General features: G+C 44.1%; 4 protein-coding genes across 6 annotated transcripts in view; 2 read left to right on the top strand and 2 right to left on the bottom strand.

The window, feature by feature from the left end:
- LOC306697213 (somatomedin-B and thrombospondin type-1 domain-containing protein) overlaps positions 1–11,446 on the top strand; it is a gene marked incomplete at its 5' end in the record, with an annotated part of 13,373 nt that extends 1,927 nt beyond the window's left edge. The window contains 4 exons of the mRNA XM_079160991.1: positions 7,636–7,821; positions 8,162–8,252; positions 10,362–10,520; positions 11,092–11,446. Coding sequence (XP_079017117.1) covers positions 7,636–7,821; positions 8,162–8,252; positions 10,362–10,520; positions 11,092–11,197 — 542 coding nt within the window. The 3' untranslated portion in view covers positions 11,198–11,446. The remainder of the gene's footprint in view (positions 1–7,635; positions 7,822–8,161; positions 8,253–10,361; positions 10,521–11,091) is intronic.
- A 3,857-nt stretch (positions 11,447–15,303) lies between these two features.
- Positions 15,304–20,398, bottom strand: snap29 (synaptosome associated protein 29). The gene is made up of 6 exons (XM_079161842.1): positions 20,341–20,398; positions 19,041–19,295; positions 18,723–18,916; positions 18,030–18,115; positions 17,841–17,945; positions 15,304–17,608 (listed from the first exon to the last, which is right to left on the bottom strand). The coding sequence occupies exons 2-6, from the start codon at positions 19,281–19,283 to the stop codon at positions 17,448–17,450; spliced, it is 789 nt and encodes a 262-aa protein (XP_079017968.1). The 5' UTR covers positions 19,284–19,295; positions 20,341–20,398; the 3' UTR covers positions 15,304–17,447.
- A 330-nt stretch (positions 20,399–20,728) lies between these two features.
- Positions 20,729–48,039, top strand: pi4kab (phosphatidylinositol 4-kinase, catalytic, alpha b). Of its 3 annotated transcripts, none has more exons than XM_079161330.1 (54): positions 20,729–20,856; positions 21,780–21,896; positions 22,432–22,525; positions 22,706–22,794; positions 22,879–22,951; positions 23,063–23,328; positions 23,674–23,740; positions 25,098–25,243; positions 25,347–25,412; positions 25,526–25,622; positions 26,573–26,764; positions 26,867–26,967; positions 27,106–27,235; positions 27,765–27,894; positions 27,998–28,093; positions 28,231–28,414; positions 29,103–29,206; positions 29,389–29,557; positions 29,639–29,689; positions 33,454–33,562; positions 34,291–34,427; positions 34,533–34,666; positions 35,285–35,367; positions 35,483–35,553; positions 35,691–35,815; positions 35,893–35,974; positions 36,170–36,253; positions 36,578–36,667; positions 37,046–37,165; positions 38,112–38,204; positions 38,299–38,455; positions 38,570–38,697; positions 38,790–38,948; positions 39,042–39,193; positions 39,315–39,422; positions 39,508–39,635; positions 39,767–39,883; positions 40,072–40,151; positions 40,288–40,487; positions 41,239–41,329; positions 42,265–42,432; positions 43,047–43,100; positions 43,221–43,341; positions 43,431–43,560; positions 44,550–44,693; positions 44,797–44,867; positions 44,951–45,057; positions 45,180–45,284; positions 45,383–45,508; positions 45,603–45,723; positions 46,382–46,541; positions 46,626–46,715; positions 46,799–46,882; positions 46,996–48,039. In XM_079161330.1, the coding sequence occupies exons 1-54, from the start codon at positions 20,758–20,760 to the stop codon at positions 47,045–47,047; spliced, it is 6,252 nt and encodes a 2,083-aa protein (XP_079017456.1). In that variant the 5' UTR covers positions 20,729–20,757; the 3' UTR covers positions 47,048–48,039. The 3 variants fall into 3 exon arrangements, with proteins under 3 accessions (XP_079017456.1, XP_079017455.1, XP_079017454.1); XM_079161329.1 differs by having other exon boundaries at positions 39,725–39,883; XM_079161328.1 differs by having other exon boundaries at positions 22,879–23,328; positions 39,725–39,883.
- On the bottom strand, positions 30,395–32,858 carry serpind1 (serpin peptidase inhibitor, clade D (heparin cofactor), member 1; the record flags this gene model as incomplete). Its single annotated transcript, XM_079162121.1, has 6 exons — positions 30,395–30,851; positions 30,968–31,112; positions 31,257–31,381; positions 31,472–31,620; positions 31,722–32,365; positions 32,596–32,858. 6 exons carry the CDS (start codon positions 32,856–32,858, stop codon positions 30,660–30,662), a joined length of 1,518 nt encoding a protein of 505 aa, XP_079018247.1. The 3' UTR covers positions 30,395–30,659.
- Positions 48,040–70,578: the final 22,539 nt, after the last annotated feature.

Genomic DNA, 70,578 nt, shown 5'->3' with positions numbered 1-70,578 from the left:
TCACAGTCTGTAATTTAGCTGTGTCAGCTGTAGCCGTGCAAAGAGCGTGGAGTGGGTGACTTAAGAGCAGAGACGGGGCAAAAACTGGCGGACTGTTTGCACCACTTGGAAACAAACACGTAAAGCTCTCAAGAGTTGATGGGTTCTTTGCATAGGTGTCGTTCAGATGAAGTGTCTGGCAGGAATTTGTGTTGGTTGTAAACAGTGTGGAGAATGTTCCCGTGAACTTAAGAGCTCGGTTGTGGAATGTTTTAAGGAAAAACAAAATCCTCCCTCCACATTGCCCTCGTGGTCTGGCAAGTAGCCTACGACGTGTTTCTGCCCCAGACTGGCAGAGCGGGACAAGTTCAGGGGTGTTCTCATGGGTTTCATCAGGTTTTAAAACTGGAAAACTATGGTGGCATTTCTGCAAACAAAAATATTTAAGCAGGACAACGCACCAGAAAGATAGTAGTTTTAGATCTACAAGTTGGTTTAAAGTCCTCGTTACACATACATTAGGGCAGTGGTTCTCAAACTGTGGGGCGCGCCCCTCTAGTGGGGCGCAGCGGTATTGTAGGTGGGGCGCGGAGGGGGAGGGGGATACTGAATTGTATTTATTTTTTTTGTTCTGGTTCAGTTCACGTGGTCACGCGTTAAGGATCTGGTTGCATTGATGAGATGATGAGATGATGAGATGATGAGATGATGATGTCAAAGAGCTTCAGGAAGAGGCTGTTTGTGTAGTGCAGCTTGATGCAGGGCTGAAATGTGAAGGAGCTGGGCCTGGATAAAGGTGGAGCTGGGTCTGGATAAAGGTGGAGCTGGGTCTGGATAAAGGTGGAGCTGGGCCTGGATAAAGGTGGAGCTGGGCCTGGATAAAGGTGGAGCTGGGTCTGGATAAAGGTGGAGCTGGGCCTGGATAAAGGTGGAGCTGGGCCTGGATAAAGGTGGAGCTGGGCCTGGATAAAGGTGGAGCTGGGCCTGGATAAAGGTGGAGCTGGGCCTGGATAAAGGTGGAGCTGGGTCTGGATAAAGGTGGAGCTGGGCCTGGATAAAGGTGGAGGTGGGCCTGGATAAAGGTGGAGGTCTAAACAGATGTGAGTACAGCTTCCCGCTGTCACAGTGTTTTAAATGCATTGATAAAGCAGGGTATGCTAAATGCAGCCTCTGCTCCAAGGAGATAAAGTACAGCAACAAGGGCTCACTGTCCTCTCATCACACTGCAGACACTGTTCACTGTGATGACCACAGCCAGTGGACTTCTGGTCCCAACAGTCCCACGTGCAGTTAAATCACAGCTATTATTTTACTCTTGATAAGCTACCTTAGCCAGAGTAGATTACCATTTTCATTTAAATAATTGAACTGGATTGAATGCATATTAATTGCAAATAGAAGATAGACCACAATCCTAACAGCTGTACAGTAACAGTAGAAGTTAATTTTGAGCCGTACAGTAATGAAAACTAATCACTTTATTTGTACAGGCGATGGTTCTCGCTACTCTTGCTATCTTTGTTTTTATATGACTAAAACTTTTAAAGGTTAATAATAATAGAGCTGAAATACTGATTAATAACTGAATAATAAATAACTTTTTTGCTTAAAGTAAATGTCTTATCACCCAATTTTCTTCTCAGAGTACACCAGAATGCTACATTTTAAAGCTCATATTTAAAATAAAATTCTCCTGGTATGTGTGAGCATATGGCGTCACAAAATGTTATTTCAATAAAAGTTCAACATGGATCATTTTGTTACAATTTTGTTGGGGTGGTGGGGCATGAACATTTTCCTTCCTCCAAAGTGGGGCATGACAGAAAAAGTTTGAGAACCACTGCATTAGGGATTGCCTACAAAATCAGGCGGCAACCTCCAGTTCTGACGAGTGAAGCCATTGCGGAAGAGTCTTAAAACTTGCATTTTTCCTAAAGGCCAGCAGGGGGCGACTCGTCAGGTTGCAAAAATAAGTCATATTGTATAGAAGTCTATGAGAAAATGACTACTTCTCACTTGATTTATTCCCTCCTAATTCATGGTCTCAATCTCTAGTTTCAAGTCTTCTTCAATACAGCATGATGTTCATTTAGTAAATTATGATCCATTTAGAGTCAAATAGACCATAAAGCAGGGTATGCTTCAGGGCGGGCTTACTGTGATTGACCAGAGACGTACACAGCGTCTCTACGTCACTCCTCCGCATTCCATATATGGTCACTTCCGTTCACTGGTTGCAAGAAGCCAAGATGGCGACGGCAGAATCGTCGAAGTCAAGGCTTCAATCCACACAGGTACATTCAGATGGACAGTACGAGACAAAAAATAGTTTTCTGAACAAGTAGAAACATAAAATATAAATATAAACCTGAAAATTAGCATGATATGTCCACTTTAATTTCATATGTGAGGAGGTGAATCACTCCGCATAATTCGGTAGTTAGTTCTTCGCAGCACTACGCTCACAAGTAATTTTGGGTTGACTCTGCGAAGCTATATGTTTGTGCACTTTTCTCACTCCTGCAAATGAATTGACAAAAGCAGAAATTGAATCGTCTCATAAGCAATGAGGAGCATCGATCTTTGGATTCGTTATTTGACAAATATAGGGAGGAATGCATCAATGGAGAGCCGGAGAAGAGGCGGAGAAGATGTGTATTTCTGCGCCGATGGAGGATTCAGTACAGCAGAGTTCAATGTTGCCTCTTCAGTAAGGCATATGAGACTTTCTTCACTTTTCTATTTGATTATTATAGGGAGCTATGGGTTGTTTACAGAAACTTGAAATCCAAGGTGGGAGTCTACTGTTGTAGGAGGACATTATTTCTATGTCAGCCCTACGGTGAGTCTCTAATTGCTCATTCCTCTTCACATTCTCCGGAGAGGAAACTGGCCCACGGGAGGATGGAAGGGGCAGCTCCTCTCCTCTCCCTCTGTGGCGCCTGGTAGTTCTCACTTCAGCAGGAAGACGTTTTGTAGCCTCACATACACCAGAGGTCTGCTCATCCTTCATCTCTCTCTCCTATGCTTCTCTTCCTTCTCTTCCTCTTCCTCTGGTGCGCTGTCGTGCCACGATGTTTGCATCTCTCCAACGACGTTCACTCCCTATTTTTACTTCCTTTGCTTCCCCCCTCCCGCTCTTTCTGTAACCTCTAGAGTGGTGGATGATTTCCCCCAGCTTGGCTGAGACGGGCCAGCTGTTGGCTGCCCAGTATCTCCTGGTATTCGCGTGCTGCACGCACCATGCTAGAGTCTCCAGGTTGTTAATTTGACGCTCTTCATCTGGTGTCAACCTTGACTAGAAAACACAAATGATGTATTCCATTTCAAACTTGCAGGGTGTCAACAGTTTTCATACAGGAACTATTACTTCAGTAGTAAGTAGTGGCAAAGAAAAAGTATCACATGGACATTTGAATGTAATTTTTTTTAAATAATTTCAATCTGTGTCAGAAAAGATGGATATCGCAAAATCATGGACAAATTAAACCCAAACGAACTGCATGGTAAGATAGTGATTCATGAGAAAGTGTTTTCTTTTAAATGTAGGCGAACCAACCCTTTAAGAGCAAGTGCCTGCTTAGATACCAATACATTTTTAGCCATGCATGAAATTGGTTTGTCAGCAACTATTAGATGGATTAACATGAAAGTTGGTACATTCATGTTCCTCGCATCATGAATTGCGATAACGTTGGTGATCTTTTCCTTTAGTGTCATCAGGTCAGCCCCGTGTATCTTAATTGGCAAATGTTAGCATGCTAACATGGCAAACTAAATATGTGAACATGCAACATTAGCATCAGTGGGTTAGTGTTGTTACGGCGTGCTAATAGCATGCTAGCGTTAGCACATTTTCTGTCTCATTTCTTTTCCTTTTTTTTTCTTTCTTTTGTTTCACAGTTGTTAAGAAGTGGAGTCGGTGCATTGTGAATTCTTCTGTCTGTGTATGCAGGCCTTTAGTTCTTATCATTACGGTACAACAAAGTGTTGGGAGGCCATGCTTGGCGAATACTTCTTTAGGTTGTGCAATTCTCAAACAGAAAATCTGTCTCAGCTGTGTTTGTAACAACTCCTTTAAATGAGTTGCTTTGCTTGGCTGCTCTTGTCAAGGTGTCTACAGGAAACATTTATGTGCTAACCCGTTATTAGGGCTCAGTCCCGTGTCCCTCTCCCTCTATTAACAGGCTTCTCCCTTGTTTTGCTGAACGTTGTAAGGCTTGTCTGATGGGACCGAGGCCCAGCTCTGTACGTGCGGAGGGAGCTTTGGAGGACGTTGTGGTCCTCTGGAGCAGCTGGACATCTGGGTCCCATCAGAGAGGAGTTTGAGGAAGAGGACAAGGGGTGGGAGGGTGAAAATAAAAAGGGACCAAAAAATAAAGGAGGCAGATGGGGGAGAAAGAACAAGGGGCGAGCGCGGGACAAAGTGGTAAAGGGAGGTGAAGATAAAGCAAATTGGGTTGGGCGGGTCTGATAAGTCTTTTGTTATTGAAACCCTTAAAATGGAAGCAGACTTAAGGGAGAGTGAAAGAGAAAGCGAAGGAATGCCGATAGGACATTATCTCACTGTCACAAGTGTGACTGGAGATTGGCTGACAAGTGAGGAGATAAAAGTGCTGATGTTGGCTACACATTGAGTGGTTTGGTTGGTTTAATTGGCATTTGTCTGAAGCTATGCTAACCACCAGGGGGAAAAAAAAGCCATACTGCCATAGACTCCTTCAAATGAACCCATATTTATCTCATCATATTCTAATATAGCTGTGTTAAACCATCCTATTTAAAAGTTTAAAGACCTAAACAGACTTTGTTGTTTAAAATCGGTAAAGATGCCGTTTGAATTAGCATTTATTAAGAGTTTTACACTCAAGAAGCTTCATCAGAACGTCAATGTGGTTTGATCAGATTTGATTGAATTGTTGCTAAAACCTCATTTATAAACCTAATCGTATTTTTCAAACTGAGCCTAAATCAATAAGAATTGAAATAGCTATTTTTTGGCATTAAAGTTTAGTAGATTCTGTGCCTAGTATCAGTTTTGCAGTGTGTCAAAGGTCACTGTATAAAATAGACCTTGTGCTCCAGAAGATGAAAGAATACAGATCTAGTGTCAGTGGCGGATAAAACACGCCTCCTTTGAAGGGAAACTTACTTTAGAGTACTTGAAAACACTTTGTAAAAACTTACCAGCCGATCGAAAAGACAAAAGCCAAACATGCTGACAACGAGTGCCATTTGTTTCCTTTACTGGGAGGTCAGAGGTCAGGAGGCGGTGGCGTGCTTTCTGAGAGGGGACTTTCTCATCAACAATGGGGGACAGCGGGGGGACAACAGTGGCTGTGAGCTCTGTGGGTCAGGCTGTGTCAGGCTGTCAGCAGGGTTAGCGTGTGGGTGGTGGGACTGTCGCACTGGTGGTACCAGAAACAGAGCTGGGGGACCACCACGGTTTGGTAATTGCCTTCTGACCTCTGGTGGCTCGAGGCCAACAGACTTTCAGACAGGGCCTCAGTCCTGTTGGTGTGTGTGTGTGTGTGGTGTGTCGATCAAAAATAGTTTCCCCCTCGGGGTGCCGGGAACTCGCTGAACCTACAGGTTTCATTGCACCCCACACCCTGACCTGCTTTGCTCGTGTATTTTTTTCCCACTAAGACGAAATAGCATCATCGAAACTGCCCCCGTGTGAACGTCACAGGATGTGGACGAGGGAAGGAAAGGCGAGGACCGGGGATAAGATGAGGCGGAGGAGGCAACAGTAGGAAGCCAAAAACGGTGGCGGCGACCGATTCGATACCGCCCGTCAGTGTTCTGTTGGATTCACAAGTCGACGTGATAATACGTGCAACGTGTGTGTCTGTGTGTGATGACTGAGGGTGGAATGAGCCCGAGCGGGTGGGATTTTTTCTGCCAGAAATTGTTTTCGATGTGTGTGTTTGTGTGTGTGTGTGTGGGTATGTGTGTATGTGATGATCTGGGAAAGGCGAGTGTCAGGTGGGCAGCACTAATGTGCAGGAATGCAGCGATTCCTCAGTGGCTTTGTGGATCGGCTGTGTCACTGAAACAGCCCCCCCCCCCCCCAAAAACTCCAACGGGACCATGGGAATGAATCGAACAGGCGGCACTTTGAAAGCTCTCTCTCTCTCCCTCCCTCTCTCTCTCTCTCTCCCTCTCTCTCTATTTCTCTTGTTCACACACACACGTACTTGTTCACTCGCAGCATTGTGCTGCACGCTGTGTGTGTGTGTGTGTGAACAGGAGAAAGAGAGGGATGTTATACAGAAAGAGTAAACTAGATGAAATGGCGAGGGAGGATTAGATTCAGTTATGGTATATTTATCAACTCCCTCCGTATAATTTCATGAACATCTAAGAGCTCCAAGCTGTGTGCACCTGCTCACAGCTTGGAGCTCTATAAGAATCAAACGCTCTGCTCCAACATCAGGCTTTTTGAATAAAGAGTTCTATCTTCATATTCATTTGTGCGTGAGCGTTGCGCTTCTCTGTTGTTGTTTTTTGTGTTTATGGAGTGGGCACTTCCTCCCCTAAAAACAAGGCTGTTAAATGTCTGCCGCTATTAAATGTCTGCGCTGGACGATTACCGCTGGAGACTCTGGACTTTGATCAGTGCAGCCATCTAACTAATACAGCTTCCTCTTAGCCCGATGTAATTGGCTAAATCGGCCTACAGAACGGGAAGCCTGATTGTAGCTGCTGCTGTGTTTATGTGGTGTGCTGCATTTGAGTGTATGTGTGTGTGTGTGTGTGTGTGTGTGTGTGTGTGTGTGTGCGTGTGTGTGTGTTTAAATGTGTGGCAGAGGGAAACCAGAGAGAGGACAGGATACAAAATTAGCCCCTTATTTAAATGGCCCCACACACATGTGACCCCGGGTCACAGACTTCCTGAGTCTGGGGCAAGACGCTAATGACCCGGTCACTCGTTTTCCCGCCCACCGAATGCCTTGGCGCAATATTATGCAACTCCATATCTAGGTGTGTGCGTGTTGCAGCTCACACTCTCAGCCGTGCGGTTGAGCACAGCAGCAGCGATTAGGGGAACGTTTGCAACTATAGCTCTGGGGTAAAGATCAGTTCATATTCTTTCAGAATTAGACCATTTTGTTGACAGCTGGAGAGATATTTTTCTTTATTTTCTACCCTGATGCTCTTAAATCTTCCTGAAGTGAAACAAACTCGCCTTCCCAAAATGCACTTGAGCTTTTCTGTATATAACTCCATTGTATTTTTCTCATTAATTAATGAGTAATAAATGTTATTGAGATACAACGACACAGATATCGGTCCGAAACTGAATCCAATAACATGATTGATATCGGTGACAATAGGCCGATCTGGTGTGGAATACAATTATTCTAATAAATAACAATACATTTTTATATGTAGTTATTTGTTACAGTTTGTTTTACAAATTTAGGAAAGCAGTGTTTAAGTCAAGCCTGGCGTTGGCTCACACATGAAAGAATCGTCTCGGTCCATTCCACACAGCGAGGCTTACAGCTTATTGATTGAACACCGAAACCTAGGTATCACTATTGGTATCGAAACCCCCCCCCCACACACACACACACACACACACATTTCTATTCTGACGTGTCCGTAAAACCCTCAGCTGATCTCTCTCTGTCTCCCTGCTTCCCCCAGCAGCCATTGACTGCGTGGTGGGACCGTGGGGCCCCTGGTCGTCGTGCACGTCCCCGTGCGGAGTTGGCAGCACGGAGAGGATTCGCCAAGTGTCCGTCCCCCCTAGGAATGGAGGCACGCCCTGTCCGGACCTCAAACAGCGCCGGGGATGCTTCGGGAACAACGCCATATGCAGCACTGCGAAAGGTCAGACCCTGACCTTTCACACTCCCTGCGTTGCGTTCGTTTTACGATTGCACCTACGCAGGCACTCCCGCTCTGAACTCTGTTACATATTCATTTGGTGTCTCAGTGTTCTCTGCGGTACCATCTTGTTAACATTAACATCTCCAGCTGCATCATCTCTGTTAAGCTCCTTGCTGTTGAATCACCCAGTTCCCCAGTAATAAAACACCTGCAACACCAACACTTTGAGTCATTTGATACAACCAGTCATTTCCATTCACGGGATGAGAAATGTGGGATGTGTTTATACTTCCACTGACCTGTCTGTAATCTATTTTATGGTGTCCACCCTAACCTGCAGAGGTGGCAAAGATCCTGCCGGATTCTTTTAAGAGGAACTTCAAGGACCCTTGGAGGCGACCACACATGCTGATGAAGGAGGAGAAGGCCAGGTAAGGCCTTCATTATCAGCCTGCAAGCAAACACACACAGCCTGCTATACTGACTGAGGGAGGGGGTAATTACAGCTGAAATGGGTGGAGCTTAGATTGAACCTGTGCAGAGATTAAGATTTACAGCAACCGAAGAGCTCCTTTTCCAAAATGCTATCAATATTTGAAAAAGCATGTATATCTTTGAAAGCACAACTCCTACTCATGACTATGATTACAACCAGCAATACGCTGCTTTTCTGCCAGCAATCATTTTATTGGCATTAAATCTCTTCTGTTCCAGCTTCAAGACCGCTTTTCAACTTCAGGTTCATATCATGTTTTGTTACCTCCGTTTTGACTGAGTTTTAAAGGTCACTTGAGGATCAACTTTGTGCTCAGAAAGATTAGAGAACGCAGACCAAGTCCAAGGTTGCCTTAGCTCGCGGAGCCTTGGAATTGCTTTGACTGTGTAATTCAGCTGTCTGCTGAATAGCCGCATTACAAGCTGACCTTTCGCTGATAGGGCCGCCGTGATCCATGTGAGAGGCAAACCCCCCCCCCCCCCCCGACCCCGCGTGGATGCCGTCTTTAAAATCACTGCTGGTTTTCCAGCTGGTTTTCCAGCCTTTCACACTGATTAAAATAGACATCGGATACCTCTGTTTTGACTGAAATACAAAGCATCGGGGGGGGGGGGGGGGGGGGGGGGGTTGGAAGCGTATTACTCATAAACGTTGGTGTGCGTGACACAGAATTAGGGGGGATTTCACACAGACATCTGGTGCCCCCTGATAGGCCCCCAGGGACCGAGGGGTTAAGATGACACGACATGACGATCGGTGGTTGTCTTCGGATCTTATTATCTGTGAAGTTAGCCGATGATGCGGAAGTTTCAAAAAAGGCGGTTACGTAGTTCTGACTTTAAATCCTCACCCAGGTGTTTTCCATTTCACCTGGATGACTAGACCTCTTCTCAGGACCGTGCGGGGGCCGTGTGCAGGCTGACATCTTCCCATGTCCCCATGTGAGCTTCCTTGCACCTGTTAGGGGGGCGGGACAAATCACACCTCTGTCACTCTCATTGGTAGATTTGTGAATAACTTCTCAACCTGAGCCGAGGTTTAATCAGCCAGAATAACTGAAAACACCTGCGCGGGTGTTCAGACGCTTTAACACGCCGTGTTCAAATCGTTCAGCGGTTAAGACATAAAGGTGTTGTGTTGGTTTTTTTAGGATAGTATTTTACTGGTATGAGGTTCAGCAGCACGAACAAGTTGAAGCCGGGAGGGAAAAATCCCCTCATACGTGTCAATTCAGCCTCATTTTAAAATAATCCCAAAAGTATATACTAATGAAAATTGCTGATGGAATCTATCAAGCATTTATTGTTAATTTTCTTACTTTTCTATCAATGTATTTTTGCTCTGGTTGTGTTTGCCTATAGTTGCAAAGTATCAAATCACACCTAAATAATATTGTTGCAAGAGCTTTAAAAATGAAAGAAAACACGTTCCAGTGTTACTGTTGGACAATCACTCTGAGAAATAATTCAAATATTTTCTTTTAACAAACCACCCCACTGGAGACGAAATAAATCGTGGCCTATAGTGACGACCAGAGAGCCCAATGAGCTATGTTGATACCGCAGTAGGTGACAGTGACACCGCTGGGTCACCTTGAAAATGTGACACATCTCTTATCGTGAAGTTTAGATTTTGTCTTTCTTCTGGCTGCCGTTGTGATCGAGCACAGCTTTCTGGGTCGGGGTCACCGCTTGGCTTTCAGCAATCGAGACGCCTTTGGGTTGTTTGTTTTTTTACTCTTGAACTACAAGGGTTGGGAAGTTTAAAAAGCTTTCAAACCTGCGCCGGTGTCTTCATCTGGATGTTTCCCATTATCCTATTTTGTTTTGTGAAGTCCCTAAAACTCAATCCAAAGAACAAAATATCAAATGTTTAGCTTCTTGGCGACAGAGCTTCGTTAGCAGCACCTGCTCTGTTCTCCGTTTCTGAGCCCAGAACTGTGTGATTTGACCCTTTGACCCCAGTATCTTTTCTTTAAATCGGCTGCAAATGATTTTTGACACTTTTCCCGTCCCCTCCCTCTCTCTCTTCGCTTTGCTTGCAGCTACTGTGTGTACCTGCGGGTGAAACAGGCCAGCGCGGTGTGCAAACTCAAACTGTGGAGCGCTCAGCTGGTGAGAGAGAGGCTGGTCTGTGCCGAGTGTCAGAGCGACGCCATGTCAAAGTCCGACCGCTGTGGAGGCGACGGCCTGGAGAGCACCAGGTAAACCCAGCGACCCCACGGAACCACTAAAGACGGGTTCATCCATCACGCACCGCAGCAGCTTTTCACTTTAGTGCAGGGTAGCTTTTAATGGAGCGCAGCCATCTGCAGACTGGCTGGAGAAAACCTGGAGGGGAACATGCCCATGAGCAAGGCACCAAAAGGGAACTAGCGAATGTATGTCTGTGCATGCAGTTAAAGGTTCAGCATGTTGAATGATGAGCTCACAGACACACATGGGATCTGAAAGAAGGGAAACTTCCTTAACACTGATGGTGTGACACTTTGTACTCTTTAGCCGAACATATGAATATGGATTTAATTCATGTGGACTAAAATATGATAAACAATCGTATTCCTTTGTTAGTTGTGCAGTTAGCAACAGCGTAAGTATTAGTTCGACAGGGCATCAATCTGTGAAGAATTGTCAAACCGGAGTAGCTAGTAATCATTGCCTTCAACATACATTAGAAAAGTGTGCAGTCATAAAAAGCATCCATTAGTTTGTCTGACTATTGGATCATTTGGAGAAAAACAAAAGAAATCATCTAAATGATCTCTCTCTTCCCAGAACGTTCTGGGCGGCGGCGTCGGTGCCGGGCTGTCACGGCTCCTGGGTGAGAGAGTCGTCCTCTGAGGGCTGCCGGTGTCCCCCTTACTCCGTGCTCTTCGTGTGAGCCGACACGCAAAACCACCGGACAACCACGCACACGCAGGGGACGACCAAGCCAGAACCAAGCCTCCACCCCCCCCCCACACAACCCCTTCCGATCCAGATTACCGGACGGGTAAACTCAAGGAGATCAGCAGCATCCTGCCACTTTTTGTTTCACCTCTCACCTCATACTCTATACTGTACACATTATTAACTAAGCACACCGCAAAAATTCTTTCATTTAACTTTTACGGCCACGTTGTGCACTTATCCTCCTCCAAAGCACAACAGCATCTATGTACCTTTTTTTTTTTTTTACCTCTGAATCTCTGCTATCTACCTCCATCAATGCAAGTGCATTTGTTAATGCATAATGTATAAATATATGAATATATTATTTTGCTTTATACATTTTCTACTTTTGAGCGTTTATGTGTTATGTATATGTACCTATATAGCCACACTTATTTGTATCCCAACAGTCGAAAAACACCAAACGGCAGTTGAGGCCCTCGGTCAGGGGTCCCTTATTAAATGGCTCCGAGGGCTGGAGACACTGAACCTGGTTCATCCAAATTCTACCCAATCACTTGAGTCAATATATCTGTGTTTTTACAGTGTTGTCCCCATTGTTGCGTCTTCTTCCATCATTCAAAACATTTCTACCAGCAAGTCAAGTTGAACATCAGGTATCGATTCTCAGGTGCTTGTCTCCCCCATCGAACGTCTTCTTCTCCCTCGCGTGAGCCTCCTCTGATGGTTTCTTTTAGTCGTTTAAAGGGACTCAAGGCGTCTGTCGAGACCTGATATTATTGGAGAGAGTGGGTGGGGGGGTGGGTGGTTGGAGGGGGGGGGGGGGGGGGAGAAGGAGCCATTTAGGAGGATTTCATCGTGGTTCTCTCTGTCCTCTGCGTCCAAAATTGAAATCTCTCTTGCTCCCTGCTCAGAAATCCTATCACCGTCACACAAGAGCCATCCGATAGAACTATACCCGCACACAGCCGCGCTACTCCCACCGTGTTCGTTAACATGATCTGCTTGATCCGCACTTCTTCCTTCTCTGCCCTCTACGGACTCTGTGTTTTCTTTAACAAAAAAAAAACCCAGGAGTCAGTCAACAGGCACTTTCTGGTTTAAGAAGAGGACACGTGTGGTCCCAGTAAAAAGGGCTTTTCTCTCTCTCTCTCTCTCTCTCTCGCTCTCTCTCTGTCTCTCACTCTCTCTCGCTCTCTCTCTGTCTCTCACTCTCTCTCGCTCTCTCTCTCTCTGTCTCTCACTCTCTCTCACTCTCTCTCTCTCTCTCTCTCTCTCGCTCTCTCGCTCTCTCTTTCTCTCTCCATGTCTCTGTGTTTGTGTGTTTATTTATTATGAAAACAGGTGATGATGTTATTAGTGCAGCACAGCATACTCTGTACACTGTCCATAAGTGAAAAAATAAACTACTATACTGTCATTTCTTCTCCTCCCCCCCCCCCCCCCCCCCCCTCAACCTTGTCATATTTTCTAACATGCATATTTATTATTGCATCACCCGCATTTAGATGTCACACAGACCACCATTAGCATTTCTGACCCCTCTCCTCTGCAATTACTACCAGAGGCCCAGCCCTGCTTAAGTATATCCCTCGGGTTTGACCAAATGTTTACGCGCAGCACTTCAGTCAGAAGAAGAAGTGCCATGAAGATATGCAAAGTGTACCCATCGAGACACTTTCTTGCTGCATTCTTCACGTTTTTTCGCCCTGTGGTGTAAACGGGATGACGACAGGCAAAATGACAACTAATGTGTATAATTACGTTTGAAGCTTTTTTTTGTTTGAGCCACACTCTCCTACAATTTGCTTATGTGATGTGTAAATGCCGAACATTCTAAACACGAGACACTGGACAACTTACATAATGTGGAAATACATCTGTTTTCGCAGCAGCTTCGGACAGAAAAGAAGATTCCCAATTTGTAAAAGCCAGTTTGTCCTCCTGAATGTGATATGCGGGCTAGTTAACTAAACATGGAGGGAGAGGTGGGGTCTAAACCTTGACTCTGACCCTGAGAGATGTTCATGAGGCCCTTGCTCCACAATATTAGAACCTTTTTATTTTTTTTCTATATCCCAGCCTCGTGCAAAACACACTAATGCATCCCTTTTATGGCTTATTGGTCAGGCCATTCCCTGTACAGTAGGTCATAGCAGGAGACTCATCCAAGGAACAGTGAGGTGAAGCACAATGGACACATTTGAGGATGTAAATGTTACACGTTTCACATCTTTTTTTACAAATGCGCAGCTTCTTTGATTGAAACATGAACATGAAGCATAAAACTACTAAAAGATCCAACAAATCAACACTTCCAGAGTTACTCCTTTGAGAGAGACTCCTGCTACTTTTATGTGCTTCATCTCCGAGGCACTTGAACCTTGATTAAACCCCCCCCCCCCCCCTCCCCTCCTCACCCTTTCTCTGCACTCCTCCCTCCCTCCTCCCCCTTCCCAGATCCCCTCAGTCAGCACAACTCTTTCTTTTCTTTTACTACAACAGTGGCAATAGAGTGCCGTCAGCCCGACCAGTACGCCCCCCCCCCCCCCTCTCTCCCTCCACCCTGGCTGCCTTGCCTCTGGCTGCTAACTCCGCTTTCCAAAGGGCAGGAAGGCCCCGTCTCTGGCCCGGGTGCCTGATGGGCTCCGACAGCAGTGTGTTCTGGGATTACGCCCGGTGAAAAGGGGGGCATTCCAGCACCGACGGGCCTTTGTCACAGCGCGGCCACTGTTTGCTTTTGACAAGACAGCTGTTTAAAGCCCTCCCGCCCAGCAGCACCACCCCCCCCCCCTCTCAACGGATGGCAATCGAGGGAAAGAACCTATAGGACCTATACCGCCGTCGGATGCACCTCCACCTGAGGTCGCCTCAGTGGTGCGTTTATCTGGAGACCTGCATTTAGAACTTTCTGTCATGCAGCTATAAAATCTTCAATTGAAATTATCATAAATATCATAATATAGTACATTAAAAACGTCATGAGATGGTACATTATTTGTATACCTAGCCATGATGTATCATGTCTCAACTTTTGCAGCACTGCAGCGTCTTCCCTTGAGGCGCTGCGTATACCATTCATGCAAGTGCACATTATTCCTCGTACATTACTTTGTAATATTAAGTCCATATTTCTACTGTTTACCTCACAACAATAGGATTTGGATTCGACAAAACATAAAACAGTTGCTGCAATGATACGTTTCCAGAGTTGAAAAATCAGGTGTGTGAGTACTCTAAAATAGTTTGCTTTCTTTTCCCATCTGATGAGCCTTTAAGTGCATTAATCTGTTCCGCCAACATGACGTCTTGAATCAGTTGACCCCACCAACACAGGTCCTTGTGTTTTTTAACACAGATGGAGTTCCCAAAGCTGGTCGAACATCCAACAAGCACCTCTGAAGGAGTATACGGGTCCCTTGATGACGAACACTGTAGACTCTAACGGCAGGAACCTGAGTTAAAATCTCCCTCAAACTTCTTTTTTATGCTGATTATAAGACAGAATAAAAAGTTTGCATCCATCATTTAAGTCGATCGATTTTACTCCCTGTCAATAGTACTTCATTCATAGATCACTCCGGGGAAGGCCAAGACACTCCTCTCCGGTCTCACTTGTACCTGAAGCATCCTACTTTTTGCGAAATGTGGAAAGGTTGCATTGTTTAACCTTGACTCTAGCTTAAAACCAGGTTCCACTGAGATTTGAACTCAGATCACTGGATTCAAAGTCCAGAGTGCTAACCATTACACCATGGAACCACTGTCTCTTTGAAAAATACACAGGTTTTGGTAGACAGTTTCTTATTTGGCATCCGCTCGTATGTTATCTGTGCAGGGAATAGGACATAGGGAGGCATAGAGGCCATAGAAGGCATACACTGGTACCAGAGACAATGAAGCTAACAAGCTACAGCAACCACTTCAGGCTAAGTTAAGAATTTTAGTAAGCTCAGCAGAGGATTTGGGAGGATCACAAAGGATTTGAGTAATGACATGTCAAGAAATTGTTTTGAAAGACTTCTTACAAACAATGAATACAGCAACATATAAGCCAACTGTATACAGACACATGGTAGGATTACACTGGTTGATAACGTAGAGGCTTACAAATGCTGCTGTTGCAGTATTCTGTCAAATGCTCCTTAACATGCAAAGCATTGCTGACCCTTCTTTCACAATATCATGTTACAGGCAACGGAACCGGCGATAAACAGTTGCTGTCAGAAGTGGGATTCGAACCCACGCCTCCAGTGGAGACTGCGACCTTAACGCAGCGCCTTGGCCCGCTCGGCCATCCTGACTGAAAAAAAACTTAGATTGGTGCATCTTTCGGTGACCCCAAACGAAAATGGTAACTGCTCAAGCAAGGCGGGATTGATTTATCTGTGCAACTGCATTGCCTCGTCTACTGGAACATCTTTGACTCCTTCCCTTCTAACCTAATGTGCTGTCATAACCTTACATCCCCACATTTTGGGTTGTAGCTATAGGAATGATGTGCCCCTACACACCCACTTCGGCTCTTTCACCATCCGCGTCCAGCCATCCACAACTCGAACATAACCCAACGCTCCTGCAGCTTGGGGCCCTCGGTCGTTGGTACCCCCATCTTACCCCCTCTGTGTGTGTATGTGTGTTTTGGGGAAGTGTGTACTGTACTTAGCAAGTCATTCTAATAAGGGCTTGTCGCCACTGCGGGAGCAGCTGGTCCGACACAGAGGAATGATAATGAATAGATGCCTTGACATGAGGACCTGAGCTACACACAGCAACACAGCTGGTACACCAGCAACCATAGAAAACACACACACACACTATGATGGTCATCATCAGTGTCTTGTTTTTAAGGATTGAGACAGAATACTTCAAGGACTTTTGGTTTATTGTAACTGCAGTAAAATGAGCTTTCCCTGCTTTGCCAAAAAAAACTAAATTCCCTGAATAATTTTGGTCCGTTTTGATCTTTAGTTTACTTTGAGAAGCATTAAAGAGTTTTCATGTATATGTTTTTCGACTGTTAGAAGTGTACTCGGGATTCAAATATGGCCTCTATTCCACTCCCGTCTAAAAAATATCACCGAGTTGCTAAATCACAACGCGTTCAAACTATTAGATACCGTGTCGGTATTCACCATCAAACGAGTGATGATCGACGGCATCTTTCGGCAGGAGCTCGTGCAGAGTTCCACCCTGGAAATGTGGCGCCACCTCGTGGTGCTTTTGACTTCCTGCTCCACTTTAACAGGAACACAATTGGCAAGACTCCCCTCCTAAATGTTGTTTTATTGGGTATGTGGCTTCCGTTAGAATACATGTGACCACGGTTCCGCAATTGTTCTCTAATTTTGTGATTTCATTTCTAAAAAAAACAACTTTAAAGTGGTTCATCTACTCATAAATGTTTCCCAGAGAAGCTATATTCTGTTAATAATGGGGAGGGGGGGTATTTACATTCACAGCTAGCTTGTTCACATTCTGCAGAATTCAATACAATGTTCATCGCTGTAAAACTATTTGTATAAAGCTAGGGGGAGGAACATGAACGGACTACATACAGTTTCAATGAATAACACAAAGTGAAGCATCTCGTGGTGAGATGAAGACAAAGGCTGGTCTACTGGTCATACATATTATGTGTATAAGGCAAAAAGTGACGTGCAAAGTGTTTTTAGTACGTATGTGGAGGCACGTCCAGGAAGTTAGCACTGGCATAATGAACCATACACACCAACAACATTCCAGTTTTAGACACTTGCCATGTTTTTTTTTCTCCAAAAAAAACTCTACTTCATTTGTCAAAACACTCATCCGATTTGCCGACAGTTGTAGCCAATTGTTCGTCGTTGGTGATCGAGAAAAGCTGATCAAACTCTAATCGCCGAAACCAACAACTCAGTGGAGCTTGACAGAGAATACAAACTATTTTTTACCTGGCAACAACCGCACATTGAATACGCACAGGGAATAAAATCACACAAGTTAACAGATCAGTTACTTTGAGGTGGAAGGATTCGTCAAATGTCAGCATGCAACTGAGTAAAAGGATGACGTTATGGACAGATCTGACATGGAAATGAATGAGTAAATCCCCAAGAGGAAAATAAAAAAGGGATAGAAATGTCTAAAACCAGCAGGAAAAGAACACGCTGCTTATTCAACAGAATATAGGATGGAGAGCCAAGATGAGAGGACGACCTTTTGCCATCTTCCGTCTCTGCGAGTCCCAAACGTTTGTTTTATTTGAGGTTTTTAATCTGTTGGTTCGTGTTGTGGATCTTAACATCCATCTTGTCCACTTTGTTCATCAGAGAATCAATGGAGTCGTCTTGGTCTTCGATCTCGGACTGCAGACCGAGGCCGAGGTTCTTCAGTCTGCTCAAGCCGCCGCACATCTCATCTAGGTCGTTCAGGGGGGGGGGGGAGACACACCGGACGTTAGTTAAACTGGGGACTGGCGGACAATACTTAGAGGGGAGTGGATGGCAAATTGCGGCAAAATAAATGTACATATCAATACCTAGCTCATTTAAAAGAATAAGCACTTAAAACAGTACTAAAAGCTTTCATCTCCGTATAATAACATCAAGGAGAAATAACAAGAGAATTAATACGGTGAAAATGTTTTTTACCTAAATTATTGTCGAGGGTCTGGTGAGCCTCCCTGAGGTGTCTGTTCTGAGGGTATCCATTCTTGCCAGGTGAGTTGTCATCGATTGAGGCGGACGCTCCGAACCCTGGAAGACAGAAAGCTGTAACGATGGCAGCCGGGTCGTGTTACCGGTTACGCCCCGCTGAGGGTTCTCGCGACAATCTCTTACCTCCCGTGTTCAGCTTTCTTAGATTGGGGTGGCTGGCTTGGTACTCATCTTCGTGTCCTCTGCTGCTGGACATGGCAGTCTGTAATCTGAGAAAATCAGATAAGCCCGGTTCAGACGTTTTAGTGAAGGACAGTCAATGGTGAGAAGCTGTTGAATTACATTACTCAAAAATACGAGTGATTGCTATGGAGGGCTTTGTTGTACAAATGTGACCTACAACTCAGCGCCAGAACTCTCAAACTCATGCAAGTGAAGACATTATATTGTTCTATATCGTAATATCATGGGCGTAAATGACATTATTTTCATTCAGTGTTTATAGAAACATAAAGGTGTCTTAGTTTTGTTGCATACCTGCCTGAAAATGTTAGCAATTGACCCGTGTTGTTGGCAAGATGTATTTTATTATTGTGTAAACTAAATGTGTGGCTGTGATGATTAAACAGGCGAAGCAGAATTTTATTCAGTTAGAGCAAAGGTGGTCAAATAAGTTCAGAAACCTTAAATCACAGATCATATTTCCTCTTGTATCCTGCCATTGGTACAATATCTATCATCTCTCAACCGTGTTTGAATCTGGTCTAAAATCTTTCGCCACATCAACGTTAACATTTTGTGCCAGCTTGGAATTTGTATTATATTATTGAAAATGTAATAAATAAAGATTTCTGAGAAGAGAGTGCTGAATCTTACCTGTCGTTGGCCTGGTAGGCCTTCGGCTCCTCAGGTGGTGGCTTTGTCTCTGGCTTGCCCTTGAAGTAGTTGACGAGGCCGCCCCACATGCTCTTGATGCCGTTGATGTGCGTCTGGCTGGTCTTCAGGTCCTGATCCATGTTGTCCATCACCTTGTCGGCCCTCTTCAGAACCTCACCCTGTCTAACCAGCTCCTACAGAGACAAAGAAAGAGATTTAAATAGATAGATAGCATTTTTTTTTTGTTCACTGTCACCCTCTCAGGGACAATATAATCTTCTGCGTGGCAGGTTAAAGCCGATTACTAGTTTGACGCACCTCTGCTGTATCCACACCAATCTTCTCCGATTCATAGATGAGTCCGAGGGAACGGTGACTGCTGTCCACAGCAGACCTAGCCGTGTGCATCACTTGCCGTTGGAGGTACTGCTGTCTCCTCTCCGGTTCGCTGAGCCCACTGTCGTCGTCGTCGTCATCATCATCATCGAACTCTCTTCTTTTGGGCTTGAAATCGTCCTCCTCATCGTCCGCAAACGGGTTGTGGGATTTAGGGTAGGCCATCTGTGACTGTGACTGTGACACACACACACACACACACACACACACACACACACACACACACACACACACACACACACACACACACACACACACAGTTTTGACAAAATAATCTCAACTCAAGGTCTACAGTAGTAGCCATTTCCAGAGCTCTCCACCGCATCTCATTGTTTTCATCAACTATTTCTGAGCTCAAGAATGAACTGTCACGCTCAACAGAGAGTTTTCTCTCTGTGAGCAGCCGGACAGTGGGGACTAACAAAATTGACCATCCAGAAGTTAATCAATAGATTTTAGTTTTAATAATCAATTCACTTTACTGATCTATTGAAAAAAACATTCTGAATACAGACTCACAAAAGTCAAGAGTTGCTTATCTTCATTTCATATCACAACAATGCAAATATTCTATTTACTGGATTTTGTTGTAACTTGAATTTATAATCTTTTGACATCAGAATCAGAATCAGAACCGTTTATTGCCAAGGAAGTTTGCACCTACAAGGAATTTGTCATGGCGGGTGGTGCATAACATTTAAAAACAAACAATACAATTAAAACAATAACATTAAACAATCAACACAGTTATAAAGTTATAAAACTATCTGGTTAGCTACTAATAGATAGATGAAGCATACATGTATCACTTCTGATAATAATGCTTAGTTGAAACCTTACAGTAAACATTCTAAGAAACTATTTAAGGACCAACTGACATGTTGATTTGACAAATGGTTTCCCAATTATGAGAGGAATTAGTGAACGCTTTCCTTAGGTTGTCAGCTTCAGCTGTCAACGTGTTTCACGCGATCAAAAAGCTAAAACACCTACTGGGTCATAGTGACAAATGTAAATGACACTATTGCTCCGGTAGCTAACGTTATGTTACAAGAGTTAGCTACGGGGTGTTGGCTGGTTGCTCACGTTAATCAACGAGGATTGCAAGCTAACTAAATAACCACACCTATGAAAACATTATGCTGCAGTAGCAACATTGACGTTTCTCTCCTCTAAAGTAAAACTGTAATGAGCATAGGTATGATCAATTTAAAAGACAAACCTTTGACCGTTGGATCTGTAGACGACGTTGTTGCTCTATCAACTGACTGTGAGCAGCTGAGCACTTCCTGTCACGTTCGGTGACGTCACCGCGTGCTGTCGTACCGGCTAATCCTGCGCAACAAAAACGCACACCGTGATACTGAAGTCACTTGTTGAGAAAAAATAAATAGTTTAAACATGGCACTAGGTGAGAGAGTGCCTTGTTTAATTGTCACCTTTATTAAAAACATGTTTTCTGGTCAAACGCCATAGACTGTATGTCAAATCCAAATCCGCTAATTAACCTGCAGATCATCGTTAGGATTGTCCGTGCTGAGTTGCCGTACTGCGGCTCCGCCAGCGCCAGTTGCAGTTGCTCGTCCGTATCCACTCCCGAGTCTTCGCAGAGTGTCGCTCGTCTGATGTGGGGGGAAACATGTCTGTGTCGGGAGGCGGTACGAGAGGGTTTTACTTCAACACAGTCCTGTCGCTGGCCCGCTCTTTAGCTGGCCACCGTCCAGCGCCGGTCGAAAAGGTGAGGAGAAAACGGAGTGAGCTACATTTGTTTTAACGCTAATTAACTGACGTTAAAACAACCGGGTAGTCCGGGGTGTCGCTCCACTTCCGCGCACAGTCGATGGCATATTTTGATCAATGACGTGACAGCCAAGCTAACATTTGACAGCCGAGTGCGTCAACACCCACTTTATCTTGTTATTGTTCCTGAAATAGAAGAAGAAAAGCAATGCTGAATAAAGTGGCGTTGCGGCTTGTGCGGTTCAGCACTGCAGTCAAACAGGTTGATAGTGAAAGGCTCGCGGTGCGTCCTTCTCTTAGCATGAGAGACCATTTAATAGCAAACTGTTACGGGGACGGTCAGGTCTAACATTGATCGTGTTTATCTGGCCAATAAAGCAAGATTAGTGAAAACAGAGATGTGTTGAGCAAAGTTTAAATTTGATTCTATCAAACTAAATATGAGGGGACATATGGAGGCAATCATCAATACACTGTCACTGAGTACTTGCTGTTTGATGGAGCATATGGGTTTGATACAACGTCCGGTTTAGATGTGTTCTTTGGGAATGAGGCATAGTGACGTCATGCCCTATGCCAAATATGTATTCTTGTTTACAGGCGACTGCAACATAATAGCTTATGGTTCCCACCTTGATAGCAACATACAGATAACTATATTGATCCCCAGGAGGGAAATAGACAGATAAGGTAGAACAAATAATGTCAAATATATGTATTTACTGCTTGAAACCCAAGACCACTGTGCATAAATGTAATGTACGTGCAAAACGTAGTACAGTTTCCTGATATTTCCGGTAAAGTCAGTAATAGAACATGCAGTCACACTACAGCACTAGACAATTTAATCCAATGTGCCTGATCTCTGTCACAAGTTTATTTCCGAGATCACAGTTTCATGATGTCTTTGCGCTCTTTCAGGTCCAGAAGCTGCAATGCATGTGTCCAGTGGAAGTCCGCGGTGTGTTCACCCTGGACGTGCGTCGCAGAGATGCTGTTATTGCGTTGGCTGTGTTTCTGGTGGAATCTGGCTTACAGGTGGGTGGTGATCTAAAAAGAAAAGTCAGACCGCTGAGCCGGTGTGTGGGTTTCACTATCACTTCAAACATTAGATTTGTAGGTTAATGCATAATAACCATAATAATATGGTTTAAGATTCAAACATTGCACAAGTTACATAGTTTAGATATTGTTTTTCTTTTTATTATATCCATGCTTTTAATCCGCTCTGCAGGACTGCACATGTATCGCCATGTTAATCTTGTTCCCATAATCTGATTAAACCGGCGATTAGACACCCAGCTGATCATGTAAAGCCTCTAACCTCATCACACTAAGACGCAGCGGGGAAAGCTTCCCCGCCATCTGATCGTGTAGAGATGGTGTCTTCACTTTTTATTGCGGAACTCAAGTTGGATATATTTTCTTGTATTTATTTATTTATTTATTTTATTTTTTTCCATTTACGGTCCTTATCTTCGATTTATCAGCGCTTGTGAGGTAAACAAAGGTGCTGCTCTGTGCCAACTAGTGCAGTAGCTTTTGGTGTGTAATGATTTGTTCCCTCTGGCAGCACAAAGACACACTTGTTCCCTACTTGCTGAGCCTGTTGAGAGGGCTGCCACGGGTCCAATGGATCGAAGAGAGGTCGGGAAAGAAAGGAAAGGGTGAGAGCAATCCCCTTACAGTGGGGCCTTTTGTTTTACAATGGCCTCCATTTACTCGCTGCAACGGTGCTCCCAGTAATATTTGTAGACTGAGATATATTGAGATCCATAAAATGCCACTTCTTGCTGCACACATGAGTAAGATTTAACTGTAGGTCTTTGTCCTTTTCTGCTCTTCAGAATTTCTCCCGGTTGCGGAAAACTTCAGCTACTGTCTAGTGACTCTTTTGTCAGATGTGGCCCAGAGGGACCCAGACTCCCGACAAGAGGTCGGCTTTAAACGTGTTGATAACATCTAGTTCTTAGGTTAGGCGGTATTGCAGCGTAGTGCTAAGTTATTGTTTTCCCTGCAGATCATGAACACTTTAATGGAGGTCATGCAGTCACTGCAGGACATGTGCCAAACACCTGATAATCATGATAAAGGTATAGTATACACACACACACACACACAAAGGCAAAAAACGGCATACTGTAACATCAGTCCTTCAAAACAAAACAAAACAAAAAGCTTCATGGATGCTCTCTTGCCTCCAGTCTACTTGTGCAGGTACATCGTCCCCAGCCTGCTCGGCATGACTCGAGCATTCGGCCGCTACAGTTACACAGACGAAGCGCTGCTGTCCAAGCTTTTCCCCAAAGACTCGCCCCAGGTCACCCGCTGCGTCGCAGAGGAAACCGAGGGAGTGCGGCGCAGGTCCTTCAACGACTTCCGCTCCATCATGCCGTCCGCGCTGCTCACGGTGTGCCAGAGCGACAGTCTGCGCAGAAGCACCGGGACCAACCGGGACCCCTCTGCACAGGTGTTTGTGTTTGTGTGTGTGTGTGTGTGTGTGTGTGTGTGTGCGTATGTTGTGATGGAGCCGTTTGGATTCAGGACACGTTTAGTGTGATTATCAGAGGTGACTGCAGAGTTACAATAATCTCACATGCTTTGTGATTTTATTATGCCTCCGGGACGGCGTTATAATTTGGTGGTCAAAGGTCACTGTGACGTCACAAAACATGTTTTTTGGGCCATAACTCAATAATTCATATGCTAATTACGGCAATTTCACACAAATGTTTAATAGAGAGAAAGAGATTTTCAATGACTAGGTTGTGTTTAGTTGGTGGTTAAAGAAGTGTTGCAATGTGCTGTCTCATAGGTCTTTTCAGATGCAGGGGGCCACTCACCCTGCTCTCCTACAGCCGCTGGACAACATTACTTTGAAGGTAAAACCCAAGAAACACAAGCTGCTTCGATTAGATTTATGTCAACTCGTCCTAGCTCAGACATGTCAAACTCAAGACCACGTCATTCTATGTGGCCCGCGAATCCGCTATTTAAAAAAACAAATAAATGTAAAAGTTCGACAGAAACAAAAATATTAAAACTATCACGACAGGTGGACAGGAGAGGCAACGGCCCGTAAAGCGGTTTTCCAACAAGTGATAAAGTTGAAAAAGATCGACAAATAAAATTGTATGCAGAGGGAAGGGAATTCAATGAAAGATGGGGAAGCGAATACATGTTTGTGCTTCTAGGCGGAAAACCGGTCTGTCTTCTGTGTTATGAGGCAGTGTCGGTGATGAAAGAATACAATTTACGTCGGCATTTTGACACCAAACACCTCCAACCTCCAAGAAAAACATAAAATTGTCCAAGAAGTAAAAGGCAGACTGCAATCGCAGAATATATTTACAAAAGTTACAGCCCAAAATAATGCAGCAAAGTGTTTTTCAGAGGGTTGCATGGAAGCAGTGCATGCTAAAGGTATGTGAGCAGGTGAGCTCTGACCAGATACAGACTTTTAAAAATGTCAGTTTGTGAAGAAACACCATCGCAGACCGAGTTCAGGAACTAGCAGGCGATCTAACAACACAGCGAGCTAATGAAGAAGACGAGTACCTGCTCGTCTTCTTCATTAGCTGTTGATGAACGCACAGACAACACGGATACAGCGCACCTATCAATGTTCATAAAATGCGTGAAGGCAGACCTGACTGTCGGTGAGGAGCTCTTGGATGTCGCTCACATGCACGGGGCGACGACGGGGAGGGACGTTAGTGTTGCAGAGAGGTGACAAAAAATAGCTTTGAACAAAGTTATTGTAATAACTTGTGTGTGATGATATTTGTCTTTGTTATTTTCTTTAAAAGTTTGATCTTTGAGTAATGTGGGTTTCTTAACCCTAAATTAAAAGGATTTAAGTTATAATAACAGAAATGTGCTTCAATATATGTTTACATTTTATATAACTGCATGTACACTACTTTTACACTCGAATAAACAATAATCAAATGCAGAGACATTTATTTAACAATATGTTAGGGAGTAGTTACATTTACACAGTCTTTGAGGGCGACCGTGATGCTGATCTGTCCTCGCTCATCATTGAGTCGTCACATTATATTATGGAACAACTGCGTACTCTGCACGTATCCTGAATGAATAACATTAACTTAGGGTACACTGCAGATCTATCTCCCATGCTGTAATAATCCATGTCATACATACAGTAAAGGTGTTTTAATTTGGTAACCCATATACTATGCATTCAGTGTGTCTTGTCGTCCCGTATCACTTTAGGTGCGTACCTCCCGGACAGCAGCACATCAGACCCCGACTACTATTTCTCAACAGTCAGCTCCAGCTCCTCGGTGTCTCCTCTCTTAATGGGAGCTGAAAACGAGGTGGAGGTTCCCGTCGATCTGCTCCGGCAGCTCCTGGCCATGGTACAGTAGCCCACTACCCGTTTACCGAGAGCCGCCGTGTCCCGTCCTGTAAACGCGTATTGCATCTTTACCAGTGGTTATGCGTGTTGTTGTCGATTCGCAGGTGAAGAAGTTCGTTTCCGACTCGTTTTTACAAGCTCTGGACGCCGCCATGACAGAGGTTACAGAGGTAACTATTGCACCCACTGTCTGTACAAAACGTTCTAGTTGGTCAATTCAAAGCTTGTTCCATGATCTGTTAATTAATATTCTGTGTCATTGTCTCTTCTGTTTGTTGTTAAGACTAATCCTGGAATCAACCTCTATTACAAAACCTTCAGTGACACTCTCTATGTGTGCGTGTTCAAAATGCTGCGGGACACACTGTACTGCATGAAAGGTAAAGCCTCACGAATAGCTCATTTATTATGCATTACACACAGCGCTGCTTATTGTTGTATGGTGGTCTATTAAATAGACTTCTTCATCTGAGCTCTCTGATCCCAAACTTTCCAAAATGTTGGTGTCATCTTTGAAAATACTCTTCGCTTGAACAAGCATGTTGACACAGTTGTCCAGTCCTGTTTTGTGCACCTCAGGAGGTTCTCTGCTGTTCTTTTCCTCTCGTTTGGGCTTTTGTAACTCTCTCTAAACACGTCTGAGTCAACAGAGTTTACTCAAGTTACAGCTTGTCCGAAATGCAGTAGCCAGACTCGTCATCCAAAAACCCAAAAAAAGAACTTCATTGGCTCCCGGTGAATTTTTGAATTGATTTTAAGATGTTATTGATAACTTTTAAGGCCGGCTCTGGACTTGCACCTAAGTACATCTCGGATACATCAACCAAAGGTGACCTCCCTGAGGAAATTAGAATGGGAAGCTCCTTATCCTCTCTTATCTCCTTATCCACTTTTTGTTGATGTGAGTTGTCTGGTTTTTGAGTTAACGGCTGTAGAGATGTCTGCATTCTCCCCAATATAATGGGACGATATGGAACTCTGCTTTGAATTTTGGGCTGAACTGTCCCTATAAATCCCTCTTCATAGCATATTTTTATAAGTGTGCTTTCACAGGGTTTGTGGCCTACATTTTTTTATCTTAACTTTAATTACATAATGATTTTAATTATTTAAATGAACATTTTTATTTTATTTTATTGCTTTTATTTATAAGTAGCTCGTTTGCTCGATGTTTTTAAAATTGTAATGTATTAAAAATGTTTTTTTCATCTTTGTTTGTCTGCCACTTCTCTCTTGTAAAGCACTTTGTAACCTTTGTTTTGAAAAGTGCTTCATAAATAAAGATTCTTATTCTTATTACTTTGACAAATACTCTCTTCTTGTTTCTCAGCCTTGCAGCCAGCATTTGTGCGGCAAGTGCACGACTTTGTGCTGGAGCAGTTCAGCAGCAGCCAGTCGGAGCTGCAGCGGGTGCTTCATGACACGGGGGGGTTGCCGGTGGAGCAGAGCCCCCTCAAGCTCCGTTGCCAAGCCAACGCCGCCTGCGTGGACCTCTTGGTGTGGGCTGTCAAAGATGAGCAAGGTAATCGATTGTAGCAGAACGCCGTGTTCCGATGTCGTAATCGCATACTGGATGTGTTTGTTTGCTCTGATTGCATCACTTCACCGATGTCTTTTGTTCCAGGAGCCGAGAATTTGTGCACCAAGCTGTCGGAGAAGCTGCAGTCCAAAACCTCCAGCAAAATCATCATTGCTCACATGCCCCTGCTCATCTGTTGCCTCCAGGTAGAATGCTGCTCGGCAGACACAGCGCTGACCGGTGATCGCCTGGTTTCAAAGCTGACCCAGACCCGTGTTACACGTCATTCATTGCAGATAGTATTTGGCTGTTATTGTATCTGACGGCCTCCCTCTCGGTTTCAGGGCCTGGGTCGTCTGTGTGAGAGGTTTCCAGTCGTCGCTCACTCTGCCTCGACCTCTCTCAAGGACTTCCTGGTGGTTCCTTCCCCTGTCCTTGTAAAACTCTATAAGTATCACAGCCAGTACACCACAGGTATTGATATTTATTTATTCATTTGTTATTTGCTGCAGTTTTTGAGGAATGCCTGTACCTCCTGATTGAAACTCATAGGAGTTAGAATGTAATAGTTAACCAATCAACAATGTAAATGTCACAATTGAAACAAAAACAAAATGTGTCCACGATACCTCTAGCAGGAAGGTTTTTGATCTCAACTGTAGCACAAATGACCAGAGCTAAAAGTGAACGGACAAAAGTGCTGAAGCTGGTGATACAGTGTCAAATATAAGTCAATAACAGTTCTCATCCACTATTGATCTGGACAGAGCTGCTGCAAATACAGATTAGAAATGCAATTCAGGCTAACGTTCTCAATGCACTGCTTTTTTATTAGCTGCTAATTTGTTGTATTCTAAAAGACAACATGCTCTTTAAATTTGGCACCACAATCTGCCCTTTTCTGCTCTCTGCAGGATCATATTTTCTACAATGTTTTAAATTGTTTTTAATGCTCTTTTTCGTCGGTGTTTCTGTCTTTGTGCTGCCGTCCTTTTTTTTTAAGGCACAGGAGAAATAAGGATAAACGTGACCAATGAGCACTCTCAGTCCTCCTTCAACCTGCTGTCAAACAGGAAAGATCAGCCGTCCATGTACGAGCAGCTCCGAGACATTTCCATTGACAACGTATGCAGGTCAGGCCCAAAACACCCGACATAGCTGTAGTTAGAAGATATGATTTTGATGTGCTTTTATTTTTTTAAACTTTCATCTCTGTGTGTATTTCTTATTTCCCAGATGTCTGATAGCTGGTCTGACCATGGACAATGACATAGTGGCGGCCTTTCTGGCCAGTCTGTCCAACCGGCTGTACATTTCACAGGAGAATGACAAGTGAGCAACATTTCTGGTTTGGGGGGGTCGGGTGGGGTAGGGCTTGGGGCTTCATTGTGCCTCGTATTCATTGATATTTCCAAATCCATGATACTGTCGAACAGCTACTCTAAAAATACAAGTTGCCTCTCCGTCAGGGACGCCCATCTGATCCTGGACCACACCATCCGAGCACTGGGCCACATTGCAGTGGCCCTGAGAGACACTCCCAAAGTCATGGAGCACATCCTACAAATCCTTCAGCAGAAGTTCTGCCAGCCTCCATCCCAGCTGGACGTGCTCATCATCGACCAGCTTGGCTGCATGGTCATTACGGGAAACGTGAGTTCAAAGATGCACGCGGTAACATTGCCTCCGTTATTTGACGCGATTCTGGTTGAAAAGGGTCATTAGGCCGGTACATAACCACCAGGAGATCATTCAAATGGGTAAACCGTTGATACAGTAACGGTGTTATGTTAGACAGTTGCTTAAATAGAAGCAATGTAACCCTTTTTTCTTAACCCCGGTGGGGCTGACACACTGTAATTAATTTCCGGAAAAACTGCTGGCTGCTTGCTCATTACAGTGTGCGTTGAGAATAGGTTCCAGTGTTCTAATTGACTCCCCCTTTGTGTGTGACGGGGTGTTTTAGACAGCCAGCGTACCCAGAGCGTGACAGACTACAATTAGGACTGGAAAAGGATCTGACCTTAAACAGCGGATACAGATTACTTACCAAATGCCTTCCTCTGTAATCATGAGGTTTTTGAATTTAGGGAAAATTGTAAATGTTCAGTTCAATTTTAATATAATTTTATTTGTGTAGAATTTTCACAAATCCCAATTTTGCCTCGAGGGCTTTACAACCTTGTACCAACATACGACATCCTCTGTTCTTGGACCCTGACATCGGATAACAAAGACCGTTCACAGGTTTGGTTCTAAGTAGTAAGAGAAGATTAGCTAACGGAGCATTTGTAACCTATTGGTGGCTTCGTAGTCTTATTCCTGTCTGTTTGTCTTGTAGCAATACATCTACCAGGAGGGGTGGAACCTGTTCCAGCAGATCAGTGTGAAGGCCAGCTCAGTGGTCTACTCGGCTACCAAAGACTACAGAGACCAGGGCTACAGGTCAGCATCTGCTCTCTGAGCGTTAACAGTTGTTCCTCTCTGCTCAGTCTAAGTAGTCAGCAGGAGCGGATTGCAGTAGTAATGCACAGTCCCCTGATTTGAGTGTCATCGTGTTTTGTTATATTTGATAAATAATTGATACGATAAATACGTCTTGTTGGTGTTTAACTGATCCCCCCCAGGCACTGCTCTCTGGCAGTGATAAATGCTCTGGCCAACATTGCAGCCAACCTCCAGGGGGAGCAACTGGTGGATGAACTGATGGTGAACCTTTTAGAGCTGTTTGTCCAGCTGGGCCTGGAAGGAAAGAGAGCCAGTGAGAGGGCCTCAGACAAAGGGCCAGCGCTGAAGGTAATCGCTTAAATGCATCTAAACACTACAAGAAAATGAACCGCAGCAAAGTTGGTGAATTGGCTCTTCTTCTCCCCGTAGGCATCAAGTAGCGCCGGAAATCTTGGAGTCCTCATTCCAGTGATTGCTGTGGTGAGTATGTGACGTCTGTACGAACAGCTTTGAAGACTGAACATTCATTTTGACAAGAGTTTGTGTTGAAATACAATGATCTACAGCATTTGAGCGCTTCAGATGATTGAAGAGGTTAGTTAGCATTTAACTCTGTCGACAAATATTTACCCTGTTAGCTGCAGAACAAACATCTGTCTCACCAGTTCACTGCTGAATTTTAATTCATGCCGTTAAATTGTGGTTATTAACATTAAAGCCACCACAGGAAACCCCTCATTTTGTGTTGATTTTGGCAGTTCACCGTGAGTCCTTTTTAGAAAACACCTCATTTTTACTGCCAGATTGCTTGTTGACGGTCTCATTTACTTATGTAGGTCAAATAGAGGCATCTGGATTGAATTTAGACTGTTTCAGAACATACACATATATTTATATGTATATATAGTTTTGCAATTATATAATTACTATTAAATATAAGATTAAAAAAAAACACGTTTTCTTTCCGTTAAAGCTGTCTATAATAACCTATAATTTTCACAGAAATCCTTGCCTAGTAGTTTTATATATTTTATTTTCCCCTCTCGTGAATTATTTATGTTTTTATTGTCTTTTTGCAATTATTACAGTACGACATTCAGGTAATGACCGTTACATAATGTCCTTTTTTTGAGCACATTTATGCACTTGCCTCATTGCACAAAATAAAACATTAACAGACGGATAGCAAACATTTGTAGAGTCTCTCCCGCAGACTCACAACACTTTGAGGAACATGAAGGGGAAGTTCAAATGAAAATTAACAGACTACATACATATAAAGACTCATTACTTCATGTTCCATGTACATAGTGTACTAACAAGTAATTTATTATTAACAAACCAACACCCCAGGTATTTAAAACATTAATGTTTTAGTTGGAAGTTTCAAACCAAATATTGAATTTGTAGGGAATATATTAGCTGTTTAAAAGGCTTTTTTTGGTCAAGTTTAGTTCTGTGAAGGATTGACCACCCGGCCCATGAACACAAGGCAGTCTGTGCGGTGCTCGTAGATCAGGAAGAGGAAGGGGCGGTCCACAGTGAAGTGGATCTGAGAGGAGAGGGGCATGAAGCCCACCTGGGTCAGAGCAGCAGCCTCGGTCCCCTCCTCGTTCACTGTGATGGTTCCCTGGTGCTTCAGCTGGGGGAGGGAGATCAGAGGGCTTCCATTAGTTTGAAATAGTCTGTACTGTTATTGATTGCAGATGAGAAGGTGTCCTTTTTGTTTTATGTTTGACTGATTTGGTCTTTACTCACCCAGTTCATGGAGACCTTTTCGGAGGTCATTCCAGAGAAATCTCCACTCTCCTGGAACAAGTCAGTGAGGCCCATCTCCTTCAAATTTGCAATCAAGTCATAGTTCTGCTCCAGTTTAAACCGAGGTAACACCACCTCCCGAGTCCTGAAGGGAGGCACAGAAAAAGCTCTTAAATCTCCAAGAGGTCTAAACATTTTCAGCTTTTTCACCCAAGCCATTAACTTTAAAAAATGTATTGCACATTCATATTTAAAGTGCGCTGCTCTGCGTCACTTTCCTGCTGCTTACCTGTTTGTCATGTTTTTGAGCCACTTGTTGACAACAGTGGGAGAGATCTCCTGCTCCAAGGTCCTCATGCCGGTGAGCTTCCTCGGCAAGGCAATGAGCATGCTGATGTCTCCCGTGTAAGGGAGCTGAAAATAAGAACATCTTGTTTATAGACCGGGATGCTGTTTGTCTTCAGGGACCGTGTTGAAATTTCAAGTCGCTGAGAGGCCACCCACCTGCAGGATGTCGCACTCTAGTTCGTGGTCGGCAGCAGCCAGATAGTTCCCCTTGTTGGACATCATTGGCACGCGCACGTTTGTCTTTTCGTTAACTCTGAAGTTGCGATAGTAAGTCATTTCCTTGGGGAATTTCTGTTCCCATGTACCTGTTTATATAGACATGTAAGAGTCATGTGTTGACTTTGTGACTCAAATCAAAACAACAAAGCGGACAGATGTGACACTGTGTGCTGATGTTTTCTCTCACCTTTGAAGTACAGGTAGTTGAGCAGCATCAGCACCATATTTGGGTCCACGCTCTTGAGCGGCTCCTTGATCAGCCCTTTGGTCAGCTTTAGGATGCGACGATTGGCCTTGTCCAGGAAGGCAGGGTCCCCGAAGTCCACCGACTGCGGCTCGGCAAAATAATAAGCCTTTGTCTCCGCGCGGAAGGCGTCGTTCACCGCGACGTCCCTCTTCACGTAGACGTCGTTCACAGAGCGCAGCGTGTAGCCGAAGTTCCTCCTGAAGAGCCTGTGCGTCAGCTTCCTGAAGAGCTTGTGCACGGTGGTGTTGTCGTAGTGATGGCTTGCATTGACAAAGTCGGCGAATCCCAGCGCTCCGTAGATCTGATCCCGGGTTCCAGGTCCCGCCCCTAAAGACATCATCCCCATGGCGACCGAGATCCCAGCGGGCGCCAGCAGGATGTTGTCGCTCTGGTTGACGTCGTTGCGGAGACTCCGATAGAGGTTGAAGCCGAAATGGGCGTTGACGACGTTGAGGCGCTGGAGGCGAGACCGGCCGTGGAACAGCCGGAGGAGTCTGGCGCGGCGGATCTTGGGGTCGGAGGGTTCGGCAAAGATGTCGATGTCTGGGGCCGGTGTGGCGATCTCGTCGATCTCATCCCCTTCTCTGATGAAGCGCATCATAAACTCATCATCCAGACATTCAAAAGTAGAATCGCTTTGAATTCGTTTTTTGGATTTTGTGCCAAAAGACTAAAAGCACTCTGAGTAACTTCCCAACATTCCAAGAGATGAATAGAGAAAATCTCACCTTTTTTTTTTACCTTATTACTTTACACCTTAACTTTTTTTCCTCAACATTTTATTTATGATCGAATAACAACAGTCGGTACTCACATGTAGTCGTCGCTGCCCGCAGCCAGGATCTTATCAAAATCAATATAATCTTCATCCTCAAAGCCGTCAAAAACCAGGTCGTTCGTAACGGTGTTCTCTTTGTGGAACTCCAAGGGGACGGCCTCCATATCCACCGCCCCCCCAAGTTCAAAGCCTCGGGGTTCCGGTTCAGGGTCAGTGAAGTGAGAGTGGAGTTCTTTGATCCCAGCCAGGGATGGACTGACCAGCAGACAGGCCACAGAGATGACGGTGATGAGCCGCATGCTGAAGGCTGAGGCAGAGAGAACGGACATTTAGCACGGCCACGTTAATAATCTGATCAACATTTAGAAGGTTCCGTGACGTTACGGTTTAGTGATTCTGTAGGAATAAAATCACACCGTCACTGAGTGAAAAAAATACAAAAGGTTTTACGTAAAATTCCCTTAATAGCAGCCTGACTCTGTACAATGTCTTACCTTTGCTGTGTTGCTTCTGTTTGTGGGACTAAGAGCAAAGAATTGAATACAAAACTGAACTTTGATGTCGGCTCCTCCTGAACAAATAGACCAGATCAAACAGACCAAAAAGTGCTGTGACTGACTAAAATCTTTAACTCTTCACAATTCAGCTAGATTTGATTAGATAGCTATTGAAGGGCTAGTGTGGCAGTTTAGCAGGAGATATTCTGCAGGTGTTTATTAATATTATTTCTTTACCTTTTATTGTATTCAGTTTGTAGCCTATTGAAAAACATGTAATTGTATTTGATGGAATTCCCATCTTACACTCCTGTAGAATCACTTCAAACAGAGTGGGATAATCTGAGTAATGTAACGTTAATCGCGATTTTCCTGTGTTCATTTTTCTAATTTACAGTTGACCAGACGGCTTCCGCCAATCAAGGAGCCCAAGCCCCGCCTCCAGAAGCTGTTCAGGGACTTCTGGTTGTACTCTGTGGTCATGGGTTTTGCTGTGGAAGGATCAGGTGAGCGACTCATTTCGGCATGCTGCAAATTCTGCACTGCTGCACTCGATCGCATGTACATACATGACATACAATGATTGGGAGCGGTAGACTCTGATTTTGTCTAAGTGCTCAATAGCTTTCCCAAATCAACAAAATCTCTTCCCCCGTTCAATGTTGAGGTTTTGAAAGTCAGCCATTAAAAAACTTCCGTGAAGCCCGCTCTTGTGTGTCCTCGCTCATGGCTCCAAAGAGCTTAGCGACGGCTTTCAAGATGGCGGCCCAGATAGACTTCCTGTTCAAGCGAGGATCGAGGAAATTTTAAAATAAGAGACTTGGGATGCACCCTAATTGAGTGACATTTTCCTGATTTAGCCCTGTTGAACCTGTTAGGGCTGAATAAATCTTTATCATTCTTGTTGGCAGATGAAGATTTGTGATCAAAGCTCCGGCCCTCTAACAACCTGAGCAGAGGTCTTATCAGCCAGAATGACTGAAGGCTTTAAGCAATTCGTGAGATTCATTTCACACCAGATGGGGAAATATTTGAATTGTGTGATGAAATGGTTCATTTAAATAAGATAAACACAGATGTTTGGCTTCTTTCATCATCAGTATCAACCCAACTAGAACCTAAAAACATACTGAGAGGTGTTATTTCACAGCTCTTACTAATGAAATCAAATCCGAGATATTAGCATACCAACACACCAACATCCCTGCTGTTCTGGATACACGTGTTCTTTCAGGGCTTTGGCCAGAGGAGTGGTATGAAGGTGTGTGTGAGATTGCCACCACGTCTCCTCTTCTCACCTTTCCCAGTGGAGAACCTCTTCGCTCCGAACTGCAGTACAACTCTGCCCTGAAAAATGATACAGTCACGCCGGTAAAGTGCTTTTCTTCTTCTTCTTCCAGTAAAGTAGTTCAAAATGGCCGTTGAACAGCAACGACAGCCCAACCGATCTTTAATTCATCCAATTCTGTCCCCCAGGCCGAGTTGAGCGATCTGCGGGCAACCATCAGCAATCTCCTCGACCCCCCTCCTGAAGGATCGGCCCTCATCAACAAGCTAGACTTCGCCATGTGCACGTACCTGCTCTCAGTCTACAGACTAGAATACATGAGGTCAGCTCCTTCACACCAATGTGTCCAGTTCACATTGTTTTGTATATTGTCAATCAATCAATCAGAACTTTATTACACACTCAGGGTCCAGATAAAAGACAATAAATCACATACAAAAGCACAATAGATAATGATAATAGACAATAAATAAGTCTCCTACAAAGAGACAACTATACCAATGTGTCTACAGCTGGCATTGGTAGCCACAGACACATTTCATTGGTGCTACTCCATAATGGTTTAAGTCTAAGTAATATTCTCATCGTGCTATTATAAGCTACTTGAAGTCGATAGAAGCTTGCTTTTCTGTAGTTTGACCACACGTGGGAGTGTAGAGTGGTGTACAATGTGCTTTGAACAGAGACCGCTTCACTCTATTTGTACGCCGCACTAAACTTGCATAAGAGAGCATTTGCTTGTGCACACATCATGCGGCATTAACTATAAATATCTTCATCATGTGTCACTTTATTCTGTGATGAAAATGTCTACAATATTTTACCTTATCACAGACGCTAAGATTATTTTCAGACAGTTTTAAATCAGGAGATTTGAGACATTTTAGAGACCTGAGAGAACGTAACTTTTGTGATATCTTCGTCCTCCTGCTCTTTTCAGGATGCTGCGGTCCAATGATCCCGACAGGTTCCAGGTCATGTTTCGGTACTTAGAAGACAAAGCCATCCAGAAAGACAAATCTGGTGAGGGCTTTGCACTCGTTCACATCTGGTCATCCTATTCCGCATGCTGTGAAAGGCATTCTCTCAAGTTCCCCCTTTTTTTGAATTCTTTTTTTTTTTATGTTTGTCTTCGAAGGCATGATGCAGTGCATCATTTGTGTCGGGGATAAGGTGTTTGACGTCTTCCTCCAGATGATGGCTGAGAAGGTAGGGAGCATGGTTTCTCTTCAAATTGTGGGTGATGCCGAACAATTACCAGAAAGCTTGGAGGGCCAGTTGACAGTATGTTTGATTCTTCCCGTATCACTGAATAACAATCGGAGCTTATTTCTAATGCTTTTTAGCCAAAGACTAAAGAGCATGAGCAGGAATTGGAGCGACATGCCCAATTCTTATTGGTCAACTTTAACCACACCCACAAGAGGATCCGCAGAGTGGCGGACAAGTACCTTTCTGGTTTGGCTGAGACGTGAGTGCATTTATTTTTTCCCTCATCATGTTATATACAGTTTGAATCCTATTTCTCATCTGTGTTACTTCTACCAGATTCCCGCATCTGCTTTGGAGCGGCCGTGTGTTGAAGACCATGCTGGACATCTTGCAGACGCTCTCTCTGTCACTAAGTGCTGTGAGTATCTCTGAACACCGTGTCGGTGTGGACTGTTCTACGCTGGTGCAGCTCAACATTCATAGTTAAAATGAGGTGTTCTGGGGTGGAACTAAAGCAGAGTTTGTATTATTTTAGCTTGAAGTGTTTAGGAAGTGTTGACATAGATGCAACTATCGGCTTCAGTTGCAACAAATGTCTTCTCTGTTTACTCAGGACATCCACAAGGATCCGCCATATTACGACATTCCAGACACCCCCTACAGGATCACTGTTCCCGACACGTACGAGGCCCGAGAGGTGAGTTTAGACTGTTGTTGACACTGAAGACCACTAGAGGGCAGCACAGTACTGGTTTTAAAGACAGTAGTGGCAGTAGTTTGAGATTGGTTTAATTGGTTCATCAGCTACATTATCCTTTGTGATGGAATTTAATGTGATATTTTTACATAACGTGTACAAACTAACTAAGACATTCAATTTGCACCCATAGAAATCTTAAGAAAGACTCTCATAACAACACATGTACACATTGCGTAGGGATATGTATTATTAAAATTGTTTGTCTAACAGTCCTTTTTTTAAATTAATTAATCATACCCTGGTTTCTTTTTCTCCTTCTAGAGCATAGTGAAGGACTTTGCCGCTCGCTGTGGGGAGATCCTGAAAGAGGCAATGAAATGGGCCCCTTCAGTCACAAAGTCCCACCTACAGGTCAGCACCTTTACCTTTACGTGTCCTCAGAGCGGAGACCAGAAAGATCAGCAGAGCCGGGGAGTTTAAGAGGGGGTCAACACAACTCAATTGAACAAACAAAACAAAAGTGGCTATACTGGAAGTACCATGAGATACTAAAAGTCTGAACTTCACAGCTGACTTTGGTTTGTGTCTGTAAAGTTTACACTTCGGCTCCAATACTTGTAGAAATAGTAACTTATTATCCTGAATGACTTAAATGAGTTCAGTTTTTTTTAAGGTTAACTCTTTTCTAATTTGATTTGAGAGGATATTTGTCATTGTTGTTCCATTACTGTTTCTCTTTTCCCCCTTTCCTCTCTTCCTGTCCGTTTCGGTATGTTGTGTCTTGTACAGGAATACTTGAACAAGCATCAGAACTGGGTGTCAGGACTGTCCCAGCACACTGGCCTGGCCATGGCCACAGAGAGCATACTGCACTTCGCCGGCTACAACAGACAGAGTACTACACTCGGCGTGAGTCTCACACACACACACACACACACACACACACACACACGTAGGCATCCCTGCATGTTTTCTTACAAACCATTTCACAAGATAGAGGACGGGCTGAATTTAGACAAAATTACACATCTAACTTAATGGTGAGGTCTTAATCTGAGCTACCTGTCCCATTTCGGCATATTTAAAGACTGCTGCACACTCAGGAAGTGAGAAATGTCCCTTCCTGAGGCATCAAGAAGGACGCAGGCATTTTATAGAACCTACTGAACACTTTAAAAGAACATTTGGCCTTACAGGCTTGTTGATTTGAAGCTTATTAACATTCGTCCAACATGGCTTTTTCATGTAACAAATGTGCCATCTAGTTGTTTTATCAGAGACTTTGCAGTTTTGTTAACACTGAGCAGAATTGTCTTGTATCCTTTGTGCACATAGAGGTATTTTATTATGTTCTATATCTAGTTGTCTAGTTATTTACAGCATTGTATGTCCATGTGTGTGCATGCTTACTGCTCCGTGTGACACCGTTTTGCTTGCTACGCCTTTGAGTTCTTGGGCTCGAATTCTGCTATATCTGTTTTTTCATTTGCTTCATTTGTTGTATTTTGTCTTTATTAAACTGCACCGAACTACCTGCCTGGTTGCTTGGCTGGTTTGCGGATTTGCTGGTTGCCTGGTTACTTACCTGCAATGGACGGGTGGGTTGGTTGGCTGGTTGTCCATTTGGCTAACTGGGTTATGCTGGTGCTGTCTCTCCCCCCCCCCCCCCCCACCATGTGGCCAACCATAGGCTGCTTTCCCTCAGGTTGGTCTGAACTCTAAATACAGAGAGACAGGGCTCAGGCATGATACCTTCAGAATAGCCAGACGTGTTTCAGCACAGCTACGTATCTACTTTCTTAGCTTCGGGTCCGCGTGGCCCCTAAATGGCCCCTAAACTGTGTGCTTTCATTAGACCACCCAGCTGACAGAGAGACCAGCATGCGTGAAGAAGGACTACTCCAACTTCATGGCATCGCTCAACCTGCGCAACCGCTACACAGGAGAGGTGAAGTCTTGATATTGTAAATATTTAGACGATGTGACTTTCCTAGACTTCCTGCACACACAGCATGATTCACACCTGCTTATGTGCTGTCTAGGTGGCTGGTATGATGCAGTTCTCGCAGGCGACTCACAGCCATTTAGACCTTACCAAGCTGATGATCCTTCAGATGACCAGTGCTCTGGACAAAAAAGACCCAGAGGCCTTCACCCAGGCCATGTTCAAGATGGCCGCCCTGCTTATAACTACCAAAAGTGAGCCGCTCTGCCTCGTTTTAATTCTGAAGAAGTCTTTCAACAATAGTGCCAGTTGTTTGTTTCTTTCTTACAATTCAGTTCTGGTAAGTTTCTATATATTCTGTCTCTCAGACTGCAATCCTCAGCTCCTGCACCATCTGTGCTGGTCTCCTCTGAAGATGTTTACAGAACATGGCATGGAAACCGCTATCGCCTGCTGGGAATGGCTCCTGGCTGCACACAACGGGGTGGAAGTGCCAGTATGTGTATTTATCGCGCCTCATAAACATGATTTTGGATGGTGGTTTGAGATGTGTTGTAGACTAGATCTTCTCTTTTTCCATCTGCCTAGTTCATGCGTGAGATGGCGGGAGCCTGGCAGATGACAGTGGAGCTGAAGATGGGCTTGTTTTCGGAGGCTAAGGTGGAGGCGGGCCCTCTGGCTGTGTCAGAGGAGAGTCAGCCCGCCCCCTGCGCACCCGACGTCGTCCCCCACTTCCTCTGGATAGAGGTCAGTGACCAGCTTTGTATTTTTCATAAAATGGAGTTGAGCTGATTATACAACAAATCGCCACTTTATTCCTTCTTTCTGTTCTACCTCCAGTTTCTGGTGCAGAGGTTTGAGATAGCCAAGTACAGCAGCGCTGACCAGGTGGAGATTTTCACCGCCATTTTGCAGAGATCTCTGTCCCTGAGCGTCGGAGGGCCCAAAAGCAGCCTGAACCGACATGTTGCTGCTATCGGACCAAGATTGAGGTACCGCTTGTCATTGCCCGATTAGTTTATTCTTAAATGCTGTAATAGTCAACTGCGAGAAGATAAATGCTGTATCCTGAACTTGATAAGACTATTGTGTCATCACTTGGCTTTATTTCAGACTGCTGACTCTGGGTCTGACTCTGCTGCATGCCGACGTTGTGACAAATGCCACCATCAGAAATGTTCTTCGAGAGAAGATCTATTCCACCGCTTTTGACTACTTCAGGTAAAAAAAAAAAAAAATCTAATCTGTGTTTTTCAGTCTAGTTTGATTCTGTCCAATAACTTCTTTGCCGTCTGTCTTTGTGTAGTATCGCTCCTAAATTTCCCACTCAGACGGATAAGCGGCTGAGAGAAGACATCAGCATAATGATCAAGTTCTATGCCAGCCTGCAGTCTGACAAGAAGTATCTGGCAGCCAACCAGCTGGTTCCCCCAGGTACGACACTGAGAGAACCAGGGCCTAATCTTTCAGTAATAACCCAGAATTGACACTTTCTAAGTAGATTTGATTTTCATTTTGTGTAGATCCCCAAGACATGTCTGTGAATAGCCTCTCCGTCATGGCAGGGACGGACAGCAGGAACAGTCTGGATGCAGCTATGGGCCAGAGGCAGCAGGTGGCTCAGGGGTGGATCAACACCTACCCTCTGTCCTCCGGGATGTCCACCATATCCAAGAAATCAGGTAAAACACACACACACACACACACACACACACACACACACACACACACACACACACACAGGATGTTAAGCTTTAATAAGCTGTGCTGTAAAAGATGGTCACGGTGAAACTAAACCTCCTTCTGCTTCTCATGCACAGAAGAAACGGGTCTTCAGTAATCTAATGTTTCCTCTGTCACGATGTTTCAGGACTGTCTAAAAAAAGCAACCGAGGCATTCAGCTGCACAAGTACTACATGAAACGTCGGACTCTTTTACTGGCTTTGCTGGTATTTACATTTTCCCAACCACTTTATATTATTCACAAATGTATGAAGGAGAAAGTTCACATCAAATGATTACATTTCTACACGTAGTTCTGTGAATGTCACCTCATTGGGCCATTATGATCGTGTGTCTCTTCAGGCCAGCGAGATTGAGCGGCTGACGATATGGTACAACCCGCTATCCACTCAAGAGCTCGCTATCGCCACGGAGCAGGCGGTGGAGGCCAGCATTGCTAACTGGAGGTCCAAATACATCAGTCTGACGGAGAAACAGTGGAAGGACAACATCAACCTGGCCTGGAGCATAGCGCCTTACCTCGCCCTGCAGCTGCCTGCCAGGTACTCGCAGAGGCAAAATGCATTGCATCCTCAAGTTTCATCAGTGAACCACAAGTGTACTAGATTTTGTCTTAAAAAATGTTGAACATTTTGAAAAACTTCAAGAATAGGTCTCTAAACAAGCCAGTAACTTAAGTTATTAAAAGCCGAAATATACAAATGTCTGCACATTGTTGCCTTCAAAGTAATTGAATGATGAACTACAACAAAACAAAGGAGGGCAGAGAATTCAGAGTCACACCATTACTGCTCGTGAACAGCTCCACTTTCTTTAGCTGAATGAAAATATCCAACACACACCAGCTTATTTCACTATATCACCCCTTTACTTTACAGCGAGGAGGATTTGTCGGTTGCGGTTTCAAAGTCGGCCCCTCCTCCACGGCCTAGCGGAGGTGAAAGCCAACCCCCAGATTCACTCTCGTTTTGGAACGAGCTTGGCGCTTCGTCACGTAACATTTGCGGGGGTTTCGGCACTTCGTCTGCCATATTCGTAGGTCTTCAAGGCGTACTTATGATCTGGCACCTGGTTGCTACGGTTTTTGCACAGAAATGTCACGAAAACAGAAAAAAAAAGGGAAAATCCAGGCGGATTCAAACAGTGCCACACACTTCTATCAGGTCATTAATTATGATTGAGAAGGATTGTTTATAGATAGATAGAACATGGCATAGTTACGAACACATGATTGTTCACTGTATCTGAACAGTTGAACATGTACCTATACCGGTTTGTTTTGTTGTTTTACAGATTTAAAAACACCGAGGCGATCGTCTCTGAGGTGACCCGTCTGGTGCGAATGGATCCGGCTGCTGTGTGCGATGTTCCAGAAGCAGTCAAGGTGAGGTCGTCCACCGGCCACTGCAAACCAACTATTTTGTGGCTAAGTTCTACTCTTGCATGTGTGAAACAGCAGACTTTATGAGAATAGACAGAACAGCCTCCGACGTGTATCTTATATTCCATGGCTACATGGTGTGAGTCACTGTACCATGAAAAGTTCCTCATCTGCACTGATCGGACGCTTTCTCACTCTTCCTTTTTATACTTGTGTGTGTAAGATAAACATCTGTTGTGATTTAAAACCCTTTCTGGACTTCATTTTGCATTTGATTACACAATATATTGAGCCATTCAGTCATGAACTTTCATCTTAATAGGCAGGAAGATAATACTATTGACTCTTTCTTTGACTTTGGGGATTTTACATTTTCTCACGTGACTTTCTAAGTTATTTGTTCGTTGCCTCAAACTGCATTCTGTTAAGTTTCAGCAAAAGTTAAGAAGGGAAAAAGTTCATTTTGTTTTGCATTCAAGTAATCATCCCACTTGAGATATATTGTGTGTTCATAGTAATCTCCCTCCCTGCAGCTTCCTCTAGTCCTCTTCATTTAGTTCTGGCTGACTGAACTCCTAATGAGCCTCGCACCCCGTCTGAGGAAGAGGCTGGGGAGGCAGAGCACGGTCTTCCCCAAAGGCCGCCATGATTTCAGCGGATGATCCTCCTTGACATCACGTACTTGTTTATTCCAGTCACTGAAGTAACGAATAAACACAGTTTCCTCTGGAGGCTAGTTAGCACACCGTCAGTCTTGGGGTCGTGACCTTGCATCAGATTGCTGTCATGTTTGAATATGGATCCAGTGATGCGTGCAGCGCATGATGGTGGAACCGGTCCAAGTATCGATCTACTTGTTGGCTTCAACTGACATCATTTTTGACACATTTCTCACTTCGCTTTTGTTTTTTCTTCTCTTCTTTTGTGTTTTTCTTCAGTTCCTGGTGACGTGGCACACAATTGATGCCGACTCTCCAGAGCTGAGTCACATCCTGTGCTGGGCCCCAGCAGATCCCCCAACCGGACTGTCCTACTTCTCCTCCATGTACCCTCCTCACCCCCTCACAGCCCAGTACGGGGTCAAAGTACTCCGCTCCTTTCCCCCTGTACGTTCATGCACACACACACACACACCCACACACACACACACACACACACACACACACAGCGCACACACACACAGCTGGCTGTTGCCATTGCTGTTGGATTTGTTTGTGTTCACTGTGCGAAGAACTTACCAGCATAAACTAGGAAACACCATCAGAACTGCTTTTGCTAAAGGTTTCAGTTCAGGGGTCTATAATTCACATCTTATGCCTATAATAACAGTGGTGGAAAGTACATTTATTCAAGTACTATTTTGAGGTATTTACTTGAGTATTTTCTGCTACTTCATACTTCTACTCTAAGACATTTCTGAGGGAAATGTACTTTTTAACATCAACTAGTAAAGTATGATGTATTATTATGGATTAAGCTACCCAGCAGTATGCAAAGTGATATCAATTAGCTCCACCTTCACCAGCTGCAACATTAAAGTCATAATCTATTATAATCCAACAATATAATATTTATTATTCTGAAGTTCTTATTGGTGCTTATTTAGATGCTGATACTTCTACGTAAAATTAGGAATGCATGGCTTTTACTTGTAACAGTATTTGTACACTGTGGTATTGCTACTTTCAAATTTCAAATTGTTTGTCCCACCTTCTTCTAGGATGCCATTTTGTTTTACATTCCTCAAATTGTCCAAGCGCTTCGTTACGACAAGGTAAATATCAGATCTCATGAGACTTCAAATGCATTTCAAGGCCGCACATCTCTGCAGATTATTAAATCCTCACAACCGTACAACAACCGTTTCTGTCTTTCCTGCTGCAACTCGGCGTAGATGGGTTATGTGAGGGAGTACATCATCTGGGCCGCTCAGAAGTCTCAGCTTCTGGCTCACCAGTTCATCTGGAACATGAAGACAAACATATACCTGGACGAGGAAGCCAACCAGAAAGACCGTGAGACAGTCACTCAACACGTGCAAATCCACACCACAAAACGTGAACGTAGAAATGTCAAAAAGCTACCATCTCGTCTCTCCCTGCAGCCGACATAGGAGAGCTGCTGGAGCAGATGGTGGAGGAGATCACCGGCTCTCTGTCCGGTCCGGCTCAAGGCTTCTACCAGAGAGAGTTTGACTTCTTCAACAAGATCATCAACGTGTCGGCCATTATCAAGTATGAACACGCTGTAGTTTTCTTTCTGTCTTTTAAATTGGACTCCAACGACAATACTGTGAGCCATTAAATGACAGTAACATATTCTTTACTTTACTTCTGCACTTTTCCTTCAGTCACCGTGTCACCGCTCAGTAGTGTCTGGGGAAAGTAACAGAGTCCAACTCCAGCTTCTTTGATGGAATGTTTATTGCTATTTATGCAGCCAAACTCTTACAATAACGATGCGTTTTAAGGAGCGTAACGTGGCAGTTTAAAAACACATGTGTGCTCCTCCGTCCAGCATCACTGATATTGTAAATCACCCAAAGCACATAGGAACACCTACCGGACCGATTTGATGCTGTAATGCTACGTTATAATACACTCGTAGTTTAAAGTGGGGCATTGAAAGAAAAGAGAAACTTTCATGGATCTAAGACACTGGTCTTTGCCAAAGGCCTCAAAGTTGCACTCCAGTTTAACTTTTCTATTAGACGGAAGCCTCTAGGTGATGTTCAAGGTGTTTATGAAGTGATAACAAGTGTTCCCCCGAGCCACGATGTTTTGTTCCTTTCCCCGCCTTGTACCACCTGTTGTCTAATCTCTAAATCCCTTTGTTGTTCATTTATTTAGCTATTGATTGCTGCACTGTCTCTCTGATTATGCTCCGGTCTGGAAGTGTTCTGACAGGGCCCCATTATCGCTGGCTCTCACAGAGTGTGTTGTCGGGCCCACTAGAGGAAGACAAATCCCCCTCGGCCCTCATTACGGCCCTAATTGCAACTATCCGGGGGGAGAAACTTCTACCGTCCCCTGGCTTCCGCTCTCTGTTACTCTGCACCCCAGTGACTCCCCTCTGTGAATAACAGCAGAGCCCGACTGTCACCTGTGGTCTCGAGTCGTTCAGTGAGATACCCATGCATGCTGTTTTTCAGTCAGGGCAGTCGCAGAGGTGTGGAAACTCTTGTGTGTTCAGGTTGTTTTTTTTTTTTGTTTGTTTTCATCAGACCGTTTCCCAAAGGGGAGGAGAGAAAGAGGGCCTGCCTGGAAGCCATGTCACAGATCAAAGTCCAGCCTGGCTGTTATCTTCCCAGTAACCCAGAGGCCATAGTCTTGGATATAGACTACAAGTCTGGGACCCCCATGCAGAGGTGGGCCTCAAAACCATCTTCCATAATGCTCAAAACACTTTTCAAAAAGCAATGTGACCGCGTCGCTGCACTTCTATCTAAAGCACATTGTGTCTCTATTTAGTGCTGCCAAAGCTCCCTACCTGGCCAAGTTCAAAGTGAGGAGGTGTGGAGTCAGTGAGCTGGAGAAAGAAGGTACTTAGATGAACCTAAAGTCGATGTTGTACTTCTCAAATGTGCGCAGAGGTAAACACTGTGTCATGGTTTCTTCCCCTCAGGTCTGAAGTGTTGCTCAGATTCTGTAGATGAGGCGAAGAGTGAAGAGGAGGCAAAGAGAATCTGCTGGCAGGCGGCCATCTTTAAAGTGGGAGACGACTGCAGACAGGTCTCCTCTCCTCTTACTGACTACAACGCTATCTACCATCTATTTCACGACACCGTTGACGTGACTTGATTGTTTTTTGCTCGACTTCCCTTTCTTCACCTTTTCATCCGTTGTGTTCACAGGACATGCTGGCTCTTCAGATCATCAGCCTGTTTAAGAACATCTTCCAGCTGGTGGGCCTGGATCTCTACGTGTTCCCTTACAGGGTGGTGGCCACGGCCCCCGGAGTGAGTTCATGTCAAACCTCTCCCATGTTCCTCTGTGCCGCTTCCTGACGGGAACGCTAAGTTCTCACGCTTCTTGTTTCTGATGTTCCACCACACAGTGCGGAGTGATCGAGTGCATCCCAGACTGCAAGTCCCGGGACCAGCTGGGCCGACAGACTGATTTCGGCATGTACGACTATTTCAGGAACCAGTATGGAGACGAGTCCACGCTAGCGTTCCAGAAGGTCATTTATTTACACCAGTAAAATTCTACCACATTTCTCAAGTGCTCGCAAATTGTATTTACTGAACAGGTTTACTAACTGAAATTCTTTTCAGGCGCGGTACAACTTCATCCGCAGTATGGCGGCTTACAGCTTGCTGCTCTTCCTGCTGCAGATAAAAGACAGACACAACGGCAACATCATGCTGGACAGCCAGGGCCACCTCATCCACATCGGTGCGTATTGCGAGCGTCGTGTGGTTCTGATGTCAATTAAATGGTAAATGGACTGTACTTGCAGAGCTCCTTTCTAGTCTTCCGACCACTCAACGCGGTTTAATCACCCATTCACACGCTGATGGCTGGGGCTTCCATGCAAGGTGCCACCTGCCCATCAGGACGCCAACTAATCAGTCATACCTAGTCACAGCCTATGGGAGCAATTTGGGTTCACGTGTCCATGGACCAGCAGAGCCGGGGATTGAACCGCCGATACTCTGATTGAAAGATTGGACTTAATATTGTGCAAGCCCCACAGATAAACACATGTTTATCCTATCTTCCAACAAGCCTCTTGATATGTTTTCTAGATAACTTTGTCACTGTCGTAGATTACTTATCTTGACACACACCACACGAAAAGAGAGGAGAGTGTCAAAGTAGAACCTTGTTCTCTGTACGAGTGTCAGTCGCCTCTCACCCTTCACTCTGTCAGTCAGTAAGAGAGACCGATCTCAGTCAGATATAGAGATGCTAGATGTGTCAGATTAAAAAGCCTTGCTGCATCTTTTCGCGCGGTGCGTCCCGTTCAGTCTGGATTTTTTTTTTTCTGTCTGAGCGTTCAAAAACAGAATCCTAAGCTGTCGTGTTTGTCCCTGCGTCGCTGTGTTCCCAGACTTCGGGTTCATTTTTGAAAGCTCTCCCGGTGGGAACCTCGGCTGGGAGCCCGACATCAAGTTAACCGATGAGATGGTGATGATCATGGGCGGCAAGATGGAGGCGACGCCCTTCAAGTGGTTCATGGAGATGTGCGTGAGGGGATACCTGGCCGTCCGGTGAGTACGCAGACGTCCTAAAGCTAACGTGTTCTCTGCGTTGTAAAGACTGTAACATTAAGGCGAGTTTCTCCGGTGAATCAGGCCCTACATGGACGGAGTGGTGTCCTTAGTCACGCTCATGCTGGACACTGGCCTCCCCTGCTTCAGAGGACAGACCATCAAATTGCTCAAGTGAGTCAGACTTGTGTAAATGTGAGTAAGCCGTTTGAGTGTCATCCGCCGCTGTTGCTCAGACTCTCTCTGTCCACGTCTAGGCAGCGATTCAACCCCGGTCTGAGTGAGAAAGACGCGGCGTCCTTCATCATCAAAGTCATCCAGAACTGCTTCCTCAGCAACAGGTCGGTACAAAGCCTCAACACTTTACATCTTCTTCTTCTATTCTTCTTAATATTGATTTCCAGAAAGCATTGTTCACATTTGTCCAATTGCTCTCTTTGTTTTTGTCTTACAGGAGTAAAACCTACGACATGATCCAGTATTACCAAAACCAGATCCCATACTAAACGTCTGTGCCTGAGCATGTGCGTATTTCAGCTGGTCATAGTGTGCGTTCGTGTGTTTGCATATGTGCCTTTAATGTTCAACATTGAAGTTTGTGGCTCATTGTTCCGGCTGAGTGTTGGATGTTTTCCTCTCGAATCATATTTTCTTAGTTGTCTTATCTCACTTATTTATTTTGTTCTGCTGAAATGTTGTTTTTAACTATTTCTATGTTATTGCACTAGCATCTTGACTTCTGTGAGCTTAGTAATGGTAATTTGCACATTCAGTAAATACTTAATCAGAGTTTGTGCCAATTTTAAATCACTTGTAATGTTTGTGAATGTGGATTCTTGAAGCTGTTGGTTTTAGACGGGGTTTGAAATGTAATTGGATACTTGAAGTGGCTGAAGTAGACCAGTTTCAGTTCCGACCAATGTGGCCTATTCTGTCATCTCGTACTTGATTGTACTACTGTGCTTCTCTTTTTAACGGACCCGTCCGAGTTCTTTGATCGGTAGCATGGTACTTGTCTCGTGTTCAACAGTGACGACTGACTGTATATACATGAGTTACGCTGTCTGTACTTTGGGGGTTCCGTATTTGCAGTTACCACGGGAGAAACGACGCACACAAGTTCTGGGAAACACTGGGGCTGAGTTTTGTATATTTAGCGGTGCCAAAGGGGGAGGGAAGATGGTGCACATAAACGTTTCTATTGTTTGTGGAGGAAGGTAAGACACAGCTTGAATGTTGGGCAGTTGCATGAAGTTAAGTGTAAACTACCATGTAGCCTGTGTCCAATGTGGCTTTTGGTGGAAGTTTATTTTGTAATCCAAAGTGCTGTGCCCCATGTCCATTTGGATAGCTTAAGCCATCTTGTAATGTTACTGACTGTAAAGATTTAGCCTCTCTTTGTATATTTATATTCATGGCCCATTTTCAGTCTCCTTTTCTATCTTCATGCCTTTTGAATGAGAATGCATGAGATAAAAAAATCACATAAAGATCTATTAACTTAAAACAAACTGTCTTGCTGGTGGTGTTTCATTAATTATGAAAATGAATCCTTTGAAGACATTGTTACACTAGATGGTACCTTAAAGTACCGTTTATGTGCAATCAGCAGTTAGAGACAAATCAGTTCAAACCAAGTGGCTTTTGTGACAATTTTGACATTTTTTCAAACTTTTTTAATGGCATTTGATACTATTACTTATTATAATTGTGTATATATATATATATACATACATACAATGTGCCCTAAATAAGTCATAATGTCACAATAAAGTATGTCATAGAAAATCTTATGCTATAGAGTGTCATGAAAAAAGTTACAGTATAGTGTGCAATAAAAAGGTCATAGTAATATACTGTATGTCCTAAGAAAGTCTATATTAAAGTATGTCTAATATGACTTTTTAAGACTCCTTTGACATGCAATACTATGACTTTTTTCCACTTTTACGATGACTTTTTGTAAAAAAAACATTTGAAATACCCTATGACATACTATGACTTTTTTCAAAATACTATACTCAAGCTTTTGTTTTTTCTCTGAATATATGACACTTTTAATAATATTTTTTCAATACTATGTTTTTATGACGTTTTTCAACATACTATGATTACTTTTCAGTGATTGTTTTCAACATACTACACTATGACTTACTATACATTTTTACATCTTTTTTCGGCGTACTGTAAAACATTTTAAAAGTCATAGTATATTTTTTCATGCTATTTCTCTGGACTCAAACATACTGTATGTTATAGGGGCCTGAATCATAAAGCACGGCACTTTGAAGGCATCATCAACCACATTAGTGGAGCTTTTAAATATTAATTAATTCCCTGTAATTTTACAATAACAAGAGTATGAACAAAACAGATAAACTTATATATAAAAAAAATAAGGGGAAGTGAACCAAATTAGAGAAAACATTCATTCATAGCTTTAAAAACAATGTCCCTCCTTGGAACACAGGTAAGACTGGAGTGTAATCATCACTAACAAAAGAAGTGACGGGTTTATTTAGAGATTCAGCAAATCACCGATCTGAGACTTCTAATTCACAACCCAAATGATTCCCCCTCCTGTTGTGCTGCACAGATGACTCATGTCAGCAGCTTCCCCACAATGTGTGATCATGCTTCTGCACCTACATGCTGTATCTTCAATTCACCTCCACCAGAGGGCAGCACACTATGACACATGTGTCTCACCATTTTTGTGGGTGCCAGTTCAGATTGATTCAAAGATGAGAGCAATCAGTCAGCTAGTGTGAAAGCTAAATAGCTACCACAGCATTCAGTGCTGTTCTGAGGATAATCTCGCCATCGATAAGACATGAAATACTGAAGCGGTGTCAGCTCAGCTGTCAAACGGTTTCCCTCCCCGATGAGGAGAGCGGCCTCGTGATTTATTCACAGATGCAGCGGCGGACTCTGCTTTTGAGGAAGATCTTGTGTTTGCCTGTTTCTCCTGCTGTAAAACACGGACTCGAAGCACAGAACAGCCCAGTAAAAACATTATCTCCAAAAGGGAGTGATCGGTGAATTAATGGGGACATTCAGAATCAAATGCATACCTCAGGGATATTTGTTGAATTATCTGATGAGTGATTGTAAAGTTTGAAAAAACTCAAATCCTGTTTAGAGACCAACAGAGATGGATTTCGCTTTTGCTCTCTCACCATCATATGCACATTATGTACATTCATGCATTTAACAAGAGGCTACAACAATCTGGAAATCATATTTGTGTGTGTATGTGTGTGTGTGTGTGGGGGGGGGGGGGGGGGGGATGTGAGGGTGGGCTGTTGAGTGTGTCAGCAGAGGAGAGTGAGAGCCCAGAGGAAAGAGCCGACGCAGCTCAGGTCAACACGCTCGGGGCCAAACAACGAGTAAGAGATGCAGAGATCCCATGACAGCACACTGAGCTTTTAATTCTCACAGCTGATGTATACCGGCAGTTGAAATGAAAAGCCAATTTAATTGTATAGAAAAACATGCACCGTGGTTGTTTATGGGTAGATCCTCGACACTCTCTTTGGTTAATATTTCATTGCATACAGACGTCCGGAGGGGAAACACCTTGATGTATTTTTGATGAGATCAGATCACTGACTGTCATGGCTACTCCATGTGGTCCTGCAGGTGTACTGATGTAATCCCTGTAGTTGGTTGCGCGCACGCACGCGTGTGTGTACACGTGTGTACACGTGTGTGTACGTGTACGGCAGAATGGACATTCAAGTATCCTGGCCAAAGAGTGACACGTGTAGCTTTAAATCTTACAGCTTATAGGCAAACTGTTGTTGGCAGCCATCTTTAATTGTGGTGTCACTTAAGATTTTGTGTAATATTGTCGGGGTGAGGTATCTATAGGACTTGTTTCATGACATATCTAATAAAATCTTAAATATGATCCTCGTGTTTGAGGTTTAATTAAAGGAATCTTTTTGGGGGTTCATTTCATGTAAAAAATGCAAAAACAAAAGAACAAATAGAGGAGAATATCAACACAAACTGAGAGAACGAAAACACCCGAGAAAAAGAGAACACACTCCAAGAACATAAACAATGTTGTGAAGAAAAAAACAGCTTGATGTGTATAATGACCAAATAAACACAAAGAATTACAAACAAGTTGTGCATGACTCTGAAATGCCAGACAATCAAAATCCAACCGTGAGAGCATGATGCTGAGAGTTAATGAATTAATGTTTCACACTCTACATACAAACACATATTGATGCTGTGTGTTCATGTGGGAGGCGTTTGTGTGTGTGTGTGTGTGTCTTTGGATGGTATAAGACATATGTGGGCGGTGGAGTTGGAGAGATTGATATTTAAATTGTCAGCGTGTGTGAGTGATAATCCACCACGTGCATAATGAGGCGTTTCTGGTTCCTTTAGTTTATGCATGAATCGTAGAATCGCCTAAAACCACCTGATCTATTACCTGAAAATGCTCTCTCTCTCTCTCTCTCTCTCTCTCTCTCTCTCTCTCTCTCTCTCTCTCTCTCTCTCTCCCTCTCCAAACACATCCTTGTTCATCACATGCATTGAACTGCCAGGCGTCTTGTGACACGTTCGTGCTTCCTACACTGCGCTGTATGCCAGCCATGTGCTTTTGCAATAATTAACTCTTCTCTGAGCCGTTCCAGCCATTAAGGCCGTAAAGAGTGAGGCTGAGCAGAAAGGGCTATTTGTCCAAAGGCCAGTGCAGACAGTCAGGCCTATTGATGAGATGCTGGAGCTAATCAGGAATAGTGGCCGCCGTGCCCTGAATAGCAGTGTTGATGCGTTTTTTTTTTTATTTGGGGAAAACGGAAACCAGTGCCACACAAAAGTCAGACTGTCCCCCTCGTCACCGCTGCCGTCGTTTTTATTTTCACATCATCGGGTCATCCAATAAAACTCACTCCGTCACACTTTTAGACGAAGACGGACGGTCGCTCTAATGAAAGCACATATTGTCATTTGCATATAGAGTAAGTCACTAATTTCCTCGTTAACAAAGATTCTATTTTCTGACCGACACGTGTTCAAAGGCGCAGCACACAAGGTATGCACATATCGGAAACATGGCTCCAACTGCAAGGCCAGAGACTTCAGAACAGAATTCAGTTTGCACTATCCCCATTGACATAAATGGGGTGGACAAAATATTTGAAACACCTCTCATTTATAGCTGCACGACACAATACAGTTGAACGGCAATGCAGTTGAATGCAACAGCTCTATGAAGGCGTGTCAACAGAAAATGGAACTTTATAACCTTCACGATGGTTGGATTTATTGCATTGACTATTGTGTTGTGTTAGTTTCAGCTTGGATGTGTCGATTGAACTGGTTGTAAATTAGTTTGACTGAAACACTTAGATTTCACCCCCGAACCGAACCCTTTCCCTCGGGTACTTTTCTTTTGGTGGCTGTTTGGTGCAGTTTGCGTGAGGCTGGATGTGTCTCCACTGTTGTTCAGTTATGTTATGTGATGACTTAATGGGAGGGGTCGGAGCCACAGGCTTAATCAACGTACACTGTGTTCTTGTGAGCTAAAGGCCACTGGGCAACACTGCACATGTAAACACACAAACCCTGTACACACACGCAAACAGCAGCAGTACGTTGCGTCCCAACAGTAAGACTAAATCCTTCACAACGGCATATTTCACTGTATTCAACGCAATCTGCCGAATTAGCATAACAACATCTATGTTCTAGAACGCTCCTCTATTTAAAAGACTTTCACAGAACTCTCAAAGGGCTTGTCAAGACACACACTGGGGCCAAAGCGCTTTCTTTTTTCCTCTCTGTTTCTCTGTGCCCACGTGTTATACGCTTTGGGTCCGGGGCTGCTGAATGGGCCCCAGTGTTTGCCCTCTCCTTATCGCGTGACCTTTCATCTGTTTGGACAGCGTGACCATGAGGCTGCGAGGAGAAGAGACACCCGAGTCAGAGCAGAAGAAAAACCTGGCACAAAAAAAAAAAAGCATCTATGGCAATTTAAGAAGCATCAGGTGCACATTTATATATGATGAAAATATGATTTGTGTGATACTCTTTCACAGCGGTTCACTGTGTGAGCCCATGACTCAAATGTTAGCCCATGACTCATACATCTAAGCATGGCTCTGTATTTTCAAACATGACAGATATGCCACACCTGAGCTAACTTCTTCTGACTTCCCATATAAAAAGAAAACTCAAACATATTTAGTTCTAAAGCTCCATTTCTGTGGAACGTGACGGTACCACTTTAGAAGGAGTCCCTACTCTTGGGTGTAAAGTATAGATTAATAGCACATTCAGCCTTTGTCCTCTTAAGTCTTTGTTGGCCCTCCCTCCCTGCTGTCCTCTCGCCACCCTTCTACCACTGCTTCCCCGTCCCCCCCCCCCGTCCCCCCCCCCCCCCCCCGTCCCCCCCTCCCGTCCCGTCCGACATCCTGCCCCGGTGCTGAGTCTCTCATCGTACTGTAGCGGTTCATACTTTTTGTCACTGCGTTGACTTCGTGGAGTGTACATTTGGTATCCAGTTTCAGACCAGCCATTCTACATCCCAAAAAAAAACAGCATTTCATTATTCCCTTAAATACTCTTATACACTATCCTTCCCTTTTCCCCATTTCGCTGGAACATTTCAGTGTGAAATGCACATCTAACACTTCCATCAGACCTGTCAACAAGAAGCTTATGAACAGAGACCAGCGTAATTCATCTGCATCCAATACATTTGTCCAAACAGTAAAAACGGGTGTTTGATGCATTAAAGTTGCCACCGGTGAAACTGTGGGACGACCACGCAGGTCCGTGTTTGCCCAGCAGAGGGCTGGAGCAGCACCAAACTGCAGGAACGTCAGCAACAGAAACAATAAGTCCCAAACAAGATAGAAGAGCTCTGCATGAAACATGCAGTACTTCTTGCACATCTTTGTTCGTCTTCCTAGAAGTCCTCTGTTCTCTCCCAGTTCAGTCTGAATTCTCTTTGAAAAGCTCTGATCGAAGCTAACTTGCATGTTAAATACAAACTACAGACTTCTTGTTGCATTGTGACCACATTAAACTGATAAAAGCAGGATTTTCTTCCTCAATCATACTTCAGTTTTCCCCGTTGGAGCTGAATCAGGTTAATCAAGCACTGCATGGCAACAAGGCGACAACGAAAAAAAAGCCTCTGCCACTCTCTCTCAACTGCCACGGCCACTGTTGCCACGGAGACCCATTCAGATGCCCGGTGGTGACCTCTGACCCGAGGGGAGGCTGGTGAATGTAGCTGAAAGGGGCGGCTGGGCCGGGGCATCTGGGGTATCATCTGGCGCCTAACAAAAGCCCCTCGCCAGCTGGGGAGGAGGGCAGGAGATAGAGAGAGAGAGAGAGAGAGAGGGAGAGAGAGAGAGAGAGAGAGAGAGAGCCGGAGGAAGGGGCACAGAGGAGAGGGGAGTGGAGAGAAAGAGAGAGCGCCCTTTTCTTCTTGCCCTCTTCAGAGAGAGTGGCCATTGACACTGTGCATCTCATTAAAATCTGTGCACCCCCCCCCCCCCCCTCTCTCTCTTTCCCTCTCTGGAGCACAGGGCCCAGGCAGCTGCCTGTCCTGCTCTAGCCATTCAAGCTCAAGTGCAAGTGTGGGGGGGGGGGGGGGGGTCGGAGAGGCCTTGGACATATGCCACCACCGCTGGGACTGGAGAGGCTGCACAGAGAAAGACATCGCTCTGCTGTTTCATCTTAAAGACTGATTTACTTTTTCTTGCTTTTAAAAGCTTTGATCAAGTTGAGGATGAAACAGAAATGGTGCAGACGAGAGAGGCGACGTGAACAGATAAAATCCCATTTCCACTTTGATTCACCGCTTAAAAAACTGCATGCCTACGTATGATTCCAATGCTCTCCCTCGTCATTAAAATAAATAAAAGAAGAATGCCAGGCACAGCATGCATCCTGAGTCGGTTCTTTTTTTACAGACGTAAGTGAGCTCAAGAGTGATGTGATGTCACTAAGGCGCCAGACAAGGCCCCATCCATGTGTAGCTGGACACCGGGATAAAACATGCAAACAGCTGCCGGGTGGCAACACGCGTAATCACAGACACACACACACACACCCCATCCAAGAGCCCCTCTGCTGTCCCTGCGTCCCCGAAGGACATTGTGGATATGCACAGGGCTCTCTGGGGGTCATGGTCGTGCAATGTGTGTGTGTGTCTCTGTGTGTGTGTGTGTATGAAGCCAAGAGAGCACAGCGGGACTGCTGTCAAAACAGCAAATCTGCCATGGGGCGCACAAGGTGGGGGATCCATAATAAGGGAGGGGAGAAATGACTAATTTGAGGGGCGGGGCTTAAACTGGTGGGTGCTGTGCTAATGAGATGATACGGCCGAAGCACAAGCAGAGCCGTAATTACTCAGAGGAATATAACACGTTTAAATGTGCAGCGTACGGCCATTTGCGCGCACAAAAGACACGTTGGGCATGTGATTGTTTGAGGATTGAGTACAGAGCTGATAGGCTGAAATGCACCACATGTCTGGAGACATCAGCCTCAGCTTTTCCCTCCACTGTTTTCAACTCTTCACAAGCTAGTTTGGGTTCCTAAATTCAAGGGTACAGCAACAGAGCTCCTTGTCCCCCAACTCTCTCTCTCTCTCTCTTTCTCTCTCTCTCTCTCTCTCTCTCTCTCTCTCTCTCTCTCTCTCTCTCTCTCTCTCTCTCTCTCTCTCTCTCTCTCTCTCTCATCTCCCCTGATGAATGGGCCTTTGCGTGTGGATTTTAATTACTGCTCTGTCGAGGTGGGAATTGGCCATGCATTAAATTGGAATGAGACATTTTTTTCCCCTCAGCAGGGGCGGGAGGAGAACGGAGGGTAACAGGAGAGACTGGTTACTGTATATTAATTGAACCGTCCAGTGGCACAAAGTTCTCACACAACTGTGCAAAAAAAGGGAAGCTGGCAAGGGCATAGGCAGTTATGATGAAGGACTATCTGTGTCAATTACCTCTGATTAAAAAGGACATTACACAGGTCAAATTCCATTTTGCAGTCTGCCACTGCAGCTTAGCAGCATCAAAGAAATGCGAGCTTTGAAGTGTTCAGTGGACCAAGGACAGCACTGTTTCATTTTCTTCATCCAATTTAAGGAAGTAAAAAAAAAAGGTCTCAAGCACCTGAGTTCTGGCGGAAATGGTAGAGATGTTAAAGTTAACAACCAGGACTTTACCCTTAAATGGCTGATAAAATGTAAATACCTTTGGGAACCTCTAGAGCGAGTTCTGTTTTACAGCATCACTTGAGATGTTTTACTCAAACACATGTATATGCCAACAACTTCTATTTCCCTGCATCGCTCTGTGATAAGCAACATGTAGGCTGCCAACAAGCCAAACAGTTGCTTTTTTCATTAGATAAATCAATGACCAGCTGAGCTGTTTTGACACGGTCATGTCGTATTTACCAGCCTCATGGGTTGATGGCGATCACCTGGTACGCTCCATTAAACAACTGGCTGGTGGTGGGACATTTGATTAGCTGCTCTATGCTGCTCCAGAGAGGCGGCTCAATCTGGTAGGGAGGGGATACATCAGAAGTCTGCTCGTCTATTTGTAGCCGGAGCACATTTGGTAGTCCATGTCGAGAGATATATCTCACTTGCATTCAGCTCAATATCCAGAGGAAGTGACTCTAAATAGTCTCTGCTGCTCGGTGGATAATGGGATACAGAGGGCTGCTAAAGATTCACCTGTTGTGTGACCTCAGAATCCGGTCATGAGAGGGGCGACACTTTCTATTCCACATTTGCTGTAGCCTTTGAAATGACAGCCAAGAAGTGTTGACTCTGGATCCGGACACAGCAGTGCACTGTTTTCTGAGATGACTGGTTATTGTTCTTGGTGATTTCCTGTGTGGGTCCTCTCTACTGCAAACCACACATGCAGTGAACAAATTACCCCGCAGCAAGAGGTGAGCTCCATTCCCCCTGCAGACTTTGTCGTGCCCAGTGTTTGCTGTATCAGTGGCGGTTGGCTTGTAATCACTTAGACACACACACACACAGCCTCATGGAGCGTCAGGTAGATCAGCGGGGCTGCAAGACAATAGCCAGAATGTAATATTGATTTGTAATTCCTAATTGGATTCTGTTAAGCTATACACAGTCTGGTGCGACATGAATCATAACAAAATAAAGCAACTCCCACAGCTCTACGCGGCAGACTAATGAAAACCTCGACAGCACGCGTATTACTATCAAATGCTGGTTTGCAGTTACTGCAACGTATCCCTCACCTGTGTGAAGAGATGTCGTCCCAGCTGCAGCTACCTGTGAGGACATTCAGGTCGCGTCCTCTGTCATTTTACCGGGAATTCAAGGGCTTCAGTTACCTGGGGAGATGTACACACTGTGGGTATTTTATAGTCAGCATACGTAAACGTAACTACTTTTAGGTCAACAAAATTAGGTATACTACAGATTGAATATATTTGCATTATTATTTTATTCCTTTCAGCGTGTCGGAAGACGTAGACTCATAAACTCTGCTATTCTGAGATACAATCCTGTTTCCACAAGCGTTCGTGCAACATTTGCCTGTATTCTTCGGAATTGGGCAGACCTTCACTACACTATCTGGATAGACATTCATCCAATTCCGGATTCAGGTTGTAAAAAAGCTAACAGGAAGTGAGGGTGGGGGGCCTTCCAGTGGAGGAAACATGACGAAGTGTCCCCTGGGATGCACGAGATGTAGGACACTGTTTGGTGCCCTTAAATTGACAAAAAACATTAAGCAGTGTCATACAGGCTGCCATACATACCAGAAAACTTTCTGCGCAGAGGTTCTCTTTATATTTTTTTCCGCCCCTGCCCCTCAGATCTCACTCTATGTATCCAAACTGTATTACTCTTTTGAGGGACAGCAAATACAATCTAGCCCAGAACATCAGAGCCAGTACATTTAGCTTGAAAAGGAACGCTTTCATTAATAGTATTGACATTGTTTAACACTCTAATTGACTCATGTCAATTGGAAATTGCGAGTGTGAAACTTAATAGGATCACAGCGTACGGGAAGACTTTGAAGTGCATATCTTATGGCAGCGCTAGCCTTCACAACAATCTATGTGGCCCTGAAGTAGCCGAAAAATGATACAGCTGAGTGTAAAACCCCATAACGCTCACATTTTCTGTCAGTTATTTACCGTCTCCTGATAAGACCGTGACCTGAAGAGTCTCCTAGTCAGAGGTCTTATCTGTAGTGCTTTGACGTGAGCTTAGCTGTTTTTAAGGGGGGGGGGGGGGTCATACAGATCTCTTGTGCTGGAAGATGTGTCCAGCTGACTGTGGTTCTGGAGCGAATGCAGTCATCACGTGAATTGATTGGATGTTGGAGGTCAACACATGGTCAGCTGAGGACAGCTGACTGGCCCAGGTAGTCTCTGATAACAGGCCAGACGGGCAAAGGACAGGAAAAGCATGACTTGGTAAACAGCACGTGACCCCGACAAACATCTTTTTCTATTTGTCAATGTAGGTCCCTGTTATTCTCTCAGACTCTCTCTGGCACTCTCTGGTAGTGTGTTATGATCAGCTCCTTTCAACCGTGCACTTCTCATCCCTCTCAGAATACTGAAGACGAGTGCTCCAGAGATTCTTCTTTTTCTTAATTATTGATCCGTTGTAGCATTGCTTCCTTGAGTGTGTTGAGTTTCTTAGGCCTGATGACACGGAAGTAATGAGAAAGGATGTTGAACTTCTTTTTTGTCTTGATTTTTACCATTTTTGAATGCACCCTAAAATGTTTGTTGTTCCAGATATTGGATGTTTTTGGAACATTTAAAGATTTTACTGGATTTATTTTTCATTCAGTTTTGGTTTACATGGCTTTTACACTGTTTGAACTACAGAGAAAAATAATGTTTATTTCGGCTAAATCACCATCTAAACATCTTTTGTCCCCCTGGCATGCTTTCAATAAATGTACGTCAGATTAACTTTTAAAAAACGAGTATTGATTATCGGGTTACTGTATTGTATAATAACTGGGATTGAGAACACCAGTTTTTAAATGTACTTTAATCTCGTTAAAGTCATTTACTGCATCCACCCTTTTATCCTATCAACCCGGCTCTAATCCTCAGATTAAAAGGAATACACAGTCACCGGGTAGTTTATTCTATCCATACAAACAACCTTTTCCACTCCCCTTCCTTCCCCTCTGCTACTGCTTTTCCCTCCCTTCTTCCTTCCTCTTCACCTCCTCTTTTTCCCTCTCCCCTCCCTCCTGCTCTCCTTCCCCTCCAACGCTTGTTAATGGCGTGTTGGCAGCGAGCCAGGGGAAGCCTTTCTCTGTAGGTCTTCCCTCCTTGGCAGAGCTCCCAGTGTGTGTGTGTGGGTGTGTGTGTGTGGGGTGCAAGGCTCTCTCATAATCACTGCCATTCAGCACCTCACCGGAGTGTGTCCGTGTTTACACGAGAGGGGTCAGGGAGCAGCCAACAACTCTCTCTCTCTCTCTCTTTAACTTTAATCACATGCACACACACACACTAACAAAAACAAATGCCCACACAAGCACGTGCACAAACTGAGGTCAAGAGGGAAGCTAAATATTACCAGCATGCTGCACACTCAGAAAGAGGTTCTGTTTTTAGCATCAAAGATGACTTATTGTATCTGTGAATACTAGATCTAATACCGTGCTCAGGGAAAACACACATATGTGATCGGTGAGTTTAAATCATGTAATGGTAACTACACTCTGAATCAGCAAGGTATTAAACTGATTTAATGGATCATTCTGGGTAGTTATTGTTGTATTATTAGATCATATTTTCATGGTTTTGCAGTCATTTAAAATGGTAAAAATAAAATAATACTCACCAAGTTAACTGCTGAGATTTGGGTCCAGATTCACAAATATATTTGATCTGTGTCGCTAGGCAAATTAGACAGTAAATCAATCGCTCTATCATCAAATACAGTAACCTTAGAAACAGCAGATATATATCTAGACTGCTTTTCTCCCACCAACCGTCACTAAGGGACTTCAACCATTTCTACGTCTAAACCATCTATCTGACTCTTAGACCCTATACCGACTAGGCTGCTTAAAGAAGTGTTACTGTTAGTCAGCACCTCTTTCCTGGATATCATCAATCTGTCTTCACTAGCAGGCCACGTACCACCGTCCTTCAAAGTAGCTGGAATCAAACCTCTGCTTAAGAAGCCCAATCTTTATCCAGAAGTGTTGGCTAACTATAGACCGATCTCTAACCTTCCCTTCCTCTCTACGATCCTTGAGAAAACAGTTGCATAACAATAGTTTATTTGAGGATTTTCAGTCAGGATTTAGAGAGCATCATAGCAGAGACAGCGCTGGTGAAAATGACTAATGACCTTCTAATTGCATCAGACAAAGGATTTGTCTCTGTTCTTGTCCTGTTAGACCGTAGTGCTGCGTTCGACACCATTGATCATTGCATCCTGTTACAGAGACTAGAACATTTGCTTTGCATTAGAGGAACCGCACTAAGGTGGTTTAAATCAGATCAATCCCAGTTAAATGTAAACAACGAATCTTCCATGCACACAAACGTGTGTCACAGAGCTCCAGGTTTCTGTGCTTGGACCAACTTTATTCACCTTATATATGCTTTGATTAGGCAATATTATCAGAAAACACTCTATAAACTTTCATTGTTATGCAGATGATACCTAATTATATCTATCGATGAAGCTCGCTGAACTTCAAGCAGCCTTAAGGACATAAAAACCTGCAACTTCCTGATGTTTAACTCAGACAAAACTGAGGTTATTCTACTAGGCCCAGAGCCCCTTCGACATCTATTATCTAATGACATACTGTAGTTACTCTAGATGGCATTGCCCTGACATCCAGCAGCACCATAAAGTAATGTCCTTTAACTCCCACATAAAACAAATCTCAAGGACTTTTTTTTACCTATGTCACAAATCAGGCACATCCTGTCTCGAAACAATGCAGACAAATTAGTTCATATTTGTTACTTCTAGACTAGATTACTGCAATTCCTTATTATCAGGCTGCTCTAATAAGTCTCTTAAATCTCTCCAGTTGATTCAGAATGCTGCAGCACGTGTACGAACAAAAACTAAGAAAAGAGATCACATCACTCCTGTATTAGCTTCACTGCACTGGCTCCCTGTCAAATCACAAATTGAATTTAAAATCCTTCTCCTCACCTACAAAGCCCGAAATGGTCAGGCACCATCATACCTTAAGGAGCTTATGGTACCATATTACCCCACTCGAGAGCTGCGCTCCCTGAATGCGGGGTTACTTGTGGTTCTTAAGAGTCTTACAAATTAGAACAGGAACCAGAGCCTTCAGTTATCAAGGTCCTCTTCTGTAGAACCAGCTTCCAGTTTCAGTCCGGGGGGGGCAGACACACTCACCACATTTCAGAGTAGGCTTAAGGCTTTCCTCTTTGATAACGCTTATAGTTAGGGCTGGCTCAGGTTTGCCTATAGGCCTAGACTGCTGGAGGACTTCCTAGGATACGCTGAGCTCCTCTTCTCTTTCACCTTCTGTATGAATTCATGTCCCATTAATGCACATTACTAACTTTTCCCGGAGTCTTTGTGCTTTCTCGCCTTGCAGGTTTCCTGTGCATCTCTGGACCGTGGTCTCGCCCCCTGCCATGGCCCTACTGACACCCACTGCCACTATCATTATTAGTAGTAGTCGCATTGCTGTTGCCGTTATCATTGTTATTCTACTATATCCACTGCTGCTGTTATTATTAGTAGACATCATTTTTCCATCATTATTCTGCTTACTACAAAGTCAAACTGTAATATTATGACCCAAACTGTCTGTTGCAAACATAAATCCCACTTAACAGACTGGCTAAACTGGTGCTATAAAAGGGACAATAACCAGAACCTGTTCTTTGCCTCGTCACCTTTACCAGGACCTCGTTGTGTAACATCACTTGCTGGCATGTCAATCATAACTGCATTTAAACAGGGTTGGTATTTATGTTCATGAGCACACTGACATCTGAAATTGAGTTTACGTATGTTGAATTTCAAAGTTGTCATCATCTCCCCGAGCAGTGCCACATATAACATTTAAATGAAACTGAACTTGCTAAGCTGAGCTGTTGCTGTAACGATACTAGATAAACAACGATGAAGTTGTTGCTGCTGTTGATGAACTACCAGCGGCAAAACTGCTTTCGCTAAAAAAAACTACACCCACGAGTTCTATGTGGAAATAATCTTTGGCTGCAATCTATACGGCGGGAGCATGTTCATGACAGCTGTCAGCGGGGCGACCTGAACCACTGGTTTGAATGTACAGCTTCGCTGTGCTCACATTGACATGTACTGTGAGGAAGTAAAAGATTCCCCTGGCATGGAGGAATGTGGCCAGTTCTCTCGCCCTGTCTGTTGTCTTTCTGTAATCTGCCCTCGAGGGCCCAGGGCCCATTCCCTTTATATTTGCATGTTTGGAGTGGGTGTGTGAGTAGTTCAACTGTCTGTTTGAATCTCAAATAGCCTCGGGGTGCATCACTGGATGGCAATACTGCTTCATGGGAGAAATGATGAAGTACCTACAACTGTGACTCTTGACTAGCTTTGGGCTCTGTCCAAACACAATTACCCTTTTAGAGTGTTGGAGAGTTAATATTCATGATCCAGGTAACTGACTTTGGTGTGTGTTTTCATCAACTGCTGCAGGACCAGCAGTACCTCTTCTACCGGTTTACGCCAGTATGTGTGTACAATGTGTTTTACGGGTATATGTATGTGCGTCTGAGCAAACATGTGCCGACATAGGACGTGCATTTACATCACGTGAGTGAGACACATGGGCAGACAGACGGACACGTAGGCAGAAAAAGTAGGAATACAAATAGAAAAACATGCACGGAGCATCTTTGCTCTGTTCTACCAGCATGCCTCACTCCCCTGGAGGTAAATTTGCACACGCAAAACAAGTAACACGATTGTCGTTAAATGAGAACGTTATATGAAATAAACCGGCTGTGAGGTTGTTGTTTTTTAATTACTTGTAATGTCATTTAACATAATTTATTCATGACTAATCCCATTTAGTTTGATTTAGTAAGAAACACGAGGGGACAGCTCCCGCTGTGACACAAGTGGCTTACAGGCTGAGTGCATGTGACCCGTAAAGTCAACTCTAGTGTTTTCCCAAACTGCTTATTATGAGAAACATAAAAGTGTGTTATCTTTAAGATAAACCCTACATGGGCACAAATGAGGTTTATTAAGATATGAATGGCTTTTTCAGCGGTTGCCTTTCAGATATATCAATTTACATATAATGTTTACTGTACTTAGAAATCCACAATATATGTATGTTTACAGATATCTATTGATGGGCTGATGATTAAGGTTATACGGTTCAAACGGTTTTAATTATGTGTTGCATGAGGACAAATCAGCCTTTTACATTTTCTTGCAAAGAATGTTGCAACTGGCAACGTGTCAATGGGGCCCACGAGAGAGAAAAGCAATAGATTCCCTTCACGGCAGACATTTTGACTCGCCAGGGCAGGAAAAGCACAGGTGGAATTATTAACGTTAATGAGGGCACTGCATCGCGTTTAGGTGAGCCAGTTCCAGGGCCCTGGAGTCGCGCATGCTCACTCACTGACGTGGCTCGCGAGTAGCCTACACTTAATTGAATGGAGCAATCGTTGGCGTGATTATTTACACCTGTGCGTTCCCTGCTTCGACATGGTCAAAATGTCGTTTGTGAAAAGGGAGAAAGAGCGACTCATCCGGGATGTTCTCATCCAGCTATATCTACGGAAATGAATAAACTGAAATCCCACAAAATCAATTCGTATGTTTTTTAACCTAATCATCAACCAGGAAGTATAAAGACTGCAAAGACCCACACTGGTGGGGCGGGAGGTGAGGTGGATGGGTCGAACAAACCAAGTAAGGTGTTTCCATGAGGGCGGAAGTTTATTTTGAAAATACTCTTTGCTTAACGAGCGAAAATTGTAAGTAGTAACCTTTTCGTAAGATATCATACAAACCGTTGTAACGTTGACTCGTCACATCGGAGGAGCTGGAACAAGTGAATGACACTTTTTTATTTTTTGCTGAGAATTTTGTAATTAAAAACATACAGCATGCCAAATTGCTGAATACCTTCATCATCGTTGTATTACCTTCTGCCTTCCAGTTATTCTGTCCTTCTTCTACGCTGGTGGTATTTAACTCTGAGTAGCCCACTCATCAGCAATCTGCTTAAACCAACTGGGTCACTTGCACATAATGAGATCAAGGCAGGATGACCCAATGCTTTGAGCTTGAGATCACACCACCACCACTTTTCAGTGTTTACTGTGCACAACATACAACACAAATCCCCCGCCCGTCTAGTAGGCCTACTTAGTATTCTTTAATCACAGATTGGTTTGTGATATTAGATTTAAAAATGTGTTGTATGTAATGACTGTAAAATGGACAGTGTGACGGTTAACCTTAAGGTTTTTAAATAAGGTCCAAAAAACATCCGTCCCTCCTTTTTTCCTTCGCTGTTTTCCAAGAAATAGCAGCATTGAGCCTAGAGCTGGTTTAGTAATTCTCCAAGCAGATTAGGATGCCTACTGCATGCTTGCAGGGGATTGGGCACACAAGTCCAAGACAGATTACCTATCCACAGTGGCACACGGCTCACCACAGCCACGGGAAAGACGTATTACCGCCGATTTCTTCCTCTTATAGACTTACATTTAAAACTGCGCAGGCATTCGTCAACACACACTCTTTCCAGATATGCAGCACACGCCCACAACAGCACACAGGCTAGAACGCATATGCCGACGTAAAAACACACACGTGTGCGCACACCCAAGCACTTGAGCCTGATCACCTGGTGCTGAGCCCCTCTGTTTGTGCAGAGGTCGTATTACATTCTTAACAATATGTAGTATATAAAAAACGATTTTATGAGCGTTCACATTGGTTTTCACCACAGATATAATCAACTGTGGTGTGTATTCATTGAAAGGAAATGCCAACGTTTGTTCCCTACAGTGAATTCAAAACGTTATTGTATTTCTGTGTTTCTATTTATTTATTTAAACGGCTTCAAAAAACTGCCTTTTTGTAGTTTCCTACATTTTCCTCAAAATGCTTGTCAACAACCCTCAGATAGATGATAGCATATGTAGAGAGCAGGTAAAAGCAGTATGGAGAGAGATAATGTGAGAACCACAGCAGTTATTACAATCTAAAACGTCCTGTCGCTGCAATGCATGTTGGGTCTGCTGCACCTGCACTCACTGGAGACATCTGCACAACGTTTCCTCCCTTCACGACTGTTCTATTTATGTGCAAATTGCACACATTGTCTTCAATAGCTGCAGTTACAACACAAGGCTCTCCTCTAGTTTGTAACATTTACAGCTCTGATGCTTTCGTTGCCAGCTGTTATGGCTGCTCTTCCTCACATAAACAGGGCAAACAGGAACATCTTCATCTTTTAAATGAACGCGTACAAACAAAAGCAACGTCAGTATGTCATGTGACTTTATTTCCGTAGCCATAAACTATGACCGGAAAAAATGTCGCCTATTTCTTTTGTCTAACATAAAGGTCTAAATGCTGTTTAAAGCCGTCTCCACACTGCCAGGATTCAAATTCTGGTGAGGGAATATTGATTCATTTATTTAGATATTGTGGTCTGTTAAGTAGTAAACTTCAAATATATTGAGTCTAAACAAAACAGGAATTGTATCTTTTTTTTCTTAGCTGTAGAATGTAAACTCCCACTTTCACCGTAAATCCCCACAAACAAATTCATGACCTCAGTGGTAGCAACGGCCTTGTCCATATCAAGTATTTATTTGAACTGTGAGGAAAACGTCTCCTGCCATCCATCGAAAGTCAACACTGAGCTGTTGGCTGTTGTTCCCTTCTATTATTCCCGAGACTGTTGTTTCCTACCAGAGCATGAATACTACAGTTTCCTTTAAAAAAAAAAAATCTAATTGGAATCTGCTGTGGAATAACACCACATATATATTGCACAATTGCCTATTTATTGACTGCAAACATGTCCTTATACACACACACACTGGTGCTGGTGCTGTGCTGGCGAAGGCTCTGTGTCCACACAGAGCAGGTCTGACCCAGTCTAAAGGCCGGGAGTCCCAGAGGGCCAGCGAGGGTCTCTGTGGCCCCTGTTGTTGAGAATAGGTAGGTGATCTATATTCATTGGCCAGCTTTAGAGAGGCCTGCTGTCATGCCCCCCCCCCCCTTCATGGCAGATCAGACCAGGGACCTGTGTGTGTGTGTGTGTACGCGCTCTTCATGGCACTAATGAAGTCTGACAGAGATGAATGGAGCTGGACCACACGGTTTCCAGCAGCGAGGGGTCCAGAGAGCAGAGAGCGTCATGTGCATTAAAAAAAGGAAAAAAGAGAGAAAAGATGGAGAACATGAGGTGAGGTGAGGAGAAAAAAAGAGGAAGGGAGGAGAGAGTGCAGGAGGAATAGAAGGAGGGAGGGAACGCGAGGGACGAAAGGGGGGAGGATGCAGGTGTTGGACCGGGCCTAAGGATGGAGGAGATCATTAAGGTAAGAGGATGGTAAAGACAACAGAATGAATGTACTAACAGGAGATAAAATAAAGTGAGGGGGAGAAAAGATGCACCTGAACCACGGAGGGAGGAGAGATAGTGCTGAGGGAGGAAAGAGGATGGGTGAGAACGGTTTGGGAAATGGGGGCCGGTCCCATTAATGTTAATCAAACATCCCTGGCAGATCCTAATGAAGGTTTCATAAGAAGGGGGATTCAGGATTTCTCCTCGTGCTCTCAGTGCTACGTCTCCACAACAGAGCCAGGACTGGCAAGGGCCAAAGTGTTTCTCTTTGGGATTATCGATACCTTAACGAAATTGTTCCCTCAATCATTTTTTTTTCTTCCACACAGAACAGATGATATTTAGAAATGAGTACAACAATAAGAAAGGTCAAGTAAGTGAGCTTGTAAGTCTGTCACCTCGCGACCATACATGTTGCAAATGCAAATAAAAGACATTTTCTGAGATCTTTGTCTCTCTGATTCGGTCCCACTATAGTCATTTGAAATGACACTACCTGGGCTACAGGCTCAAATAAAGATGCACAAGTTTAAAAACCTACGTCTTGTGGGATTACATCTTTTATTCAGGCTTTTTTTTTTCCTTTGGATTTTGTTGTCTGTTAGGATCTCAAAAAACACTCATTCAATGAAACTTGGCAAAAAAGTTAGGTCAAGGGCCAACACAGATGCGATTAGGGTTTCGGTTAGTTTTGCACCACCATTCAGCCATTTTTCGGAGCACTTTATGTCCGCTCATGACGCCTGAATTAAACACCTTTGCAGAGTGTCATGCTCTCCGGGTGCTTGTAAGTTCAAATATGCAATTCTTGCATTTACCGTTTGTTTTTAAAGATGCATTACTGACTGAATGGCAAGCCACGGTTTAGGATCTGCACAACAACACACAAAGTCAACGTAATCATACGCGCCCGCCCAAATTGGACCCGGTGAATTGAGGCAAAGATACGTCCGACTGAAGTTTGGCGAGTCCTGAGATCAGCCATCGTCCGAGCTGATTCACGAACACGCGCAAAGACGTTCTTCCCATGGTCGGTAAGTCAACGACAGCTGCTTAAATGCTCAAATTTGTGTGAATGAATTGGAAATGTTGCAGTCTGAACACGCCTTAAAACTGAGATGGAAGGGCGAGCTAAGAAATCCCTAAAGAAGACCGTTACATTGGTGTAGGACATGAGGCTTCTGGATCTCTGGAATATATCTCTTTGTAGACTGATGGGACCTTATGTATTATCTATTTGAGGCGATTATCCAGCAGGATGTGTAGCTAACAACGACGCAAGAGTCAGCTACAGAATACAAAAACACAGCACCTTTAAGTAAAGACCTGCACTGTGCAGTGTGTGTGTGTGTGTGTGTGTGTGTGTGTGTGTGTGTGTGTGTGTGTGTGTGTGTGTGTGTGTGTGTGTGTGCATGTGTCTGAGTGTGTTGATTGTGGTTGCGTTCCAGATATCTGGAGCTCTCTGTGCACCCCATACCTGTTATGGTCGTGGTAATGACTGTTTTTTGCGGAGGATGTGCACACACACACAATGCCGTTCCCTTTCGGCAGGGCGTCTGAGGTGGCAAGCGTTGATGTGTTTATGTACCATATGCACCACGCTGGTTCCCATTATGGACCCGGGGCTCTCTCACCTCCCTCCTCCGCTCGCTGCGATTAACAGCACTCTCCTGTCAGATTAATGAACATGCCAGAGAGCAGAGGGAGAGAACAGAACAGGAGGGATGGGGGGGGAGAAAGGGGGGTGGTTATGATAGAGGTGGAACGAGAGAGAGGTTGCAAGATACGAGGAAGGATATTAATAAGGGAATGAAGCGAGCAGGGACAGTGGGGGAAGAAAAGAGGGGAGGCAGGAGGGAAAAAAATAAAACAGGGGTGATCAGAGAGGATGTAATTTCACATTGTCAGCCATCAGATCTTGTTGCAATCAGGTTTTATTATGACAGCGGGGAGAACAAAGCCTCACACTGCATGGAGATGGCCTGACCTGCATATCAGAGGGGCAACAAAAAAACAAAAAAAAGCAGATAATGTCAACAGTGACACACGAACTCTGTATTTTTGGAGCGGACGTGCTGTAACAGTAGAGTGAACAGAATTATCATTATTTCAAACGTCAACACATTGCTTTAGGCTGTAATAAATGAATAAAACAATAGGACTTATTCTCTGTCATGATCATACGTTAGGGGAGTCCAACAGATCCTTTTTCAAGTGCCTTTCCTTTATTCCTCTTTAGTGCAGAGGAATTATTAAGTTGATCGCACGAGAGAGCCACTTCAAAGCATCCACGATGAGTTGGTGTGTCTGTAATGAGCTCATTCTTCTTTTCACATGCCGAAGCGTCGGGTTTTTGCTGTTTATGTTGGAGGACCACAGTGGAGATAAAGCAATCAGGGTTTATAGAGAGGCAAAGTCCCGCCCCTTCCGGTGGACCACCATGGGACTTTAAAGAATGGTAGTCAACAAGACAAATATTTTTACGGTCCCTTTTGGATTGTGCCACGAATTACGCATATGACGTTGCTCTTGACTTGCAAAATGATCTTTTAAATTGACAAACCTCGCATGTGTAGGCCTAATTCATGGCACAAGTCAAACGGGATGGAAATATTTCTTGTCTTTCGCCATTGACTATATGTTTTTCCCAAAATAAAGTCCCATGGCGGACACCGGAAGGGGCGGGACTTCACCTCTATACTGTTCTTCTGTCCCCAATTAGTCGACCTGCAGAGCGGTGGAGTTGTGATGTATCCCTAATGAACCGATAAAACATATGTATCAACAATGAGCCACTTTGTCATTTCCCGCTGTTTTAGACCTGTAGCTGACCAAACTCCCCCGACACCTATTTTCCTCTAAGAAATGTTTTGTGCACACACACAAAAAACAAATCATACAGTTATATTAAAGAGCTGCAGAAATGTCACACTTTGCTGGAGGGAGTGGATGGGATCCTTCCATCTCTCAAACAGCCTCGCACCACACAGACCGTACGGTGCAGACATCAGCCTGGAGGTGAAACAATGATGACAAGATTATTAAACGTGATAGCGCTCACAGATGTTGTGCTCCCTGTGTGTGTGTGTGTGTGTGTTAAATGAGAGAGAGCCAAGGTAAGATGATAATGATGACCCCGGCGAATGCCCAGCCAGTAAACGCCTATTTATACGACACATTAATGCATGTACAATGTCACATTTGAGCACTTTCAGAATTAATGTCCATGAATGATGATCAGAAATAATTCCATCAGCTTGTTAATAAATCATTTACTGCCGCTTCCCTGTATCTGGGCTCAATTGGTGGGGGGAATTCATAAAATGAGAGTGGGGTGGAGGTGGGGGGTGTAATAGTAGAGTAGTACATGTAGGTTGCTGTGGCAACGCTAATGACACCCACCCCCTCTGTCTGGTGGCTGGTCCTTTCCTCAAGTCACTATACAACTGCAGCTGCTGTAGAGGTTGGAAGTGCAAACCCCCTTGTGAGAAATAAAATCTGTCATTTAACCTGTTGTGTTCGTGTGGCGGTGTTTGGCGTTTCAGGAGGAAAATTCCCCACCGACGCTTTGTTTTTGTTTATTCTCTCACAGTTAATGTTTGTGATCTTGAGCGAGTCGCTGCCAAATGCTTCAAAAATGAAAGTGCAGAGACTGTGATGTATCTGATTTAATCAGGATGGAACAAAACTATTACAACATCAACAAAAGCACCAAAGGCCTTTTCGCGGAACATGTTCTCATTATCTGATCGAAGAGCGTGGACAGCTATAAAAGAAATCCATTAGCGAGCTAAAACAAGCACAAACAAAGTTCAGAGTCGTCAAAATTCAGCGAGCAGATGCTGAATTTTCGAATAAGAAACAAAGGGGGATAATCCGTTGAGGAACAATTCAAATTAACAAGGAATTATCATTCAAATTAAGTGTATCTTCACACTGGGGTCCAATCATAGCAGCTATTTCCCGATGATGAAACAATGAATAAAGACATTAGCCTTTTCCTGTGGTCATGTGATCAATAGGCAGGCACAGTGATGCTCAGCTCACGTCCCTCTGACTGGGATGTGAAGACTGAGGAGCCCCGGCTGTTGGTGAGACTGAGGCTTAGACCCATAGGCTGATTACTGATTACCACAGTACTGCTGAGTATGCTAAAGCACAGAGAGCTCAAGGTGGGCTGGGTCACTATGATTAAGGGAGAGAGGAGGGTGGGTGTTGTGGATTGGAGAGCAAAAGAAGGGGACGGGGCTACCGAGACCCCCCCCCTCCCTCCCTCCAAGAGAGATCGAGAGAGAAAACTGCTGAGGTGGACCGAGTAAAGCCAGTACAGGCAAAATTATCTCCCTCATCTCTTCTGTTTATCCTGCCGGCCTATACCCATACATATTTATTTATTTTTAGGGGGAACATTACCAGGAAATGAATAT

The sequence above is a fragment of the Pholis gunnellus genome (genome assembly GCF_910591455.1).
Source record: "Pholis gunnellus genome assembly, chromosome: 6".
Classification (NCBI taxonomy): domain Eukaryota; kingdom Metazoa; phylum Chordata; class Actinopteri; order Perciformes; family Pholidae; genus Pholis; species Pholis gunnellus.
The sequence above is the reverse complement of the archived record's forward strand: the minus strand, read 5'-3'. Positions and strand labels throughout refer to the sequence as shown.

What these genes read in the sequence shown, in the direction of transcription:
- pi4kab (XM_079161328.1), top strand. Translation starts at nt 20,758, where the DNA reads ATGTCTGTGTCGGGAGGCGGTACGAGAGGGTTTTACTTCAACACAGTC. An exon ending in GGAAGCCAACCAGAAAGACC is followed by an intron (nt 43,342 to 43,430) that starts GTGAGACAGTCA and finishes CTCTCCCTGCAG; the next exon opens with CCGACATAGGAGAGCTGCTG. An exon ending in CCACGCTAGCGTTCCAGAAG is followed by an intron (nt 45,509 to 45,602) that starts GTCATTTATTTA and finishes AATTCTTTTCAG; the next exon opens with GCGCGGTACAACTTCATCCG.
- snap29 (XM_079161842.1), bottom strand. Translation starts at nt 19,283, where the DNA reads ATGGCCTACCCTAAATCCCACAACCCGTTTGCGGACGATGAGGAGGAC. An exon ending in TTGGTGTGGATACAGCAGAG is followed by an intron (nt 18,917 to 19,040) that starts GTGCGTCAAACT and finishes TTGTCTCTGTAG; the next exon opens with GAGCTGGTTAGACAGGGTGA. An exon ending in GACCCTCGACAATAATTTAG is followed by an intron (nt 17,609 to 17,840) that starts GTAAAAAACATT and finishes TGAACGACCTAG; the next exon opens with ATGAGATGTGCGGCGGCTTG.